Raw genomic sequence first — 72089 nt, forward strand, 5'->3', positions numbered from 1 at the left:
GGCTTGTGAAATCTGAGCAGTGGAACAGTGGCCCTCCAGTTGGCAGGAGGGCTGCCCGTGGTGGTGGAGAGGTTCTTGCAGCTTCCCAGCCCAGGAGGGAAGGATGGTATTAAATCCAGGCCTGCAGAAGAACAGAGAGCGGGGCTCCCAGGAGCCCAGGCACAGCCCTCTGGCTTTGCTGGGAGTTTCCCTGTGTTAAAATGCATTGGCTGTGAGTCAACATTTCCCTCGCAGTGGGGGGCTCTGCGCCTGAGTTCCTCAGCCTCATTTCCTTCCCAGGACCTGGATGACAGGCAGGCAGCTGTGAATGACAAGCCCCCAAAATAAGGGAGGGGGTTTGGCAGGGAGGAAAACCGCCCTGACTTGGCAACAAAGCCCGTAGCTCTGGGGCCATGCAAATAGCATCTAGGCCCATCCAGGAAGTGTACCTGGAAGGAGGGCTGCTTGCAGGTGTTAGGGACAGTGAAGCCAGTGGGAGCGGGCAGTGCAGATTGGGGCTCAGGGAGGAGTGGGGGGCATGAGGAAGAGAGAGACCAGCAAAGATGTCCTGACTGGCTTCCATGCATGGATTGATTGCCAGTGCCCTGTCTTTCAGGAGGCAGGTAGATGGCCAGACGCCACCTGGCAGCCCCCACTGGACATGAGCTCCTAGGATTTTACTCTGCCCCCTGGGCTGGAAGTTTGAAGAACTGCAGCCAAGTTCCAGCTCTGTGCTGACCTGCCTCGAGATACCAGGCAAAGGCCTGAGTTCTCAAAGCCTGTCTCCTCTTACAGAAACAGAGGGTCAGCCCCAGAAGCTCTGAGATCCCTTCCAGCTCCGTTGTGCTGTCTTGGAGGCTCTTTCTTCTTACGCATTTTAACCGCTACTGACTCATGTTCAGCCGGGTCTTTATGACATCACAGAGGAGATGGGGAACAAGACCTTTTGATATTTGGTGGACAGGCTGCCATGGAATGAGGCACCTCCACATTCTGGGCTGGTTTATGACCATAGATTCAGACTCTCCTTCCTACGTTCTCACGCACAACCTGAGATGGGCTCAGAGCTTGGAGTCACGCACATCTTCTCAGCCAGGTGGGCAGAATTTGCCAAACCGGGGCAACCGCAGTTGAGAAGAAAGACTTCTACTCAGCCTGGACTCTGTGACAATTTGCTAAAAGCCCGTGAGATTTCTGCAGTTTCAGGAGTTTTTGGGTGACATTTTACAAAAAGTTTTAAAACTTTTAATAAAGACTAAATAATCTAAAATGTTGCGAAGAGGGTAGAGAGAGAATTCCCTCATACCTTGCACTCAATTTTATCTGATGCTGACATCTTATGTAACTGTGGTACATTTATCAAAAGGGAAAAATTAACTCTTGTACAGTGCTGTTAAGTAAACTAAGGCTTTGTTTGGGTTTCCCTGGTTTTTCCACAGATGATCTTTCCTGGTTCTAGGATCCAGCCATGATTCTGTGATCCATGTAGTCATCCGGTCCCCTTAGTAATCTGTGACAATTCCTATCCTTTTTTTTTTCCTCCATGACCTTCACACTTTGGAATAGTTCTGGTCACGTATTTTGAAGACTGCCCCTCAATCTGGGTTTCTCTGATGTTTTCTCATGATTAGACTGGAGTTTTGAATCTGGGGGAGAGTACCAGAGAGATGAAGTGCCTTTTTCATCATATCGTCAGGGGTACATGATATCAACATGAGTTTATCACTGGTGATGTCCACCTCGATCATGTGGTTAAGGTGATATCTGCCAGGTTTCTTCATTGTAAAATTATTATTTTCCCCCTTTCATTTAGAAGTGAGTATGAGTATTTTTTATGCTTTAAATTTGTTTGGGGTATGCTTTCCAAATCCAGGTCCCAATAAAAAAATTTCTCCTGTCTTAAGGAATATGATTCTCTGAGACCGCAAGGTAATTATTGTACAAGGTGCTTTGGGAGGTCCGGGTGGGTCTAAGGAGGTGCCAGCAGGTGGGATAAAGGCGGGCTTCCCCCTGTGATTTCAGGAAAGACATAATGGGCTGGGGCCGCAGGAGGTGAGGAGAAGGAACGGGAGGGCAAAGGAGTGACGACATAGACGGAGTGTGCCCGGCTGGGCTAGGGGAGCAGGCTAAGCAGGAAGCTGTAAGAGCGGCAGGTTTTAATGGAACCTATGGCAAATTCAGGGACGTCTATGAGAATAGTGTTCTCCCATACTTTCTCCCACCCAACTGGTTCCATGCAGCACTTGTCCGGGTTAGGGATACAGTCTGTGGCCATGGGAGGCTGGCTGCTTGGCCAGTGTGGCTCATAGACCCATGACTCACCTCAAGGTCAGCATTATGGCACTAGATGGCCAGGAACCCCATTCAAGCAATTGTTAAACTACAAAGGGTCTGCTTTGGGGGATTTGCATATCTGACCAAGTTTGCCTGGGGTCTGAGAAAGTCAGCATGTGCTATTGATCGGAAGGTAATCTCACACCCACTGTAAGCCAGGGGCCCAGGGAGAACAGATTGACCAAATGTCTGCTAGGTATGGGTTCGTAGGAGAGTTTTCTCAGGGCTCATCCCCTATATTGGCCCACTATGCTCGTCGGGGGCCAGCCATGGAGCTATTGTTCCAAGGGGAAGGCTCTGGGTCACTTTTGTTGCCTTCTTCAAGTCACAATGACTTTTAACAGGCACCATCTGACAGTGTGGGAGCCCCTTGCAGCCCTGGGTGAAATTATGATAACAAGAGAAAAAAGCTATTACTTCCACCATGCTTTCATTATGCAAATGATATTAAGATAGGCTGTGTGGATCGCCCCTGGCTATGCTATAATCTCCATGCAGTGATTATAATGTGTCAAACTTAGTCATTTTGATTATGACATGTTAATTACATGCCATCCTCATGTAGACATGAATATTACTCCCCGTCAGACAAAACACAAATTGGGGCCATTGTTAGTTGGTTAGTTGTGTGTATGTCTTTTAACTTTTTTTTTTATTAAATGGATTAAAAGACTTAAAAGATATGTAATATTGCAAACTAATTAAATACCGGCCTGCTCCTCTGTGCTCTGCTGGGCGGAGAGGGGGCTGCAGCTCACTTGGACTGCTTGGGTTGCATTTTTGTGCTCTGGGCGCCGTTGGCAAAACGGGGTTTCCTGGGAAACAAGAAGCCTGAGTTGTTGGGAACGGGGGTGGGAGGGAGTAGGTAAAGGCTGGTGGTTGGGGGGGATGTCAGGGAGCATTTGAAAACTCTGGGCCCCATGCAGATTGGGAGAGAGTGGAGGATAGGAATGGGAAGCCTGATAGGGATGGCTGAGCCACAAGGACCCCTATGGACCCTCAAGGCCACCTCTCCTCTCACAGGTGAGGACTTCCAGGATGCAGGGAGGTCAAGGAACTTGTCCAGGGTCACGGGGCCAGGCTGAGAGAATGCTGGGACACAGCACCACACTGTGCCTCAGTGATGTGGGACTGCCATTTCCATGTGGCAGTGGAAGGGCTAGTCTGGCCTTAATAGGAACCATCACATCTCCTCCAAATGATCACGTACATTCATGGGTCAGAATCGAGTCCAAGCCTCCCAGCTGGGCATCCCTGGTCCCCCATATTCGGGCTTCGTTCTACCTGTTTTTCAGGCTAGTCTTGTCTACCGTAATTCCTTTACTTCCTTACAAATGTTTTCCCCTACATTTTCCTCCAGACACACCTTGAGTCTTCATTCTTTTGGGCTTAGATGAAATCTGAAATAATAATAAGAGCTGGTATTTGTTTAGTATATTTTTATTGGTATCTATTTACTATGTTTCAGGCACCATTCCAAAAAAAATTGTTATTTGTATGAATTCATTTAGTTTCACAAGTCTCAAGTATGTCTTATTAGCATTGTATCAGGTATGTTTTATTAGTGTTCCCATGTAACAGATGAGGAGACTAGGTACAGAGAACTCAATCCAGGGCAGCTTGCCTCCAGAGCCCACTCTTTGAACTTCTAGAATATGCTGCCTCTCTGAATGAATGTTGTCTTTTAAGAAGATAAATGTTGCATTTATCTTTTAAGGCCCACGTCACAATGGCTCTTCCCCAGGAAGCTTTCCTTGCTGTAGGAGATTGTATCGTCATTCACAAATAAGTTCTGTATCTTCCTATTCCATTGACAGTGGCCCTGGCCATGTTGCTTGTTTTGGTCATAACACGGAATAACACTTGATGTGGAACTCACTCAATGAAATGTGAGCAGAAATGACGAGTGGCACATCTAAGCAGAAGCATTCCCAGCCAGTTCTCTCTTTTCTGGTTACCAGGACAAACAGAAATGTCCTAGAGAGAGACTATTGCATCAGCCTCAGTTCCAGAATGAAAAGGGCATGCAATGGAATGCATAGAGCAAGTTAGACATAAATCAGATGCAAACCATTGCTGTTGTGAGCCACGGATGGTTCTGGGTATTTCTTATCCCAGTGTAACTGAGCCTATTCTGACTGATACACCTGCCTATGCATCCCCAAGGAGTCTGTTCTCACCACTGGCCTCCTCACCCAGCACTTACTCTCTGTACCTCCTGGCATGTCTGGACGGGTTAGCTAACTTGTCACACTTCTCTCTTTACTCCCTAATGGGACTGTCAATGGCTCGAGGGCAAGCCATGTGTCCTACACCTGTCTGTGGCCCCTACACCTTCAACTTATACCTAGAACAGTCTGGGCACATAGTAGTTTCCTAGCGCAGGAATACCTATTGAGTCTTTTTTATCATTTGTTTATTGATTGATTGATTTATAAATTTTTGTTTAAATTCAATTCAGTTAACATATAATGTATTTACTTTTAATCAGAGAAAACATTTTACGGGGACCCCGTGTGACCAGGCCAGGGACTCTGGTGACATTGTCTCCATCTCTTCTCACCCTTCTTAATACCCAGTCTCCTCTTAAAGCCACCATCTGTGTGTTGGGGACCTGGGAGCACAGTGGCCACTCCTGCCTCAGAGTGGGTCTTCTCAGGGCTGGGGGAGGAGATATTAAGGGTCAAAGAGCCAGCCTTGGTGAGAGGAAGCCTATGGGAAAAAAATAAGAATAGAAGTAGAATAATAAAAGTCAAAGAGTCCAACAGCCAAGCCCGTCCTTAAGTTCCCTCAGTGTCTTTCCATGACACCCCATCCAGGTCTACATCCAGCCTTAACATTTTGGGCCCATTTCCTCATTCTTAAACATCAGTGGGCTGGACCAGATGATCTCTCCAGGTTCCTCCCAGCTCTGTGGTCTGTAAGTCCAGGCTTGCCGGTTATAGTGGTGGAGGAACGAGTGAAGGGAGAGGGCGGTGGGTCTGATATCTCTGCCTTCTCCTTTGATGCCACTGGACTGAGGAGAGGAGGTCCCATGAGGATTGACTGACAAGAACGGCAGTCAGAAGAGGGAGGGGTTAGCATCAAGGTCAACAGCCAGAATGGGGTAGGTTAGCATCAAGGTCAATAGCCAGGGCAAGAGGCTCATCTGAGACCAGAACGGCCAGCATCAGAGGAGGTCTTGCTCTGCAGATGGTCTCAGATGTCCATCCTGGGCCCATCCATTGGCCCCTTCCCCTCCCAGGTTAATGCTTTCTTACTCATCCAGGCTTTCTTGGGGGTGGGGGCACGTAAACCTATCAGCCGTCAGCATCAGAGTCGGAAGCTATGGCTTTCACCAGTGGGCGTTGGAGGTGAGCTCATCTCCATAAGAGCCCCTTGAAAGTCACCAGGGGCTGTACAAATGGAAGGGATTATCACTGAAATATAATTTCAACAAAGATGGCACAATGCTCTGTTCTGCTGTGATGAAATGTGTCATTAAATATAGAAATAGATCAAACACCTTCCCACTGAGATCCTCTGGTACCAAGTATCTAGGTGAAAAGCTGAGTATCTATGAAAGCTCACAAAATGTGAAGGAGGTGGGAGAAAAAAAATCCCTCACTAGGGAGATATACTTAACTAGACTTATAAATAGCCTGATCACAGCTCGTTTGATTAATTTGGGGAAAAGGAGTAAAAGTGTTTTGCCAATTCATCAGATTTCATGCTTTCAAAGCGGTTGCTAATGTAAATATTAGCATCCAAAATGAACAAATTGTCTTTGGTAATTAAATGCCCTAATTTACAGGTTCTATTAGCAGAAAATAGATAATTTTCCCCTTAAGTTAACTTTTCTCCCCTTCTTCCTTCTCCTATCTTAACTTGATAGTATACATCAGTGGATGTGTTTATAGACAGGGTGGGAGGGTTGCTGGGGTAGGCTCTCTCATGCTCTGAGTTCAGAGGACTGAGTGAGTCCCTGGAGACAGAGCTCAGAGAGAGTGGAGTGAGTTAACCTCTAGAGAGCTTAACTTCCGTTGAATGTGGCAGGGTGAACTCAATCCTGAACAATGGCTGTCTAGAGGCCACTGGCCTTGGCCCGTGGTATGGGATCAGGAGTTCTCCCAGTGACTGTGATCTCTGCCTTCTTCTGTTGTCTCTTCCTGGATAGGGACATTTCCCTTGGGAAACTTGCCCTGAGGAGAGGTGACCATTGACCTGGCCTCCAAGGCTGCCCCCAACTGCTAAGTCATCATCTTTGGTCTTTGCAGTACCTTCCCCTTTCCGAATTTCTCTCATCCCACAAAACTCCCCTAAGGAGCCCAAGACCATGCCCTACTGCTCAGTGGCAGCCCTATGTCTCCTATTATGCCTTCACAGGCTGGGACTAGGGTGAGGTGAGTCAGGCATCTAGCATGAGAAATTTAAGAGAAGTGCAGCGTTAGCATTTGCGGGACCCTGAGAGTGAGTTTCTCCCTAAATCTGTGCCTTGGATGCCTGAGTCCTGGCCCTGGCCCTTTCACACCTCCAAAGGAGGTAGCAGAGGCATCAGTGCCCACCCCCTCCCGCCTTCACTGGTTATTCCACTAATATAAGCCTGGACTCGTGGGCCTTACAGGTGGGAGGGGTGCAGAGCAACTTTGGTTCAACCCATGAGTTTTGGGGATGAGGCAGCTAGGGCCCAGTGATGTTTAGAGTCCTGCTTAATTTCATACGCCTGGGTGGGGGTAGTGGGTAGAGTCCATGCTGTGGTCTTCCACTGTTAGGAGCCCCACCAGCTTCCTTCATGAAGCTGAGCCTCCGTCCTGTGAGCCAGGCATAGAGGAAGGATCTCTACATGTTGGATGTGGCTGACTCTTGTTCAACAATGCACATTTCCCTCTGAAAAGCCTTCACTGTGATCACTACTGTCACTTCCCTCCCTGCCTGCCTATTAGCCACCCCCCATGTGAAGAGGCCATCTTCAAACCCTGCCATCTGAGAGCCCCTTTGAGCATGCCTAGATTGCTGTGATTTTATACCCCGAAGGGAGAGAAACTTAGAAATAGCATTAGGAGCTCGCTCTTTGCATTAGAAATGGTGAATCAGGGGTGCCTGGGTGGCTAAGTCAGTTAAGCATCTGCCTTCGGCTCAGGTCATGATCTTGGGGTCTACATCAGGCTCCCTGCTCAGCAGACAATCTGTTTCTCCCTCTCCCTCTGTTCCTCCCTGCCCCCCACCCCCGTTCATGCTCTCTCTCTCTCAAATAAATAAGTAAAAAAATCTCAAAAAAAGTGGTGAATTAGCATTTGGCATGTTTTCTATCCTCTTCGTAATATGCCTTTTTGAATTTCAGAGTCTTGGAAAGCTAAAACCTACCTGTCTAAGACTCCCTGGCAGCTAGGGTTCTGTTTGAGACTTCAGTTCTTTCCACTCGATATACTTGGGTGACATTCAGGGGCCAGGACGGTTTTCCTGAGGGTGTCACTCACGCTGTAGGGAAGCATGGTATGTACATGCTGGGTTTCTACAGGAGACTTTGGGGGTGCAAACACTAGCTCTGAGGGTGTTGACAGGCTCCTGTGGTGAGAGCAGCCATGGCCTCCTTACCTCTGGATTGCAATAGGGAAGCTGTACCCTGAAATTCAGTAGATCCACTGCGGGCTCCCCATTCCCACTGTCCGTGGGCTGGACAATTTGGCATCATTTTGCATGCTCAGGGAGAGCCAGGCTCTAGCACCCTCTTTCAGCCCTTCCACTAATTTTGTAAGTACCAATGTCTCATGTTAAATTATTTTCTGCTTAAGATAAAATGGAATGCTTTCCGTGTCCTGCATGAACTCTGGCTGATCTTCTGGTGTACTTGGCTAAAGTCTGCTTTCCAGTCTCGGGCCACTTGTCCCTCAATATCCAGTCTAGAAAATGTTTGTCATTTTCAGAGGACTGCTCCCCCTCCCGCCATGTATGCGGTGTTTACCCTTCAATCCTAACAGCTTGCACACGTCAGAACCAACACTTTTGACCTAAAATAGCAGCAGGAGACAGCAGTGGATGGGGGGTGGGATCTTCATTACAACTGCTCCTTTAGTATATAGTTTCTGGTCCGTGTTGCCACAATCAATTAGAATTGCTCGGAGATGTGCACACAAAGTTGAAGGCCCAGTAGGCACCATCTGCTAGGATGTGAGAGATCCTCTAGGGCCCAGGGGCTCTCCTGTCCAGAGGACTGATGTCCTAATGCACCAGGCCCAAAGCTGCCAAATGGGCTAGGCTCCCACAAACCTGAATGGATGGGATCCCACAAAGGGAACTACTGAAAAGCAGAGAGACCAGCTTTGACAAGTTTTCTGGAAAGCCTATGACCTGGGCAGAGTTTCTAGGTTGAGGAGGGAAGTAGAGGTATGAGGGGATTATCACCCTGGGATATGACAGGGTAGAAATGACCCACAGTGACCATCCAGTTGTACCTCATCACATGTCCACGTATTTGGGTTCTAATTCAGACTTTGATGTATTTTCACATTCTGAATTACTTAACGTATTGCTGTGTGAGACCATACCCCTAAACTTAGTGGCTTCAAATAACAAACATTTATTGTAGCACACCATTTCTGAGGGTCAGGAATCTAGAAGCAGTTTAGCTGGCTGGTTGTAGCTCAGGCTCTGTCATGAGGTTGCTGTCAGGATGTCAGCTGGGGCTGCTGTCATCTGAAGGGTTGAGTGGGCTGGCAGATCGTCTTCGAACCTCACTCACCTGGCTGTTGGCAGGAGGCTTCAGTTCCTCACCACGTGGGCCTCTCCTGCCAGTTAGGCTTCCCCCAGAGCAAATGATCTGAGAGACAGAGGGAGATGGAGATAGAGGGAGGAAGAGAGAGAGATTATGATATGAGAGAGAGAAAGAGCAAGACATAAGCCATAGTGTTTTTCATAACCTAGTCCTGAAGAGGCCATGCCATCTCTTCTGCCACACTCTGCAGGTTACATAGGCCAGCCCTGGTATGATACAGGGGAAGAGTACACAAAGGTTTGAATACCAGGGGGCGGGACCATTGGAGAGCCTCTTGGAGATGGGCCCCACATGTGTTTCATCTTTTTGTGCCAAGGTGATGTTATCATGCACACTTTATACAAAGCAAATGCTAGTGGGCAACACTCCCTATCCAGGATCCAAGTTTTCTGACCCTTAAGCTAACCGTGTAGGCTGACCAACAGATCCAAATGTAGAATTTGGAGTTTGATGTCTAAAGAAATTAGAGATATTTCCATTTCTTAAATATTGCAATGTGAGTATTTTAATTGCTTTGGTGATAGGAAAATTTTTTTCTAAATCTGAAATAATATTTTAAGTACATTCTTGAGCCCAGGGAATGAATTGCTTACTTCTTGCTTGATCATGGTGGATGTTGACTGTGACCCTCTTGTGCCTTGTGCACTTGGGTCTTTCTCCCTAAATCTGTGCCTTGGATGCCTGAGTCCTGGCCTGCTCCTCAGATCAGCTCTGCCCTCTCATTTAGTTTCTCCAGGAGATGAAGCACAAGCCACCAGCCCATTAAGATAACTTTGGAACCACTTAAGATGGGCTATTTCAAAAGGTACCAAATTCCCTGATCTTATAACTGAACCATTTAACTAGATCATCCTGTAAAGAGAAAATGCGTTAAAAATACCAGTTAATTACTTTTTTTTTAATTCCCAAGGCACAAATAAGTCCTAGTTAACTGTCTTTGCACATTTATATATTTAGACATCAGGGTATGACTATACAGCAGCCAGAGAGCCAGCAGGCATTACTGATTCTCAGTAAAGGACTGGCTTCCATAGTAACTCAGGGACACTTGCCATCGGTAGGTTATACTGAAATACCCTGGAAAGAAAACCCTTGGACCAAGGGCTTGTTAGCAATTCTTTTCTGGAGGACACACATCATTGGCCTAAGTAAAATGGTGTACCTTGATTAGCAGTGTCAATGCTAAGAAATGTTAATGCCTTGACATGCCAGATGAATAAAATCCCAAAGCAGGTTCAGTGTACTCCTCAGAAGCAATGAGCATTACAGAAATCCTGGGGACTGAAAACTTTAATAAAATATAATTTGGGGGTTAGAAAATGATTGTCTTTCCCCCCCCCCCACACCCGCATTTGGACTTTAGAGCTGTCAATATGACAAAGGCCTTGTTTTGGGAGGGCCTCTTAAAATCCATTCATATCACATCAAGTACATCCGATAGAACTGGTCCTTATGGACTAGTCCATAACCTATTTCACTTTTGGAGGGACATTTCATGTTTTTGAAACCTACTGATACATAGAAATTCAAGTGCTTTATCAATGGGAGAGCCTCTTAAACCCTATCTCAGAGCCCTGGTACCTTTATTTTTTGGGCCAAGGAAGAGTGATTATCTGGTTCCTGGATAATCTGTGTATCAGGATCGGTGAACTAGAAAGAGAAGCTGCTTCCAGAGGTAGGCAGTGGCCCTAGTAAAACATGACGGGTAAAGCTCCCCAAAGAGGGAAAAGACAGGAAGCAGGGAAGCAGGGAAGCAGACTCAAACTCAAAGATGTACGTTACTCAGGGTTGTAAAAGAGAGGCGCAAAAACCTTAAATACTTTCTTAGCTTTGGGGGGATTTCGTGAGTTACAGCTCAGTACAAATTATTTATTCTTACATTTAAAGAACATTTAAGTTCCAACAGGTGCCAACAATGAGGAAATTGGGCACTATATTGGGTAAAATCTAAAGTCCACTAGCTCTACTATTCTGTAATTATTTATTAAGTGTTCCATGAAAAGTCCATACTGACCGTTCTACACTCTCTGAATCCATTTCCGGGTGCCACTAAATAAAAAGTCTAACTTGCATCCAGCTTATTCTACAAAGAATGCAGGAAAGCCTAAGTTGTTTTAGGAAGATTTTCTTCTCAATGGGTATAACTAGGAAGTGTTGGTTCTCATCTGGGAGCACAGCCTAGTGGAGCGACACCTTCCAGGGAGGCAGGAAATGAGGCATTACCATATAGGTCTGTGGAGGAGATGTAGGGGTAAAGGCTGAGTAATATAGTTTCTATCTTGGGATTGGAGGACAGGTACATGTTGGAAGAGTCAGAGTCTCCCGAGAAGCCAGGTGAGAACATCCCAGAACTACAGTCCTCACAAAGTCAAGCCCTTGGCCACAGTTTTGGTGAGATCAAGAAAGTGGCAGCCCATGAGTAGGGAAACATCAATAGGGAAGCCCTCCTTCAATATCAGGGTGAACCCAGGACCACTGCTACACCAGGCAACATAATCTGACCTGCAGAACTTCGAATAATTATAAACCATGTGGTGATGGTATTCTCTTGAAGTGTCTAGATTATTGAATGCAGTTTGGGTTTACTAAAAGATTTGTTTATGCCCTCCTGGGTCCTCAACAATTCCAGGCTTTTCCCAGAGTTCTAAGGTTTCTGAATTGGAAGAGACTTCAATGAACCCATTTCTTCAAAATGATTTGGGGCCCCTAGGGTGCTACTTGTTCAGAGTATCTCTGTGGACACATATGGATGCAGCACCATTGCCCTCTGCCTGTTGGAGGAGACCGCAAGCTACACAGAGCGATTGGGACCAGGGGGGAGACAGTCCGGTGTGTCATGGCCAATGGCAACCTTAACACAAAACATGAGGGAAAGCACCCCCAACAAACTGAACAGTGCTTTGTTTTCTTCATTTCACAGCAAATGGAGAGTGTCAGTATGAGAGAACTGATAAATTATTAGAGGACTATACAGCCCATATGGAGTATAGAGAACTATCTCCTTTTTTGTAGCTTAGGGCAGGAGGATTGGTGAGGTTCAGGAATGTTTCCTAGTCATACAGGAAGAGGCAGAGCCCAGCTTGAGCCTTCTTGCCCTCTCCTGGGTCATGCTGATCCCTGCTGTAGTCTACACGGAGCAGGTAAGAGGATCCTCATTTCCTGCATGGGCTTAGACATTAATGACTTGTCCAGGGATGCACATGTGATGGCTCTTTCATCTTCTAAAGAATAGTTTTCCAGTTTTGAAGATGAAATCAAGAGCTGGTTCTTTCTTTCCAACTAAGTGCAACATAGAGAAGACTAACACACCAGATGAGAGTAAAAGCAAGTTTTGTTTTTTTTTCCTCAAAGCGTAAGCCTCTTTCAGAGGAAGGGGAGGAAATGTCAGGAGGGGGTTCACATGATGGATGCTGGAGCCACATGGCCCCTCATAATCTACATAGCTTTACAAATTAATTAAGTGTTAATCTAACTTCTATGTGCTTTAATTTTCTCATCTGGAAAATAGGGCCAGTAATAAAAGCTATTCCATAAAAGCATTGAGAGGGTTAAATGAGTTAATACATGTAAATGGCTTTAATACAGCGCTTAGCGAGGAGTTAAGTGTTAGCCATCAAGCTGTCACTTAGCCAAGAGGAGAGTTAAGAGTTATAGTTTTCAGTTCTCCCTGCAGGATATGGTCAGCTTTTCACTTCTCAATATCAGGTAGAAAAGGAAGTGTAGATGAATCTTGAACTAAATGCCCATGGTCTAAAAATCTCAATACAAGTGACAGAAAGTCAAGACATAAGCTGAATCAGCAACCCTCCATTAGCCATTTGAATTCAAATTAAGATTCAAGACAGCTGACTTGAATTTGGCCAATGAGTTGAGCTTTTGATAGCATCAGGCATTGGCCCCAGAGTTGTGTCCTGTTAATACCTGGTGCGTTCCTGCTAGCAGCACTGGCTTTATAGGCTACACTGGTCTACACTTGAGATGAATTTCGGATGAAGGGAAATGGATATAAGAGCCACATCTGGTTTATTATAGATACAAAGTCCCCTTTCCAAGATCTAAAGCAATTGCCAGAGTTCAGGGCTGAATTCAGAGTCCATTCAGATTCCTATTTCCCCACCAATTTTTACTCTCCTGTAAATCAGTGTGACTCTCAGATCTATACTTAGTTCAGGTTAGCAAACATTTGCTGAGAGCCGCTGTATATTAGACACATTGCTGTAGGACTCAGTGAGTCGGATGAAGGAGAGGCACTTCCTGCCCTCCAGGAGCTCACAGCTTGTTCGGGATGGGACGTACCCGCCCAGGTGGGGGTGGGCACCCAGAGGAGGGGCAACTAACCTGCTGGAAGGGATGAAGGAGCCTTCTTAGCCTCCAACTCTCCCACTTCCCCTCCATCTGTACTCATCTCTGTTCCTCCTTAGCAAAACTCTTCAGAAATCTGCTCTCTACTTCTGCCTCCAATTTCTCCTTCCTTTCTCACTTGAACTTGCCCCATTTAAGCTTTTATCCCTTCCTCTCCACTGAGAGGGTTCTTGTCATCATATTTCCAGATCCAATAGCCAGTTTTTAGTCCTCCTCTATTCAAACGCTCAGCAGCATCAAACACAGTTGATCACTCTTTCTCTCTCTCTCTCTCTCTCTTTAAGGTTTTATTCATTTATTTGAGAGAGAGAGAAAGAGGGAGAGCACAAGCAAGGGGGACGAGAAGAGAGAGAAAGAGAAGCAGACTCCCCGCGGAGCAGGGAGCCCGATGCGGGGCTCGATCCCAGGACCCTGGGACCATGACCTGAGCCGAAGGCAGACGCTTAATGACTGAGCCACCCAGGCGCCCCAGATCACTCTTTCTCTTACAGCACTTTCTTCACTTGGCTTCCCGGGCACCCCACACTCCTGTTTGTCCTCCTGCTGTACTGGCTGCCACTTCTCAGCTTCCTCATGCCCCTGGCCACTGGAGCTGGATCTTTCAGGGCTCAGGTCCCAGAGCTTTCCTCTGTCTCCTTGTACCCCTCCAGGCGTCCCCTCCAGTCTCAAGTGTATGCTGAGGACTTGAAAATTTTTAACTCTAGTCTGAACTGCTCTCAATTCAAGATTCATATATTCAACTACCCTCCAGACACCTCTGGTTGGGTGTTTAATAAGCATTTCAAGCTTTCCATGTCCTATCCTGAGGCATTGATCTCTTAATCCCTAAGCCTGCCATTTTTCATAACTAACACCATCCTCCCAGTTGCTCAGGTCAAAAACCTTTTGGTTTAGCCTTACTTCTTCTCTATCTCTCATACCCCACATTCATCAGCAAGTACATTTATCTTTGCCTGAAAATAACACCTAGAACATGAGTTCTTATCACCTCCTCTGCTACCACCAAGCCAATGACAAGCCATTGTCATGCCTTGCCTAGAGTATTGCAATAGCCTTCTTGTCATCGTGCTTCCGTCCTTGTGCCTTTTTCATTGACCCTTGGTGTACAGGTTTATTGCGTCAGATCATGTCACTCCCCGACTCCATCCCTTCCCCCACATGACTCCCATCCCAGAGTCCAAGCCAAAGTCTTTACAGTGGTCTGCTGAATAATACTCTTTTGTAGAGATATGCCACATTTTGTTTATTCGTTTGTCTATTGGTGGATACTTGGATTGTTTTCACTTTTTGGAGTGAATGATGCTGCCATAAACATCAAACATCAGGTATCTGTTTAAGTCCCCGATTTCAGTTCCTTTGGGTATATATCTAGCAGTGGAATTGTTGGATTGTATGGTAATTTTATGTTTAACTTTTTGAGGAACTGCCAAACTGTCTTCTAGAGCAGCTGCACCATTGTACATCCTCACCTGCAAAGCACAAGGTTCCCGATTTCTCCACACCCTTGCCAACACTTGCTATCTTTTGCTTTTTGGACAGCCATTCTCCTTGTTTTTCCTTGAAGGCGTCAGTCATCCTCTGGTCTTGGTCCTTGCACTTCCTGTTCCTTTTCCTTGGAAAATTCTTCTCCCACCAATCTGCATGGCTCACTCCCCCATCTCCTTTACGTCTTTGCTCAGTGGGCTTCACTACTAGAATTTCGCCTCCATTACCAGAGCGCCCTGTCAACTTTCCCCTGCTTTAATGTTTTTTCCATGGCACTTACAGCTTTCTAATTTACGGGATAATTTGCTATTTCTATACTACCTGCCCTCCCCCTTTACCCATCCTGTGAGGGCAAGGATTCTTAAAAATCTGTTTTGTTACTGCTCTACCCCAGTGCCTGGAATAGTGCCTGATTCTTAAAGTAAAGGCACTATTTGTAAGAAATAACTGTGAAATGAATAAATGATGTCAGAGCTGACTCTTAAAGGATGAGCCAGACGAAGGTAGGCAGAGACAGAGAAGGCAAGGAAGCAGTTTTCTGTGTTGGGGGAGCACATGGGTTGCTATGGATTGGATCTGCTTAATGAAATGGATGAGGGTCTCCTGGAGGCAGAGACCCCATAGCTGCAGAACATATCACTGGATTGTCTTTGCTCACCGTGAGTTACCACTTGTTTCCCCTGCAAGCACCACGATTGGCGTACAGGCTGCTGAATGACCACCAGAGTCTGCTGAGTCACAACAGTGTGGATGTCAATGGCCAAACATACCCCAGCAGTCTTGTGAGAGAAGAAATCTACCATCTGTCCCTGGAAATAGGTGTATACAGTCGCCACCTTGATGTTACTGTTGTTACTGTTATTATCAGTACTAAATACGGGAACTTCAGCTCTTCCACGCTGCGCAGCCTCCTGCTGCCTACTAGTCGAGCTAGAGGGGGCTGGAAACTCCCCTCCCCATCTCTGTCAGCATTTGGATTTCCCCCAGACCACTATGGTGCCCGCGCCGGGCCGTCCCCATGCTCTGAACTTAGAGCATCAGAGGAGATGCATGAAATCATGACAGTTTGCGTCAGGGTTGGAGTAAATTGAGTGGTGCTGCTGACAAGTGCTGGGGAAGTGTCCTCCTTCCTCCTTCCACCCTCCCTTTCCAGCTCCAGTGGGCAGCAGCTGGTTCGGGGACTTGGTCAGGCTTAAGGGCAGGTAGAAAAAGAGGAAGAAAGAGAGGAGAAATGGATCTTTCTGGTCTGTTTTCTAAGTCCAAACCTTCCTCGAGGGGGTCTGTGGGCTCCGAAGGTGCTATCTGGATCTGAAATTCCTTTTGATTCTGCGGAAGGAATACTCCCTATGGCGCCCCAAAGGCAGCCCTCCTCCTGGCCCCCAGCTGCCCCCAGACAGCAGAGAACATGGATGTGAGCCGGTAAGCAAATCTGAGTGAGTTATTTTGCAGCAACCCGCAGCCACCCCTACCTCTGGCCTGACCCATTTTCTCCAACTACAATGTGGCTGTGGTACTCCCTGCTCTGCTCTCCATCTTGCCTAGAGGCTACTAGAGTTCATTAGATTAAAGAAAAAAAATCTATAAACTACTATGAGCACCTTGGAGGTAAGTGCTCTATAAGTACAATGTAATAATAATAATGCTACAATAATTACCTTGATTAATTTATGCATAAGACAAAAAAAGATTCTTAATTAAGAGACATTCCAACAGCGTGAGCACAGGCCCCATATATTGGAGAGTAATACCACCAGCAGGGATTCTACCTCTGGGCCAGAATGACAAGGATAATGAGCCACCCACCCTTGCTCTGAGTGTCCTCGGCATGTTTTGTGTTCTGGGTGACGACTGTAGGCTCTGTGGTCAGCAGACTGGAAAGGCAGAAGATGGAAGAGAGGACTTTGATGTTATAATTACACAAAACACAAACTAAGTTAATCTCATTGAACTGCAAGTAATTAAGAAGCAATGGTAAGCTAGTCACTGACATCAATAAAATGCATGTTGTTCTTTAAACGTAGTCAAGACCAGATTTGGGGACCGGCCCTCCCTTTCCTAGATGGCAGCTGACCGCTGTCCTACGGCTCTCTCCTTTTCTAGTGTAACTTTCTGTAATCTTCAAGGGTTTGTTAGGTGACAGAATAATTGATTCTAGCTAAAGTGTTAATGGCTAATAACAGCAGGGTTTCCCCTGCGTTCTTTTTCTGCATTTGAACTGAAGTTTTTCAATGTTTTTATCCACTGGAATGACTCGACATTGCGATCCTTGAAATAGGCTGCTGGGGATAAAAGTGTTAGAGCATGGAGTTCATGGTGTCCTTCAGATCACCCTGTCAAGCCATTTGGCATATGAGGCTGTCCCACAGGTGACTGTAGAGGCCGAGAGAGAGAGAACAGGCATACAGCTTTTTACCAGCGGACCACCTTAGGCTGTGGTTCCTGTTTGCCCCTTGTGTTCTCTAAGTCACCTGTAATAAGCAAGTCTGTGAAATGGGTCTTGACTTCAGAGCTAGGGCGTGTGTGTGTGTGTGTGTGTGTGTGCGCGCGCGCCTGCGTGCATGCATGTGTGTGCGGGCATATATGCACTCCTGCTAAAACTGGACCTTAAATATTCTATTTTTGTCTTCAGCTTGCTGTCATGTTATAATGCCATATAATCAAATCTGATAGCCTGAAGAATCCCCCCAAAGTATCTGCTCCACGTCCTGCCTTTGCTCCATTAACATTATTATCAGCACCTCCATTTTAAAGACGGGGCAGGTGATGCTCAGAGGGGGTGCCCAGCTCCCACAGCTGTTATGAGGAGGAGCTGGGACCAGAACCAGGGCTCTTCTCTATCACAGCGATGTTGTGTTTAAAGAGCTTCGTCTTGTGCTCACTCTCAGCTTTGAACCACGAGTACCTACCACTGCCCAGGAATTATCCTGGCCAGTGTAGAAGCTTAGCGCGAGGCAAGCAGTGAGGTGTCGTGGGAAGGGCCGTAGATAAATTGCATCTTTATAACCTGAATTTTATCTGCACGATGGAGAGAAGACAGCTAAAGGAATCTTTTGGTAATAACCCTAATATTCTCATGCCTGTGCAGTTTGGAGTGGTTATAGAAAATGTATTGTGTTTTGACCCGTACACTCAGCTTTAGATGTATTCACATGTGCAGTTTAAATTCTCAGTTATGCGGCATGGATGAAGAAGCATATGAATTAATACCTGGATATGCAAGACCCAGGCATAGAGACTGCTGGTGTCGTGGATCTGCCCCTGTCAAAGAGAGCATCATGGCCTGGGAAACAGGACACCCGGGCTCTTGTCCCCCCTCTGGCACTGCCTGGTGACGCAGCCCTCTCTGGGCCTTGGTTTCATGACCTGCCAAATAAAAGGGGCAGCACGATCAATTTCTAGGTGTTAGTTCCCGTTTTGGCATCATAGGACTCTATGCATATCATGTACCCAGAGTGGCCCTTATCCCTACGGGCTCTATGACCCTGCCCAGAACAGAAATCAGAACCGTGAGCCACAGAGATGGAGCTCCAGTGGTGGGATTTCCAGTGTTACCATTTGGGGACAATGCTGGGGGCAGAGAGTGAGGTCTGCCAGGTCTCTGGAAGCACAGCCCACAGGTTGGGCTTTATCTGCACAAAGCCAAGGTGCTCAGTCGGAGCCCCTGGGTACCAGCAGGCTTCCCGCACCCAGCTTGGGATCCAGGTATAAACTTAGGGGGTCGGTGGGCTCACTGGTGGCTGACTATTTAGTTTTAATGCCCAAAACCAATTTTAAATAAAATAAAGGAACCCCCTAAATATTCTATATGGGGTTTTCTTTTTTTTTAGAGGGACATTTCAAGACTAGTTTCACACAGGTTTAGCCGAAAGGGAAATTAAACTCTACATTTAAATGGGAGATTACGCACAAAGGAATCCATTACTTTCAATATTTCTCAGCAGGAGGGCTCAGAGTTATTTAAATAAGTTTAGATATTAAACCTAAAGTAGCCATTAAAGCAATGTGGATTTGTTTGTCTGGTTTTTTTTTTCCCCCAGAAATCTTTTTTTCCAGCTGACTGAAAAAATCCATTGCTTAGCCAATGGAGGATATTTTAATGCATTAAAAAAAAAAATCCAGGGACTTTTTAATATAGCACTTCCTTTGAATTTTTAAGTACCATATTACGGTGTACTTATTATAACCCAGTGTCATCTTTCGGACAGATTAAACGAAGCGTTTTCCCTTTCCCACCCCCACCCTGGGCAGAACAGTGCTAATATAAACACTGACATTAAACCATATTGGCTATGGAAGAGTCTTTGATTGTCATTGAGATTATTTTAAAAGTTATTTAGGTCCCCCTGTTACATCTCTGCAAACCACTGAGAAAATGTTGCGCTGGGTTTCTCTTTGCAACATTTCTTTGGGGATTCATAAATATTGATTGTACCGTAAAAAATTGATGGAATCTTGAAACAGACTGCAGTTGAGGCAGCTGGGGAATTTGCTCAATTTTTCTCAATCGCTGCAGTCTATAAAAAGAGGAGATTTTGCAAATTGTTTCTCACCTTGTCTTTTTAGTATTTAATAGCTCTCAATTCTATAGCCTTCTGAACCATGCGCCGGGCATGTTTTCTATCAAAACAGAATCAGGCCTTTTCAATGGGAATTAAAATGTGGGAGCTGGTGGTGAATGGGTTAAACTCTGTGCTGCTCTCCACCCTCTCTCTGCCTTCTCTTCTACCACCTTCTGTCAGTTTTCCGTGGCCTACTGCTCTGGTCATCTCCCTACATCTGTCCCGCAGATGCTCATATTACGCCCTGGATCATCTCTTCTCCTCACTTCCCGGGGCCATGATGGGACTAAAGTCAAAGCAATGAATGTCAAAGATTCTGCAGTCCTGCCTTTCACCACATCTTGGTAACTATTAAACCACATGCCCATCAGGATACCCCTGCTCCCTCTTTTTGTACAACAGAGCTCTTCACCATCCTGGCATCCTGCTCACCATCTGGCTCCAATCTACCTCTTTAAACTTATTCTCACCACTGTCCTTCTAGAACCCTAGTCTCTTTGGTTACGAGTCCCCTCATTGTCCCTCAAAACTGCATCATGCATTTCTTCTTCCAAACATTGGCCTATACTTTTCCATCATAGCTGGAATGTTCTCCTTACCCTCCTTCTGTGGCAGGCAGAATGATGCTACCACCACCACCCACCCCTACCCCACCCTGATGTCTATCTTCTAATTCCCAGAACCTGTGAATATGTTAGGTTACACGGCAGAAGGGAACTAGGGTTGCTAATCAGCTGACCTTAAGATAGGGGGATTATCCTGCATTATCCCTTCGGGCCCAATGTAATCATAAGGATCTTTAAAAGTGGTAGAGGGAATTGGAAGGGAGAATCAGAGAGATGGCAGCATGAGAAGGAGGCCCAACATCACTGGCTTTGGAGGATGGGGCCATGAGCCAAGGAAGGCAGTGGCCTTTAGAAGCTGGAAAGGAAGCTGGAAAGGGCAAGGAAACAGAGCCTCCATAGAACCTCTAGAAGGAACTTGGTCTCCTGCAAACACTTTGATTTTACCCAGGGAGATCTGTGCTGAACTTCTGAACTGCAGAACTGAAAGGTAGTATATCTGTGCTGTTTGAAGCCACTAGGTTTGTTACCACCCTTAATCACACCTGCAAAGTCCATTTAGCCACCTAGGGTAATAGGTTCTGGGGATTAGGACCTATCTTTGGGGGGTGATTATTCAGCCTGCCACACTTGGTAATAAGAAGTTCTTGCTCCTGGGCAAGAACCCAAGGCCAGGGAGGGGACGAGCCCAGTCACTTGACATTGAAATTATTGTTAGGTTCAATGTTGGGATTTCTCTATCAGGGGCCATAGGACATGGCATGGATCTAGAATTAATCATCCATGGAATCAAGTAGAAATTCTTTTTGTCTTGGCCATCAAATTAATTTTCTCTTGTTGCAGTTTGCAATCTGAGGTCCAGGGACTCATCCAAGATTATACACAGTCAGTGAATTTATAAATCACATGTGGCACCTGAATGGGCTAGAAATGAACTCTCCTTGGAGGTGAGTACCTGTGGTTTCAGGCGCCCAAATTGAGAGGAGCCAATCCTTGATGACAACCCTCTCTCCCCTCCATAAGACACAAAATACGAAAGCATCAAAGCATCAGGTATCAGGTGCATATTCTATAAAGAGCCCTGGGCTGGAACCGCTGCCCTCAAGGAGCTTATAGTCATGGGAGCTGTCCATGGAGGGCTTGAGTACCAACCATACAATATTAAGTAGTCTGAAAGTATTGAGGAGAGAGGGTTCCAACTGGGACATGGATGGTCTCATGGTGGTGGTAGGGCTCATAGGAGAAATAATGGGTAGCTAGAAAGGGGTGGAGAGGCTTGGAAGGATATTCCAGGCGCAGAGAACAGAATAATAAGTGAAGAAGTAGAGTGGAAATTCTCATGCATATGAGGGAAGCCATGAAGAGTACCGTCAAGGGACAAAAGATAGGGTTTCAGATTTCTGGATTTCCCTTCATTCTGACCTCCAAAACCTGGCCCAGGTGTGACCTATTTCTGAAATCAGCTCTTCTCCCATGTCCTGACCCTGACCCTCGCTCTCTCACTCAACGAAAACAGCTTTGTTACCTCTAAGGCACTCCAGGACTAAGGCCACCCCCATGAGCTCCAGGGAAAGCTGGCCAGGACAGAGGACAGAATCTAGCCCCACCCTTACCTGGGGCTGCAGCATCTGGCAGGATCCAGAAGGGCATCATGAGAGGGATGAGGAAGCCAAGGCCTCGCGCCCTCTGTCCTGTGGAGCCAGTGCAGCAGGGAGCTTCGGTGATGAGGATTTATCTGAGAGAGAAACAGGCCATGAGATTGAGCCCCCAAATTTCCACCAAAAGCTCTGCTGTCTTCTGTGGTCCCCACCAGCAGCATTTCATTGGTGCAAACCCCCGTTCTCCGACTCCCTGGCTGAGGAAGTCATCTCGCCTCTAAACTTCCTTCCTATCCAGAATCTTGGCCCCTCCGGTGCTCATTTTCTCTGCAGACCTCCATCGCCTTCACATGAGTGATCTCCCTGCTTCTCTGGCCCGTCTCCTTGTTCTTGGCAGGAGTGCTGGTCTGCCTCAAGCTACTGTATCCCACCAGGAAGCAGAAAACCTTTCCGTCTTTGCTTCTGAAGGATATATTCATTGTAGGAATTTGATGCTGGCAGTTGTTTTCTTTAGGACTTTGGATATATTATTCCCTCTCTTCTGGCTTCCGAGATTTCTGTCGAGAAGTTGGCTCGAAGTCAGCTGTAAGTCTTACTCCTGCTCTTCAAAGATAATATTTCTTTTTTCTCTTGCTGCTTTAAAGACTTTCTCTGCTCTAGTACTCCAATTCCAGTGAAGTTAATTTTGTTGCCATGTCCCAAATGGCCCCTGTGCTCTTCTCTACACTCCCCATGTTTTGTCTCTCCGTGCTGTGATCTGACCTGTCGCCAGGCCATCATGCCTCACCTGGTTCAGGTTCTCACGACGCCTCATTCGGATCCCTGCTCACTAAAGCCCTGCACCGTTCTTCCCGCTTCGCAGCTTGCTCTCCTCTGTTCCCTTCCTCCACCGCCTCGGCCCCGTGAGCTTTCTGACACCAAATCTGACCATGTCGCTCCTGAGCTTAATATATCAAGTGATTTCCCGTTTTTTACGGGCAGGTAATTCCCCAGCTTCTTAATATGGGATTTAGGCCTTTACACATCTCCAGGCTGATCTCATGTTATCTTCTGCCCTTAACCTTGTGCTCTAAGAACCCTAATCAGTTTCAAATTCTCCCCTGACCCTGAACACACACACACACACACACACACACACACACAGACACACACACACAGACACACACACACACACACACACACACATACACTCACTCCCCAAATTGTTCCTCCACCAAATGCCTCTGTTAATGCTGCTTCTTCTATCTGGAAAGCTCTTCTATCTCCTTTGTCTGATGAAGCCACGTTTATTCTTTTGGGCCATGGTCATCATCCTCATCTCTCCACCCCACTGTCTTACTTCCCCGGACACCCTGCCTGTTTCTCCCATAGTACACTTTGCATATCACTGTCACTGCACTGACCACAAATAACCAAGTTTATCTTCCTCTCTAGATTGCAAGTTCTCTGAGCAACCGTGTCTTATTATCTGTAGATCCCCAGTGCCCAATACCTTGCCTGAGACATAGAAGGTATTCAATAAATGTTTGAATGATTGATAAATTAATATGTAAATTTGTATGAAACTTCTTTTAGTTTTCACATCCTTGTATGAGTCAATAATGTTAGCACTATTCCAGGTGTGAAAGAATATTGACTAAGTTCCTTGTCCCTAATTGCACAGAAAATGAAGGTGAGAGCTCCAAAGATCTCTAAAACAGTAAATCTGTCTGATCCAACTTGCATTGACTTCACCCTTCCTTCTCTTAACTCTTTTGCAATCAGAGTCCTTAACACACAATCTAGCCTTGATAATCTGTGGCCTTCTTATCTCTAATTATAATGCAGGTGGAGAAATCAATTGACCGAGTGTTTGCTGTTACATTTTCCATACGTTTAGTTCAACACTATGGCCATATTAATTGATGGTGTAGAAATTAATCATTAGATAAGACTGTTGGACTAAATGTCACTGCCCAGAGAGTGGTCTAGATGGGACGGAGCCTGGGGCGTTGCAGCACACACCTCCCTGGGGAGGGAGTTGGGGCTGGGAAAAGGCAGTGTCAAGAGCACATGCAGAAGCGCGATAGGCCAGCCTGCAGCAGGACAGACCCGCGGGAAGGGTTGGGGCGTTGGATCTGGCTTGCATAGGAATTAAACAAGAGACATGGTGGCAGCCATTGGCTGGATGCCCGGCTGGCAAAGGGCAGGCCCCTAAATGCTTAGCCAGCGTGGGGCTGATAGGTCCCAGGCAGGGCCCAAGGGCTAGAAAAGCTGAAGTTTGGCCTGTTATCAAGACTGAGACTCAAGAGAACAAGAAGGGGTCCCAGTTACCAAAATTGGGGCACAAAGTGGGACACAGCCTCGGGAAGAAAGTGCAATTCTGCATTAGAAGTCTGACGGGGACTGGCAGCCGGGTTACCCAGCCAGGGGCATCTGGATTCCTTAGTTCATACATTTCTGACTGAGGACAGACTGGCTTGAGGTTGAGTGAGTGTGGCGGGAAAGGAAGGGAGTGTTGCCAAGTGGCCCAGCTGGAAGACTGAGGAAGATGTGGCTACTCTGGGCAGACACTGACCACAGTAGGTCAAAGAGGTAGCCCGTTGTGAAAGCTGACGAGGAGCCAGGAAAGGAAGAGATGGGGCAAGCCTGGAAGCCCACAGTACAAGGTCAAGATGGGATAAGATGGGGCTGGGGAGAGCCTGGGAGGCTGGTGTTGGAGGTGGAGCTGAGGGCTGTGAGCCAGATGGGTGGGCTGTGAGTCCAATTCCAGGGAGTCCTGCCAGGGACTAAAGCCTAGCTTAGGCCACATGTCCAAGGTGCCAGGAGGTAAACTGGGCATCAGGGGCCAGGGTGATGGTAACTGGACATCAGAAGGGGACTGGATAGGATGAGGTTACAACCTGGGTCTGTGGTCAGGCTCCAGGTAGTCCTGGAGGCAAGGGAGAGGTAGGCAAAATCTGTATTTACTGTTCAGGGCAGAAGGTGGTCATGAAGCTCATAAGATGCTCCAATTCAGGGAAGACAAAGAAACCAGAAGGGCAAGAGAGCAAGACAATGGCTGGGTACAGGCACCAGGGTACGGGAACCAAGCCTTTGCTAACTTAGGTGACTCTGCCTCACGCCCAGAGCTCCCAAGTTACCTTTAAAGGGGCAGAGATCAGGCCCAGAGGGGCTTTGTAAGGTCTTCCTCCAGATATCAGCAAGCACTTGGGAGCAAATGGCATCTGAATAGGGTGTGTTTGCCAGGGTTCTCCAGATACATTTGTCATAAGTAATTAGCTCATGCAGTTGTGGAGGTGAGAAGTCCCACAATGGGTCACCCGCAAGCTGGAGACTCGGAAGAGCCAGAGGCGTAGTTCAAAGGCCTGAGTGCCAGAGAGCTAATGATTTGGATTCCGGTGTGAGTCTGAAGGCCTGAGAAGCAGGAGTACTGAGAGCAGGAGGCTGTTGTCTTAGCTCAGTCAGACAGAGCCAGAGTGAGCCCTTCCTTCCTCCACTTTGTGTTTTAGTCTGGCCTTCAGTGAACTGGATGAGGCCCACCCACACTGGGGAAGGCAGTCTACTTTACTCAGTCTGCTGACCTCTTCTGGAAACACTTCCACAGACACACCCAGAAGAATGTTTAAGCAGATATCTGGGTGGCCCTGGACCAGTCAGGTTGACACATAAAATTAACCGTCTCGAGGGGGAGCCGCACAGCTGCTGCCTCCTTCCTGTGGCTTAGGGATGTCCAGCACAGTCTCCCCGCAGATCTGTGGTTGACATTGCCTCCACTCTGGCCATTCCACAAGCCTGGGGACCAGGAAGCCGAGTGCTTTCAGTATCTTTTGCTGATAAAACATCACAAGTGTGGCTTCTTGATTACATCTTAGTTGGAGCCACCCTGTACATCTGACCAATTTGCTCATTCCTGGCCTCCGCTTGGAAAGCTTCCAGCTCATTTTCATGCTACACCGCACAGTTCTGCCTCCTTAATGTAGTTTTGAAGTTGTATTAAACAATGGGTATAAAATCAAATTAATTATTGGGCACTCCATGCTATTTAATTTTAAGGCTCCCATTTTGCCAGTATTTCTTCTGAGGACAACTAGGCATGGAGTAGCAGGCATCTGGGATGGTCCTTGGGCATCCCCCAAAGAGGAGGGAGAAGAGGGAAAGGAGGAGAATTTAAACCTCCGGGGAGGAATGTTGGTGGAGAGAACCATACGCTTTACTATGGGGAAATGCCTTTGGCCCAGCTTCGTGGGTTCTCCCAATTGGCTGGGTAGCAATTCCCATGAGGGGTGATGCTTTTGCTCGGGCGGTGAGGCAGGTCACGTACACCTTCCCTGTGGCTCTAGGTCCCCACCGCCCGAGGGGCTCCAGTGCAGCCAGGTGGCCTTCTCTCCTCCTCATTACCTTAAGCATGTGTCAGACACCAGCCTAGTGTCCTCTCACTTTCCGAGTGCCTCCTTGGAGGCCCTCTCACTAGACCTCAGGTGAAGGGGAGGCACAGCTCCCCCCTCTCCCGTGAGATGTAGGACTCAGGGGGCACGCCCAAAGTTCACACTCTCCAGAAAAACCCTCTGCCCCTTTGACTTCTGCCTTCTTAAACCCTTGACGTGTGTGAGGCTGTGTACTACCTCAATGGTCTGCACCTCAGTCTTAAGTGTGGGGGCATAGCTCTTATTTGATCCGGTTTTGCTTTTTGACTCACTAAAAGGAACCTGGGCTCGGGCATGAAAGTAGAAGGTGTATAAGATGGGCCTGGAGCACCTGCTTGTGCCGGAAGGTAAGGAAGGGCTCCAAGAACACAGGGGACATCGGGAGACCCAGGAGCCAGCTTGAAGGCTCTGGGACAATGTGAGCAACCGTAATGAATAGTGAGGGTCAAATTACACCTTGTAGAAGAAAAAAAGAATTCTTGGGCGTATGCTTATACTAAGAAAAGAAATGGTTATAGAAATCAGAAGTGTGTCTGTGGGGTTTTTAACCCCCTGTGCCTCCCGCCTGAGTGCTTTCCTTGACAGGCACTCTCTCGATCCCATTCCCATTTTTAGCTAGAGACGTGGTCACTTTCCCAAGATGGCTGAGTGGCCAGTCAGTGCCAAATGCAAGGCCAGACACCCCAGGTCTTTAGACCCCGGTCCTCTCCCAGGTAGGATGCAAGTGGTGACCAGGAGTGACCTCCAGCCCCCACTGCTCGGGGTGTGCCTCTGTCCTAGGTCTGGCCAGCTCCTTACTCTGCTGGGTACAATGCCCTTGGAGCAACCCTCAGAGGACCCCACCACTCTCCCACCTCCTGGCCCCCACGCCAAAAACTTATTAGGCAGCCGCCTGTCACCTCCACCTTAATAAATAAGAATCTCTTTTCAGCTTCTTTGTCTCCCTCACCTCGGGGCCCACCTCCTGTAACCACACTGTCAATTACACCTCGTGTCTAGCAAGGCCAGAGCTAATGAAAAGCAATAGAGAATTCACTGCCTTTTAATGAGGGAAACATGGCTTTTTACAGGGAACAATTTATTGGGCCAATTCCCCCTGTCCATCACCCAGGGGAGTTGCTGCCTTTTTGTACCCTGTGTTTGTTACTGTGTCAGGCACCGTGTGAAATTGCCAGCCAAGCACTGAGGTGAAGGCTCTGACTCAATTTACGGGGTGACATCTCCAATCTCCCTCCTCAGATCAGTAAGTGATCCTGGCAATGATATGCATAGAAATTAATTACTCCACCCCTTCTGCTCCCTGGCAGCCAGGAGTGGGGCATCGTCCCCGGCCGGAACAGCTGGGTCGGCAGGCCACCGACCTTCATCATCCCCAGCAGAAGGATGTAGGGGAGACAGAGGACCACACTGCCAGAAAGACAAGGAAAACACATGGAGCGCATCTTGTGCTGCTAAGCCCTGCTGAAGGTCAAAGGCAAGTACCAGGTCCATCACCATTGCCAAGAGGCAAAGGGAGGCAGGGGATGCTGGGCTGAGATTCAGGAGATGCCTCATTCTGCCACTAATTTTCCCGGTGACTTTGGGCACGACACCTCATCTCTGAAGTAAAATGCTTCAACCAGAGCAATTGCTCTGATGCTCTGCCATAAGCAGAACCTCCCTCCCCATCCTCCTCCCCACCTGTCTCTGGATAACATATTAGGCTACTCCAAATCATTGTGCTTTAGACTTGATTGAGCTGCGTGACCTTGGGCAAGTCCCTTTCCTTCTCTGCACTCCGTAGGGTCATATATTCAGGATCTATCTACTTCCAAAGATGGCTTTGAGAGTCAAATGAAATAAAATTGCTTTAGAACATAAGACCATATCATTTAAGTTCCGGACCTGGTGTTAGCTTGGAAGAATTAGGAAAAGTGACCATTCTGAGGCACAGCAAGAGTTCCTGACTTAAAGCATCTCCCACATTTCTTGTTATATCTTAAACTTTGCCATCAAGGATTCATGTCTTTGTGACTTCAGGTATAACTTTCTAATTACAAGTTAGTTTTTATTAAGTGCTCACTCATTCTGTCCCAAGTACTCTATTTAGATCACTGTAACACTTACTTAGATCATCACAGCAAATGTGTAAAGTAAATATTTCCATTTTATGAAATTGAGACTCTGAAAGATAGTCTAGGTCACTCTGTAAATGATGAGGATAGAAGATATTTTAAAATAGACTTTACTGAGGTAAAATTTGCAAACAATAAAATGTGCACATTTGAACTCTACGGGTAATGAGTCTTGACAAATGTATACATCCCTAGAACTACTGTGACTATCCAGACATGGAACATTTCCATGACTCCAAAAGGTTTCCTTGTGCCCCTCTCCAATCAATTCCCACTCCATTCCCACACAAACAATGATCTGCTTTCTCCATCATTGATTAGATTTCCTTATTTTTTGCAAAAGTGAAGTCACTATATACTCTTTTGTATTTGGCTTTTTTTTTTAAATCAGCATAATGTTTTAAATTTTTATCTGTATTTGTGCATGTATCAGTTGGTTGTTTCTTTTTACTGTTGAGTATTTGTTTATCCATGCATCTATATAAAGATAGACATTTGCATTTTCCCAGTTTTTTGCAATTATGAAAGTAGTTTTTATGAACATTTTTAAATGAGTTTTTGTATGAACATATGTAACTTTTTCATAGATATCTTAGGATTTTCTAAGTACCTATTTCTGCAAATAAAGACACTTTTACTTATTTCTTTCTAATCCATAAGACTTATATTTCATTTTCTTGCCTTACTGCACTAGCTAGGACCTCCAATGCAGTGTTAAGTAGGAAGGATGAGAATGGATGTTATTTTTGATGTTTCCAACAGTAGGAGAAAAGCATTCAGTATTTCGCTATTAAGTATACTGTTAACTATAAATTTATCACAAATACCCTTTATTAAGTTAAGGAATTTCCCTTTCATTTCTAGTTTATGGAGTTGTTTGTTTGTTTTTTTTTAACCATGAATGGGTCTTGAGTTTTGTCAAATGCATTTTCTGCATCTGTTTAAATAAGTATTAAATAGTATTCCTTCTTTATTCTGTTATTATGATGAATTACATTGATTGATCTTTGAATGTTAAACCAGTCTTACATTTCTGATATAAATCCCACTTGACCATGGTGTATCACCCTTTTTTAACATGTTGCTATATGCAATTTACTGATAATTTATGAAGGATTTTTATGACTATATTAATGAGCCTGTAACTTCTTTTCTTGCAATGTTCTTGGTTTGGGTGTCAGGGTAATGCTCATAATTCTCATAAAATGATTTGGGAAGTATTCTTTCTTCTTTATTTTCTGTAAGAGTTTATGGAGGATTGGTATTATTTCTTCCTGGTATTTACTTGTAAAACTTCTTGGAAAGTTTTTATTATTATTATTATTACTAATTCAATCTCTTTAATAGAAATAGGACTCTTTAGATTTTCTATTTCTTCTTCAGTCAGTTTTTGTCATTTGTGCGTTTTAAAGAGTTTGTGCATTTCATCTAAGTTGTTGAATTTATTGGCATAAAATCACTCCCAACATATCCTTATTATTCTATTGATATTTATAGTGTTGGAACCAGGATTTTAACACAATTCTGTCTGACTCCAAAGTTTGTGCTTTTTCTTCCATGCAATCCTATTCCTGTAATGAAATGCAGTCTGTCTGGGAGGAGCCATATATGAAGTCCTCAGAAGGAAATACCTTAACAGCAATTGAAAGCCAGGTGAAGGCCAGGTTTACTAGAAGGGTGTTCATATGTGTGTTCAATAATGAACCAGGGTCAAAGAGGCCAGGGAATCAAGTGAGGGACCTCAGGAAAGGTAGAAGGAAGGAAGCAGTAACAGTGTATTTCTTTAATGTAATTAGGCACAAACTTATACTGCACAAGCCCACCAGGGTCTTATATGCTGCAAAGGGTGGGTGTTTTGAGGTGGGGGAAGAGAAAAAGAAGAGGAGATACTGCTTTACTGAACATATGCACAGCATTTTGCATTGGGCTTGCCTATGGCAACATGTCCCAGATGATGATTAAATCTCTCTCGTGGTTTTCTCTATGAGAAAAATTTTGATGCATGTTTTCATTGTGGCCATAACTTTAAAATTATATTAATATAAACATTTTCTGGGCCATCTTATTTTTGAGTACTACTGTGTGATTAGAAATGCTACCTTTCTGATTGTAAACATCTTGATGCCAGGTGAGACCAGTACATTGAGGTGGACCTAATTAATCCATCAGTTAAGATGCTAAGGCTCTAATAACAGAATACCCATCTTTTAAAAATGACATCCAAAAAAAAAAAAAAGACCTTTACTTAAGATATTGTCTTATATCAACACGGTAAGCCTGGAGATATGTGGTTCCATGGCTGGTTCGGAAGTTCAGTGATATCACCAAGGATCCAGCCTCTTTCTGTCTTTCTGCTTTGCCATCTAATTACATACTGGCTTTCCAGACCCAGGTTTGTTTCTTCATAATCCCAAGAGAACTGCTTCAAGCCCCAGGCATCCTATCTTCATATAACCAGGTTAAAGGGCAAGAAACCAGGGTGGAGATGTGTGAGTGCTCATCAGAAGAGGAAAATCTTCCCCCGCATAAGTCTTCCAACAGACTTGTCTTTGTACTCAAACTGGTCACAAGGCCACTCCTCATTGCAAAGAAAGCTGGGAAAGCAAATATCTGGCATCCTTAGTCTCTGTGGTAGAAGACAAGCTTTGTCAGCTTGAAAGAAAAAGAGGAGGAGGATTTCTGGGCACGTAGATTATGTATTGTGCCAAGCTAGAGCTACATGCTGTCAACACGTACTATAAAACCAATGGTTTTGCAGGGGAGTAAGTGGAGAAAACTACGAGAGAGATTTAATCATCATCTGGGACATGTTGCCATAGGCAAGCCCAATGCAAAATGCTGTGCATGTTCGGTAAAGCAGTATCTCCTCTTCTTTTTCTCTTCCCCCACCTCAAAACACCCACCCTTTGCAGCATATAAGACCCTGGTGGGCTTGTGCAGTATAAGTTTGTGCCTAATTACATTAAAGAAATACACTGTTACTGCTTCCTTCCTTCTACCTTTCCTGAGGTCCCTCACTTGATTCCCTGGCCTCTTTGACCCTGGTTCATTATTGAACACACATATGAACATCCTTCTAGTAAACCTGGCTTTCACCTGGCTTTCAATTGCTGTTAAGGTATTTCCTTCTGAGGACTTCATATATGGCTCCTCCCAGGGAGACTGCATTTCCTTCATAGATAATATATCTATCCATGGTCCTGGTCCAAAAACCTCACACAAGAAACCTTCTCCAGAAGTGTAGATTTTGAAAGTAAGAATTTTGTAAGATTGTGCGACATTCATAACATCCTCTTGTTTGTTATTTATATCATCTCCTGACACTTTCTCTGGAGCAATTGACAGTATAACCGTTAAGCCACGAGGAGACTTGGCTCTTGCAGCAGAGCTGTGAGAAAGAATAATGACTCTCTCTCGCAAAGGCAGCCTTCTTAAGAGAAGACCAACTCAGGGGCACAGAGGAGCAGCAAGATGAAAGGGAAAGCTGCTATTACACAGAGGAGGAGAACTAAACAGTTAGTAAACCTATGAAAGGAAGGTTGGTTTCTCCAGCAATCAGAGTAATCCAAGAAATGCAAGGCAATAAAAATTAGAACCACAGGGGCGCCTGGGTGGCTCAGTCGGTTAAGCGTCTGCCTTTGGCTCAGGTCATGATCCCAGGGTCCTGGGATCGAGCCCCACATCGGGCTCCTGGCTCAGCGGGGAGCCTGCTTCTCCCTCTGCCTCTCTCCCTGCTCATGCTCTCTCTCTCTGTCTATCTCTGTGTCTCAAATGAATAAATAAAATCTTTAAAAAAAATTAGAACCACATGACACTGTTTCGAAATATTATCCAAGATCCTGTTAGAAAAAGAAAGAAGTCTGATCACACCAATATTTGGTGAGGATATGAAGCAATACACTAGTAGTGAGAGGGTCAATTGCCAAACCAGTCTGGAGAACAATCTGGCAATATCTAAGAAAGTTGGAGATATGCAAACACTTACACCTGGCAACCCCACTCCTAGATCTACACTGTGCAGAACCTTTTGCAGAGTATGCATGAGACAAAGGGACAGAAGATTCCTTGGTACACTGTTTGCAATAGTAAATGATCAGAACTACTCTAATTATTCATCAAAAGGGGAGTGAATTAATAAACTGTTGTGAATTCATGGAATACTACACAGCGCTGAACACAGGCAAGCCAGCGTTTCGCCACTGTTGAATGAGGATGGGGGGTGCAGGAGACGAGGCACAGCACATGACCACTTACACAAATTTAAAAACCTGCAAAGCTGGACTGTCTGCCCTTTGTGGGTGCATCCACATTGCATTAATAGTATAGAATTTTACATGAAAATTATAAAGGCAAGGGGCGCCTGGGTGGCTCAGTTGGTTAAGCGACTGCCTTCAGCTCAGGTCATGCATGATCCCAGGGTCCTGGGATCGAGCCCCGCATCAGGCTCTCTGCTCGGCCGGAAGCCTGCTTCTCCCTCTCCCACTCCCCCTGCTTGTGTTCCCTCTCACGCTGTTTCTCTCTCTCTCTGTCAATTAAATAAAAAAAAAGAAAAGAAAAAATTCTAAAGCCAAGTTCAAGATAGTTCCTGCTTCCCTGGGGGAAAGAAGCAAACAGGATTTCTAAGTGATGCACAGGGAACTACACATGGATTTGTCATGTTTTACTTTTCAAGCAGGGTGGTGGTATATGGGTCTTCAAGTTCTCGAAAACGTTTTGTATGCCTGAAAATTTCATGAACACTTTCTTAAAAAGAGAGACAAGCGGTGAAGCCAAGGAGATTCGCAAGGGGAGAAGTCCTGAGGGCTTGACAGCAGGAAGGTCAATGGCATGGGCAGGAGCCTCACAGTCAGAGACCTGTATCTGAATCCCAGCTCTTCTGCTCACCAACTGTGGTGTGGTTTGAGGGGCAAGTTAATTAACCTCTCATGAACCTCATTTTCCCAGGTGCAAAATAAGAATAATGATATTTACTCTTACCTGAATGTGGTCAGCTCAGTAATTAAATATTTTAAGAACCTAGCACAGCGCCGGGCACATTTTTAGAAGATTACATTTTCTGGTTTATGTAGGACAATCTTTGTTAACACCTGTTGTTTTACTAGGCCATCTTTCAATCTCCCAAGTGTCCTGATTTGGAGGATAAATGATATTGTTATCCTACACATTAGACATACTCAATGTACTCCATTCGTGTTAGTCTCATTTTGGTTTTCAAGTCCTTAGAACCAGCAAGCAATTGCCCCTCTCTCCTTTCGGAATGCTCTTCCTACCCTATCTCTGTGTGGTGGAAGGTTTAGTCATCTCTCCCTGCTATGGGTTCAGAGTATCCAATCTACTGGATAGAATTGCTGCAGGATTCCTGCTCAAATTCAACTAAACACTTGGACTGGAAAAATCCAGAAAGCTCAGAATTGTTAGAGCAAAATGGTACAGAAGGTATTAATAGCAAAGAGCAAAAAAAAAATGCTGAAGAAATACAATGAAAACTATTTTTTGTTGAGGATTTACCATGTGCCAGGCATCAGGTTCCCCCCTTGTCCATTGTTCTCCCTGGTTCCTGACTTCACTTTCTAAGATGTTCCTGTCTGTCCATTATCCTCCATGGCCACAACCAAAGTGGGTGTGGATGTGCATGCATTCCCTGGGGCTGCCAACTTTCATAGCCTTTTTTCTGCTTGAAAGTTTGAAGACCTGGACTTATTATAGGATTCCTGCGGTTAATGGGCTTTTTAACAGTACAATTCCCTAAAAAACTTTTAGTCTACTTTTTTCTGGTCAATTCCACATAGTAGGAATCACAACCCAACTTCTCTACTGGACATAGTTCTTAGACTTGTTTTCATGTCTCTTTTTCCCAAGTTAATGAAGGGAAGGAACCCTCAGGACATCTGAAATAACAGGCTTGAGTTGGGAGGCAGAAGCCTATCTCCTGCTATTTCTGATGCAGGAGCAGTTGACTTTTCCAACTATGTGAGCTCTCAAATTTCTAGGCTCTTTCTATTCCCTTCCATCCCTACCCTTAAATGCCAGAACTCACATCTTTCTTTTGAAGCCTATCCTTCCGGATCTTTTTCAGTTTTCCCTTAGAGTTACAAGTTCTATAAGCATCTTAGTCTGGCTTCCAAGTTACCGAATGTGACAGTTTTATCATGTATTTGGCAACTGCTTCACATGGAGCTCCTTCTTCCCTGCTTCCAGTATTTCTTTCTCTGCTGCTCATCATCTGACCCCTAGGCCAAAGCCACCTATTTTAGGGTTGGGAGACAGCAGTACCTACTTCAAGATACTCAGCACAGTAGAAGTTTATTCTTGCTTAAGAGTGCTAGTTTGATGTTACTGGCCACGGGTGACTCTTGGATCCAGGCTCCTTTCCAGTCTATTGTGGGCTGTCTTCTTGAAAGCAGCCATAATTTAAGACTCATCTAAAATAAAAAAAGTTAGTTCTGTTAACCAATAGGTTTCACCCACTTGGGTGAGTTGTGAGAAACAGCGATCTGAACCAAATCAGAGAAGCAAATAGATTTTAAAGACATCACCCGGGACCAAGGATGCCATTGAGTGGAGGCCCCTGGGGATCAGATTTAATGAGTTCATAAAGTTCTTTGTTAGCACATTCACCCTTGTATGCAGATGAATGTCCCTGAGGTGGGTGGGTATAAAGTGTATTTACAAACAGGCTCGGACAACGTCAGCCCTGTCTGTGGATTTTAATTCAAGAGACCAGGATTCTACCACAGTTTCTTCTACTCCATGTCCCGGTGCCCTTGGGAAATCCGTGTTTTCTCCCTGACCCCAGTGTCCTCATCTGCAGTCCAAGAAGAGCAACTAAAAGGATATCTAAGGACCTTGATGACTCCAGAAGTCCACGATTCTATGATCTAGTGACTCATTCAGAAAATCTTGAAAACTATAGTTTATGCTTCATCTGAGTCCTAATTTCTAACTTGAGAAAGACCCGGAATCACATAAACCTATTTTCATAAAGACAATCCTCTGAGCAGTACAATGTTCATGTCAGGAAAGTGCACTGGAAGTGGCAGGTCTTTGGTCAAAGGCTTGCTCTGGGGGCCAGGCTATGGCTGAACCGTCTGGGGCAGACCCAGTCTCCAGGATGGGCCCGCCTTAGACAACTCTGTCTTTCTCAGCAAATGGCATTGCACAGAGAGGAGTGAAAATGGAGGAGGCTCCTGAGAACGTGAAAGAGGTAACACAAAAAAGCTGAACACGGGGAAGGAAGACTGAGGCAGGAAGAGAGGTCTCTTCCCTACCAGGAGTCCCCACTCGGTTGTACAACAATCGCACGATTTTTTATTCGTTCTCCTCACTGATCGTCTGAAAGGAATCCTGAAGCCTCCTGTCCACCAGAGCATCTCCTGTACATGATTCAATTAACCTTTACGGTGGCTTGGGAAGTGTGTGCACTAGGAGAAACTTGCCTTAATTGGCAGCCTGACACAGACAATAAAGTTTGATCAGATGAAGAGGGCATCGGGGACGTCATTAGCATCCTCTACTGAAGGCTACGTGGTGTGTAAAAGTTGTTTAATTTCTGCTGGAGAAGGAAGGGAAGGGAAACCTGCTGCACATTTCCTCATTTTTTGGCTTATTAAATATTTCATTTCCTCGCTGTAAGCACCAAATGCGCCCCATATTTTGGTGTCTGTGCAGCTTCCCACCTAGCTTTTACTGCTCTGTAATCCGCCAAATGATCATTACCCTGTTATTAAAACTTTGCATTTAGCAAGAAGTGTTTGGGAAAAACAAACATAAATAGAGACAGAGGGAGTGATTCTTTCTCCAGAGTTTCGAATGGGAGAAATGGGGCAAGGCAGAGGGGAAATGAGACTGTGCCGGTGGCCTTGGTGGTTTTTCACTTTCCCAAGGGTAGAAGGTGAGGGAAACCAGGGGAATCACAGTAGGCCAAAGTCCGGGTCCTCGCTCATTATCCAGATGAGGTAGGGTTCTTTTGTTTGTTTGTTTGTTTTGTTTTTGTTTGTTTGCTTGTTTGTAGAGAGGCAGGGGAGGGGCAGGGGGAGAGAGAGAATCTTAAGCAGGCACCATGCCCAGCACGTAGCTGACGCAGGGCTTAATATCATGACCCTGAGATCATGACCTGACCTGAAATCAAGAGTCAGACACTTAACCGACTGAGCCACCTAGGCACCCCTAGATGAGTTTTTAAATCTTGGCTCTTCCAGGAAGCCTTTTCCAACTGAGAAGAGAGAAGGAGGGAAGAGAACTAACTTTTACAGAATGCCTCCATGTGCTAGACATGGTCCATCACTAGCCCTACGAATGAGGTCCTGTTATGCTGCTTTTGGGGATGAGGAATCTGAGACTGAGAAAATATTTGAGACTTGTTCAGGGAGCCAGTCAGCAGGTGACAGAGCCTGAATTTCATCTCAACTCTGTCTTTCTCTTTACTCCGTTAGAAGGAGGAGGGATGGCCGTCTTCAAATTGAACCTGACCAAAAAAGGTCCCTCTCCTACTAAGTGCATCATCTTCCCATTTCCCTACAAGAGACAAAAATGCCTACCAACTTAATTTATGTACTAACTACCGTGTATTTAAAAGAGCTTTGAAATGGGTGGTGTGCTAAAAATGAGCAATTGATTTTCATTCATGCCAAGGCACTTAAAATTAAATAGACCGGTGGAGGTATGACTGTCACCACTCTATTACAAATTCTTTTGGAATCAATGGATTGTCATCAAATATAGAGGCAATGCTCACTCTGAACAAAATGCTCTGCTGAGGACAGTGGGGGAAAAGGAGAGGTAGAAGATGGGCTCTGTGCGTCACAGAAGAGGAGACCAGGCAGGAATACATGGAGGCTGGTAGTACAGGTACCATATTCACACCCATTCACACACACACATGCACACACTCACACACATATACACACACAGTCCCCCCTTACCTTGGGCACAAGGCTTAAATGCAAAATAATAGACACCATGCCTGCCTTTGTGGAGCTTACCAACTTGGGGGAAAAATAGGCCCCAGAGAAAGTACTTACACGGGTGAAGAGGAAGGAACAGTCGGGTCAAGTGGGGCTTCTTGAAAGAGGTGGGGCTTGGGAACGCCTTCGGGGTCCCAGCCTGTGTGTCCCTGGGGGACCACCCAGCCTCCCCATTTAACCCTCTGACATCAGGATGGACTCTGCTGTCTAAGGCTCTCTCCTGACGCATCGTGATGAGAATGTCATGGGATGCCACTGTCCCAGGCAAAGGGGGGAATGAGACAGACGGTCCCTCCTGGGGACGGCCATCCTCCAGCCTTCTTCCAGGGGTCAGCACCCAGCACACCTTCCAGCTGGACCCTTCCTGGTGACCTGGACAGCTGTCCCAGCTCTCACCCGACCTCATGGTCCTCACCGGGCTCTGGGTCACCCCTCTCCCGCAGCACGTCCCTGGCACAGGCTTTGGTGCCCTCTGGCACCTGTGCCAACAGAGCTGAGAGCCGCACTTACTCTCACCTAATCCGTGACCATTTCGGCTGCCATCTCTGGAGATGGCGCCTGGGTGGGAAATTCCATGAATGACTGGAACCGTGGGAACCTAAAGACGCAGAAGGAGAAAAGGAGGCATCGATGTAGGTGCTTGGGAATTCGGGGTGGGGGTGGGGGCCTCTTTTTATCTCAAAGTTCACTTTCACATTAGCCCTCCCTCCTTGGCAGACTTAGTGGCAGGCATGTGAAGTTTGGAGGGTGAGGCGAACCAAGGAAAGCTCTCTCTCCCCGCACTTAGATGAGTGTCTCTCCTAATTCCTTCCTTTCCAGGCTCCATTCAGGCTTATTCTCCCCTGATTGGAAGTGTAGGAACAGTTTGATGAAGCAGTCACTCAGCAGAAATGATGATGATGATGATGATGATGATGATGATGATGATGATGGCAGTAATAACAGAGGAGAGGCTCATTTATAGGGCTTCTCATTTTCCAATTTTCTCTTTGTTCTGTCTCAGATGAACATCAGCTAATTGATCCTCTGGCATCTCTGTGAGGTAGGTAAAAATTAGAATTCCTTCTTGAGAAATACTCAGTTTATTAATAACCAAGGAGGCAGATGATAAACTGTTAGGGTACTGGCTTGCCCCCTGCGCCCCCCCCAAAGTCACAGCCAGTGGTATCCCTTCCATGGTAACAGCAGGGCTGGCTTCTGCAGTCTGCTGGGCTGCGTCCGGCACATAGTAGGCACTTGATGCATTTGCTGGTGGGTCAGCTAAAATACTGAATTAATGAGTGACTGAATGAAGGTCTTGAGAGACTTGTCAGATGTAGCTCACTGGGGCCTGTGGAGCCTGAATACCTGTGTTCTGGATGTTTCTGAGAGGTATGGTTTATTTTGGAGATGCCATAGGACATCTACACTGGTCAATCACAGAGATTAAATTTCACCGTTTTCATTCATGCTCAGATGCACCCCAGTGGGAAGGGCTCCAGGAAGAGGGAAAGACTGGAACAATATAGCAGGAGCCGGGAGCTGCACCTTGTGTTTCTTTTGGATCCTTCTGCATTCTTCACCTCTGCCTGCCTCAGGTGGAAGGATTCTCTACAACTCTGGGAAAGCCAAAATGGCCTTTCTGTCTCCAGTTTCTCCTCTTATAATCTATGCCCACCTCCTCGATGAATCTGAAAGTTTCACCCTGTCCATGTAGCTCTCCTGATCAACAAGCAAGCAAACAAACAGAGCACTTCCTGACTGTTGGAATTGCTTCTGACTGCCCCAGCTGCACACACTGTGGCATTGGCAGACTAGGGTTATCAAAGCTTAGTCTTTATTAGCTTGGAGGCCTGGACTATGTCACTTAGTCTTTCTGGCCTTAGTTTCCCTGTCTGTGAAATGGGAAGAATAATACCTACCTTGTAGAAATGTTGGTTGAACCAAAAACAAATGGGCAGTTGGGGTCCCTTTGTGTTTTGTTTGTTTTTAAAGATTTATTTATTTAGAGAGAGAGCGCGTGCAGGGGTGATGGCACAGAGGGAGAGGGAGAGAAAATCCTCAAGCAGATGCCCTGCTGAGCATGGAGCCCCATGCAGGGCTCAATCCCATGACCCTGAGATCACGATCTGAGCTGAAATCAAGAGTCAGCCACTTTACTGACTGTACCACCCAGGTGCCCCGGGGTCCCTTTGTTTTTGACTAACCCTTAAAAAGAAAAATAATGAACCCAGGATCTAGAATGGAATAATAAGTGAAATATTAGGTCCTCAGAAGCATTGAAAATATCCAGGATCAGCTCTAACCAGAAACTCACCTTATACCAGACTGCTTCACGTTTACTCTGTGTGGGACCTCATCTGTATAATGTCCCTGTGCCTCAAGGACCTGCCCTTCTTTCTAATAATATGATTAATTAGCCACAAACTAAGGAATTAATGGCTGTGAACAAATTAAAATATAGCTCTTTCAAATATCCATTTACATTTAAACACCGACTTCCCATGCAGTCAATTTTTTGTTTTATTTTTGTTTTTTCATTGTATAAGTTTCCGTAATGTTAGGTGTTATTCTGTTTGCATGTTATGCTAAATTTTATTTATTTTTACATAAAGTAAGATTTGCTCTCTTTGAAAAAAAAAAAAAAGATTTGCTCTCTTTGGTGTATAGTTCTGTGAGTTTCCACCAATGCCTCGAGCTAGGTAACCACAATCAAGATACAGAACAGCTCCATCAAGCCTCCAAAATTCCTTTTGAGGTCAGCCCCCATCCTCCCACCCCCTGCCTGGCGACTACTGATCTTCTCTGTCTCTATAGGTTTGTTTTCTCCAGAACATCATAGAATATGTAGCCTTTTGAGTCTGTCTTCCCTCCTTGACATAATTCATTTGCGGTTCATCCATGTTGATTTCTATATCAATAATTTATTCTTTTATTGCCGAGTAGTATTCCATCATAAGGATGTTTTACAGTTTGTTTATCCATTCCCTGAAGGACATCGGGTTTGTTTCCAGGTTTGGGTGTTATGAGCAAAGCCACTACCAACATTTACATACGGGTCTTCTGCGATGCAAATTTCTCATTTCTCTTGGATAAATAAGTGTGGGATTGTTGGGTCATATGGTAAGTACATGGTTAACTGCATAGAAAACTGCCAAACGGTTTATCAAAGTGGAGGTATCATTTTGCATTCTCATCAGCAATGGTTGAAAGTTCCAGTTGTTCTGTATTTTCACAAGCACTGAGTGTTGCATATTTCTCTGACTTTAGCCATTCTAATAGGTATGTAGTGGTTCCATCTTGTGCCATTGCCCTTTAACAGGTTAAAGAAGATTCTTTCTGTTCCTAGTCTGTTGAGAATTTTTATCATGAGCGGATGTTGAAATTTGTCAAATGCTTTTTCTGTACCTATTGAGATGATCATATGGTTTTTCTTCTTTTATCTGTTAATATAATGAATTCCATTAATTGATTTTCAAATGTTGACTCAGCCTTGCATGCCAGGAATAAACCCCACTTACTCATGATGGATTATCCATTTTATAATACATATTGCTGGGTTTGATTTGCCAAACTTTTGTGCAGAATTTTGACCTCTGTGTTCATAAGAGATATTGGTCTGTAGTTTTCTTGTCTTATAATTTCTTTGCCTGGTACTGTTTTGGCATTAGGGTAATGCTGGCCTCTTAGATGGGAAGTGGCCATAGACAATGTATAAATGAATGGGCACGACTTTATTCCAATAAAACTTTTCTTATAAAAAGAGGTGGCAGGCCAGATGGGGCCCACAGGCTATAGTTTGCCACCACCAGCTTTAGAATATTGACTTGAGATCCTTCTTCTTCTCTAGCATTTAATGCTGTAAGTTTTCCCCTAGGCACTGTTTACCTGCAGTCCACACATTTAGAAATGTCCTATTTTCTTATTTCCCTTTGAACTCTCATGGCTTCTTTCAAAGTATGCTGCTTGATTTTTAAATATTTGGGGATTTTCCAGATATCTTTCTATGACTGATCTCTAATTCCATTATGATCAGAGAACATTGTGTGATTCCATTTTTTTTTTAGATTTGTTAAAGCTTATTACATTATCCAGGATACAGTCTATCTTGCTGGATATTCCATGTGCACTTGAAAAGAATGTGCTTTCTGTTGTGTTTTGATGGAGGGTTCTACTAATCTAATATGACTTAGGCCAAGTTGGTTGGTAGGGTTCTTTGGTTCTGCTATATCCCTGGTGATTTTCTACCTACTTGTTCTATGGGTAACCGTGAGAGGAATATTAAAGTCTCCAAGTGTGAATAAAGATTTGACTACTTCTCCATCAGCTCTGTCAGTCTTCACTTCGTGTACTGTGATACCCTGCTGGGGGGCGCCTACACATTGAGGATTGTGGGGTCTTCTTGATATGACCCTCTTATAATTATGTGATGTTCTTCCTTAGCCCCAGTAATTTTACTTACGCTGATATCTTCTTTTTGTGACACTAACATAGCGACTCCATCTTTCTTTTGATTCCGATTTATGTGGCATAGATTACCCCATACTTTTATTTTTATCTTTTTCATTTAAAATTTTTATTTTAATTCCTGTTAGTTAGCATACAGTGTTATATTAGTTTCAGGTGTACAATATAGGGATTCAGCACTTCCATACATCACCCTGCACTCATCATGACAAGTGCCCTCCTTGATCCCCACCACCTGTTTCACCTACCCCCCCCCATCACCTCCCCTCTGGTAACCATCAGTTTGTTCTCTGTAGTTAAGAGTCTGTTTCTCGATTTGCCTCTTTCTCTTTTTTTCCCTTTGCTCATTTGTTTCTTAAATTCTACATATGAGTGAAATTATATAGTATTTCTCTTTCCCCAATGGCCTTCTTTTGCTTAGGGTTATACTCTCTAGCTCCATCCATGTCGTTACAAGTGGCAAGATTTCATTCTTTTTTATGGCTGAGTAATATTTCAGTGCGTGTGTATGTGTGTGTGTGTGTGTGTGTGTGTGTGTGTGTGTGTGTGTACACCACATCTTTACCCATTCGTCAGTTGATGGACACTTGGGCTGCTTCCAAATCTTAGCTATTGTAAATAATGCTGCTATAAACATAGGCATTCATGTATCCTTTGAATTAATGTTTTTGTATTCTCCAGTAGTGTGATTGCTGAATCATAGTGTAGTTCTATTTTTAACTTTTTAAAAATAGAACAGGAGGAACTTCCATCCTGTTTTCCAGAGTGGCTGTACCAGTTTGCATTCCCACCAGCAGGACAGGAAGGTGCCTTTTTCTCTACATCCTTGCCAACACTGTTGTTCCTTGTGTTGTTGATTTTAGCCATTCTAACAGGTGTGAGTTGGTATCTCATTGTAGTTTTAATTTGCATTTCCCTGGTGGTAAGTGGATGACGAACCTCTTTTCACGTGTCTGTTGGCCATCTGGATGTCTTCTTTGGAGAAATATGTGTTCATGTCTTCTGCCCATTTTTAAATTGGATTATTTGTTTTTTGGGTGTTGAGTTTTATAATTTCTTTATATATTTTGGATACTAACCCTTTATCGGATATGTTATTTGCAAATATCTTCTCCCATTCAGTAGGTTGCATTTTAGTTTTGTTGATTGTTTCCTTCTCTGTGCAGAGGACTTTCTTCACAGCGCAGAATTTTCTTTTATAATAGGAAGCCCTAATTCTTAAATGGGAACTAGGAATCTATATTCTTAACAAACTTCAGGCAGGGTGGGTAGGAAAATGACCCTGAGAAAACCTGACGTGAAAGCAAGAGACTGCTCTCTGCTGGCTTCTGTTTTCTGTTACCATTAGTTGAGGAGATTTTTCTAGTGAGGGTGGGGGGGCAGGGGCTGAATTGGTGGGCAAGGGAACACAAAATAGCCCTGGGTGGGCATCTAATAGGACCCATGAAAAAGCTAATGCTGACCAGCCCTGAGGGAAGAGCTGGTGCCAGCAGAAAAGGTCTGTGATGGGGGTGAAGGTGCTGGTTGGGATTTGGACTCACAAGGGCAATTGAAGGCAGAGGGGAGGGAGGGGCTGGGAAGGGCTGAGAGGGGCAAAGGGAAAGAAGTGCAGGGGCGCGGGGAGCGGGGGAGGGTGAGTGAGGGACCTGGAATCTGGGGTTGAACCTACCAACATCTTGCTGTGTGACTTCCAGCAAGTCACGCAACCCTCTGGGCTGTGTCTCCCCATCCTTCAAACGAGAGAGCACAGCTTCCCAGGTCTTCCACGAGGATCAGATGGGAAAGCGGATTAAAAGTTTAAAAATAAATGGTCTACAGATGTAATGTTGATAACCGCCACTTTTGTTATTAAAACCACAAGAAAGTGGATGTTATTGCCTAATGGTTTCGGCCATGTTGGATGGGGGGCATTTAAGCATTCAAGGCGAGAACGGAGCAGTTAACTGTCATGTCATGTGACCTGTTACTACTGGTGATGTGAAGAATTAATTAAACCCATCCCTAAGCTGGGCGTATATTGCAGTGGAATTTAAGGGTGCTTATCAGGAGTCGAGTAGGCCCTTCTTAGAGAACCAGTTGGGGAGCAAATGGCTGCAGAAGCATCAGAGACTAAGTAATACCTCTCAATTGGTGATGTGGTTTTCAATAATTGACATAATGTTTCTGATTATTGTTTTATAATACCTTGCACGCTCCCCCCATTACCATTCTGTTTTATGACGATGTTAATATACAGATGTTACTTTAATCTGTTTTTTAATTTATCTCGGCTATCCCACATGTACATTTTCAAGTGATTCGTTTATTTAGTAGCACCTAATTTATTTTAAAAGTTTGTTGTTGTTGGTTTTTTTTATCACTGTGAAAGCGCTAATGACATTTAGACATAGCTTCTCTTTCATTTCTCGATTCAGCCAGAGGAGAGGAGTATTCGCCGTTCTTCTCCTTGGGGCCAAGGTCACATTTCTCTCTTCTTGTCGAATTGCCCGTTGCCATCGCCTATGAACCACATTTCGGAATGTGTCTGTCCTCCGCCCTTTCTTCTTGTTAAAAAGCGTGTATATACGGAGAGCAGGTTTGGTCTGATATGGGGTAAAGAGCCACCTCTTCTGTCCCCACCAAACATCCTCACGGTAAAACTGACTCTCTTTTGGTCCATTTCTATCTCTCAAGAAGTCTGTTGACAATGAAGAAGTTGGATTTACGCTGGACTGCAGGCCAGGGTCTGGGATCAGGGTACTCTGGTGTGTCTCCTCTCCCCTGGGATGGCCAGTTCTAGACAGACTCGTGAGAGCAGCCAGCCAGTCCTAGCAAAGCCTAAAGCGGGAGAAGAAAGGTGAGGCCCGTGTGTTGTGAGAGTCAGGGTCCCTGCTGGCTCTGGCCCTCTCCTCTGCTCCAGGTGGCTTTCCCAGCAGTGGCTGGATCTCTCCTTCCGTGGTGCTGGGCAGCTCAAGCGCACCTGTCAAACACGAAGTCATCTTCTTTCTCCCAGACTGGCTCCGCTCCACCCCCTTTCAGACTCCCCAGTTCTCATGGCCCCCCACATCCTGCCAGATGCCGAGTTCTGTAGGTCCTTCCTGCTCAGCCTCTTGGCTGTCTCAGCCCCCAAGCCCATTTCTTCTGCCCCAGCCTCAGCCCAGCGCTCGCTCCCCACCCCCCTGCACGACTAGAGCCGCTCAGACTCCACCAGCACCACAGGCCTTCAGCCTTGCCCGCTCCTGTCCCCCCCCCCCCCCCCCCCCCCGCACAGGCCAGGGTGCGGTTTGGGTGGGACACTAGGCTCCTCCTCTGCTCAAAACCGCCCACAGCTGGTTTTTCTTATAGGAAAATACCACATTCCTTTATAATCTATTTCAGCAGGCCTCCTAAACACACGGCCTCACCTTCTTTCTTCTCCAGCGTGGGGCTTTGTTAGGACCGGCTCATGCTCTCATGAACACAAATGTTGGTGGCTCCAGACGATAAAAGTGTATTTGGTTGTTCGGGTCACAGGGGGTCCGCAAGTGGTCGTGTCAGGGAGGGGACATTTCTCTGCCCCACACAGTCCTTCTGGGACTCTGCTCCCTCCACCTGGTGGCTCCTTCCCCCTGCAGGTCATCAGCGTCCTCTCTTCCATGGCCCAAAGAGGAACTAGAGTGTGAATCACAGTTTGTGCCTTCCACCACCCTCCATGCGGCAGGCCCCGTTGCATGGCCATCCCTACACACTGGAGACTGGCAGACGTGGCCCAGGCCCAGGATGACCGGGAGAATGTGGACACTGATAAGTGCCAGGGCCCTGCCCCACTCCCCGCTTCTCCCTCACGTACATCGTTCAACTGCAGTCTGCCGGTTGCATCTGGAGCTTTTCTGTTGCTAAGAAATGAATGTGGTTGATTGACAAAGATGGGGAACAGCCCCCCTTGAGGCAGCAGAGTGAAATGTGAAAAGTGACCAGGAGAGCAGGCCTGGGGCCACCCTGGCTTCTGGTGAGACCTGACAGGTCGCCAGGGCTGGATGCTTGGGCCTGTTTTCCTCCTGTGTTCATAGCTTGCCCTAACCAATTCCCTGGTGTGAAAGGAATGTCCCAGAGGAGGGATGGCCTCCCTCGCGAAGCAAAGCAGAGCCCCCTGGAATGGCAAGTACTTGCATAAGTGCCGTGCAGAGAGCTTGATAAACAGAGCTAGGCTGACGGACATCTCAAGAATCCAGAGCTTCTAATAACTACACGGTGAGGTCTAAACCCGAAGCCGCTCTACAAGCCGGGGCCAGGCTGTAACGATTCTGAGCGGGAAATGCTGCTTTGGAGTACTTGCCTGGCTCCTAGTTTGGCTTCAGAAGCCTTCAGCGCTGCCCTGCGTTCTCTAATTCCCTGAGCACTGACCTACCTCAGCCCTGTCTCCTCCTGTTCATCCAGCTGCTCCAAGACAAACAGCCTCGCGCCGTACCCTGCTGTCCTCCCAGGTGGCTTGTCCGCCTCAGCCCTTCTGACTGTTGTGTCCCCATTGGTCCTAACAGAAGAAGGAAGAGAAATCACGGAAGCATCTGTGCAGGAGCATTGCCTCTACTCGGGAGAATGCTGTTTGGCAACCAAGGCTCAAGCCACCCCACCCAACTCCTTCCTCTATTCCTCTAAACTCATCTTCCTCGTGAGGCAGTGCCTCAGGGCTGCCTGCCCCCCAACTCGTTCACGCACGTGGCCTAAAGATGCACAGGGTCCTTCCCCTATAACCACACTGGGGGCTCTTTGGAAGTATGGGGCAGTAGGCCAGAGGTACGCGACGTCACTGGGGTGTCTCCTCAGAGTTTGTACAAGTTTGTACAAGCCTTTTCTTTTTGCCACCGTCCCCGAAGCCCCCATCCATTTCCTCGTCTTCTGTCCTGGTGGGCTGTCCTTCACCAAGAGCAGTGCCCTGTTTCCAGTTGGATTTGCATGATGGGAGGCATCAGTGCGAGATCAAGGGTGGGGGGAGAGGGTGGAGTATTTCATCCCCTGCTTATGCTCCCCAGGGTCATAGTCTGGCGGTGGCTTCAGACCTCCACAACTACGGCCCCGTGGGGAGTGCCCTCATTCACAGCAACCCCCACCTCCCTGGGCTCCGGTTAAACCATTTTTACCCCTTGTCCCTGGAGCCCTGAAGGCGGTCCTGCTTTCTGGATACCGCTAGTCTCTTGTCGCCTCAACGTTCCTTGGTGATTGCTTTCACTCTGGCTATACGTAAATAGGCTCCTCGTTAAATTGTGCTCAGAACCCCAGCTGAATATCTCCTCTATTTACTGCCAGGATCCTGATGGGGACAGTGGCAAGATAAAAGTGGGGGGAGGGGGCGCTAAAGTAATTTAAGTGTTTCCAATATTGTCTTGGTTCCCTGAGAACAAACTCTGAAAAAGAGTTTTTTGGGAGACTGCTCTCAGAAAGTCCTCCTGTAAGGAAGGAAGTCAGGATCCGGCAGAAGGAAAGGTTGGCCTATAATGTGGCAGTGAAGCCAGGTCTCCGCTCATCCCACAGAGATGGCCCTGCAGAGCTGTCTCAAGTCGAGGCCAGGGGCTGGGCTTTTGTATTTCCAGTTAGCCATCCGTCAGCCACGGGCCAGCCCCTGAGATGGGGCAGAACGCTGGGCATGGCGATACCCTGTGTGGCCTAGGTCAGTGCCCAGTGGGCAACGTGGCCGCAAGCCACCGGCTGCTGACATTCCTGACGGTGCATGTCCTGGAAAGAGGATGTGAAGGAAGCATCAAGCGGCCACTACAAACACCATTTCACATCGAAACAAATGTGGATACACGCTGAGGTAGAGTACAACCTTTGCAGGAAATTTTAAGATAGAGCATGAGACCTGATAGACATTTTCCACCTCTGCTAGCCTTTCTGTGGAAGCCTGTTGATGGCTGAATACATTCACCCCTCCCTGCTGCAGACACAGAGGCAGCTGAGCCCCGTGAGGTGGGCTGCCAGAAGAAAACCCCCTCAGAAGGGCGTGGAGACCCCCACTGACACCTCCAAGTACAGGCGAGGCCGGGGGGCTCCCCTCCCTGGAGAGTTTGCAACTTAAGGCTCACTCCCCATACGGAAAGAAAGAAAGAGTACTTCCCAACAAAGGGGTTCCAAGCCTCATTAAGCAGGTGTATCAGGGTGGTAGGGGGACAAAGGGTGTCACGGGCCCTCCCGATCTAAGAGCTCGCCATCTGCACCACCCAAGCAGAAAGCTGATCTAGTGGACACGGGTTGAAGGGGGCCCAGGCTACATGCAGAGTTGGAAGCTCTGGGCATACGAAAACGTGAAGACATGCTAAAAGGCTACAAAACCGTTTATACAGAACAAATTATTCCCTTTATTTTTTCTTAAAGATTTTATGTATGTACGTATGTATTATGTATGTATTATGTATGTATGTACGTATGTATGTATTTAGAGAGCGTGAGTGGAGGGAGGGGCAGCGGGAGAGAGAATCCCAAGCAGACTCCCCTGCGGAGCTCTTAGCCCAGAACCCAAGGCGGGGCTCGACCTTGGACCTGAGATCGTGACCTGAGCTGAAATCAAGAGTGACGCTTAACCGCCTGAGCCCCCCGGGTGCCCCCAAATTATTCCCTTTAAAACACATATATACATACATGAATATAGTGACTTTGTATACATGCGACCACATTTGGAAGTACTGTGAAAAGCCGACCTAGTTTGTGTGAGAACACAGTGTCTGGGTCCAGCTAAGCCCTGTCCCTAAGAAGGAGGGGAAAGGTCAAGTCAGTGGCTTCGAGCTCAAAACGGGACACATAAAAGTCCCACTTAAACACCCCTATTTCTAAAACTGCTTTCCTCTCGCTGTATATACGTCCAGCTCTTACCTCCTCCATCATGTCCCCACCCCCCACCCACCCACCAAACAAACAAACAAACAAACAAAAACTCCTCCTTGTACATTTATGTCGGGGAGGGCTGAACACAGGCCCCATACCCTCACAGAAACAAAAGCCAGACGGCCATTTGGTGCCTCCTTGATCCCACTCTCGCTGATATCTTCCAAATGTATTTGCTATTTGCTCCCGTGTCCCTGTATACCCCTGCTGTTCCCAATTGTCCATTGCCTATTAGGAATGGTTCCAGCCAAGGTATTTTTCCCTATTTATTTGCTCCCTTTTCCCTGGGAACTTTACTATGCATGAGTAACCAGCCTGTGATGCTGCTTTTGTTTGACGTTTTGCATTCGTTAAAAACCAGTCATCTGCATGTTTTATAAACCCGTAGGGGTCTCTCTCCCCTCGATCAATGCTGGAAGTACTCATTAACATCTGGGGAAGTTATGGCCCCAGATAGGGGGGATATGCGACCTACCGAGTATGGTTTCAGGGAATTTGCCTGAAAAAAAACAAAAACCACCAAAGCACTTTATATTCATCGCCAGGGTTGCTCACTAATAGAAATGAGCCTGCCTGCCTTTGGTACCTCGGTGAATTCCCTTTCCCCAGCCTGGATTGCATTTCTCTTCCACTCTAAGGCAACTTCTCCTCTGGGAAACTCTTTCTGGGCACTTCGGCCGACTCTGATTCCTCTCTTCACTGAAAACCACCAGTCAGTCAATTTAACCAACATTTATTGGGCACCTCCTTTGTGCCAAATACAAGGCTAGGCATTTCTGGGATTTAATATCAATAAGCAGAGTCCTCTGCCCTCAGGTCCTAAGGAGGAAAGCAGACAAACAGACAAATAACTAGAACCAAGTGCAGTGAGAATTTGGATGACATCGTACACAAGGATCAGAGGCAGGAGAAGAGCAAGGCCTTGGTGACAGGGAAGGGTCCAGAGAGGAATCAGTCACGGATGCTGCGAAAAAACTTGTGGTCATTCTGAAGGAGCTTGAATTCTGCCCCACTGGTGGCCGTGGCTCAAAAGTGTTTCCCTTGGACCAACCACCAGAATGATGTGAGACAGTTGTTAAAATGCAGATTCCTGAGACACACCCCAGACCCGCTGATTGTAGAGTTTGCATTCTCTCCAGTATAGTGGGTAATTTTAATCACCCTGAAATTTGAGAGATGTGGCTCTGGAGGATGAGAGCCAACGAAGGGTGTAATCTGACTTTTCATGGTACGTGTTTTGGTTAATATGTACTTCACGCACGTGGTAAATCTCAACCCTCGTTCCCCGTCCACCAGTTCTCCATCCCCCTCCCACCCCAGAGGCAAGCATTGCTTCTAGTCTCTTAGGCATCTTTCCCAGTGTGCCTGGTGCCCAGTCATTTGCCTGCTTGGTCTAGAATCCCCCCGCCTCCCCCCGCCCCCCCCACCCCCCCCACCCCCGCCTTCCTCTGCTGTCCCCAGGCTGCTTTGGCCACTGCGTGTTGTGAAGTGTGGTCAGTAGGAGGCACTAGAAAGCAACAGAGGGGCAGGAAGCAGGGGTAATCAGGGACTCTGACTCCCCTCTCCCTCCTGACCTTAACCAGTGTGACTGGCACTCCGTGGCTCTGTGGTCCCAGCTTCTGGGCCAGCCATTGTCCTTGGCTCCGGACAGGCGGCCCTGGCTCCTGAGCTCTGATAACTTCCTTCTCTCTTCCTCTCTTCCTCAAGCTCTGATGTCCATGATCTCCACATCACTTCCTTGTCCCCTGTTTGCCCTTCAGCTCATTCAACACATTCCAAATGACTTCTCTATATTACCTTTCCTCTCTAAAATTGTCTGGCCTGGGAAGCTTTTCTGACTAGATTTTCTCTGTGCTTTTTTTTTTTTTTCTTTGTTCCCCCTTAAAAGTCTGCTGTATGGGCACTGAGTTGTTTTCAACCAACCCTGTCTTTGAGTACAACTAGAAAGATCAGACAAGATATTCTAAAAAATAATAATAACAAAAACAAAGACGGAAAATCTCTTGGAAAGTATTGGAGTGTTTCTGAGGTCTTGAGGAATTCCAAGGCCAAAATTTAGAAGCAGGGGAATGACCAGAGAGATAAGGCCAACAAGTAAAGACAGTTTTTCCCTCAAGGGTGTTGGTGCTTTCAAAAGCAGTGACTAAGAGGTCAATAAGCTAAGCAGAACTTTCAATAGACTCAGAGGACTATGAAGTCAGCATGGAAGCTGAGAAATCCATTAAGGAGGTGGCGTCTGCTACATACCCAGGCTTTGGGGTGGGACCCCAACACACTAAACCTTTGGAGAATGGTGAATGGTGAATCCCAAATAGGTCAGTTCTCACAGAGATTGAAGGCCAACTTTGAGTCATCCAACTTCCCGACTGGAATTGAGTTGACTGGGGATTGCTGGAGCTTCTTGCCCAACTGCCCTGCAAAAGCAAATCCTCTCTGGAAGAAGATAAGATCATCTAGAAGGCTGCAGTTGTCTCTGTAATTATTCACATGCCAGTCTGACACCCATTAACATAATTGGCTGTGTAAGACAAGAAGACAGGACTGAGAAACCAAGATCGACACTAGGCCCAAGGGGTACAGTTATCAGACTTGGACTTTAAAATCACTATTAGGGGTGCCCAGCTAGCTCAGTCAGAAGAGCACTTGATCTTGTGGTCATGAGTTCAAGCCCCACGATGGGGATAGAGATTACTAAAAAAAATAAATAAATAAACTTAAAAAAAATCACTATGAATAATAGGTTCAAAGAATTTAAGGAAAACAGTGATAATTTTAGTAGAAAACCAAAGAACTAAATAGAAACTCCAAAACTAAAACTAAGGACTCAGTGAAATACACATACTGAGGAAAAAAATTATTGAACTGGGAAATAGATTAGATGTAAATATCCACATTGAAGCACACAGAGGGAAAAAAATCACAGAAATACAAATATATCTTCATAGGACAAATTACTAACCTCGAACGTGCCTCAGTTTCCTCATCTATAAAATCGGAATAATAGTGATAATACCTATGTTACAAGGTTGTTGTAAGGACTAAACGAGTTAAATATACATAAATACTTATAGGGGCACCTGGGTGGCTCAGTCGGTTAAAGTTTGACTCTTGATTTAGGCTCAGGTCATGATCTCAGGGTTGTGAAATCGAGCCCTGTGATGAGTCTGCTTGAGATTCTCTCCCTCTCTCTCCTTCTCTAAAACAAAAAACCAAAAAACTGAAAAACCCTGTAAATATAAAACTATATATAAATATATAAAGCTTCTAGAATAGTGCCTGACATAAAGTAGATGCCATGTATTTCTTTTATTGCTGTTATTGTGTCTTAGAGGTGGTTCCAAAGGAAGTATGGAGCACTGCTTCATTCTCTTTCTCCCTCTTCATTCATTCTAATAGCTGGGTAGCATTCTCTATTATGTGCATACCGTGATTTACTGAAGCAGTCTCCTGTTGAAGACAGTTTGGATATTCTTCGTGAATATCCTAATATATAAATTTGTGTTTGTGTACATACGTAACTATACCCAAGCTCATAATTTTTTTAAAAAGATTTTACTTATTTATTTGCCAGAGAGAGAGAGAAAGAGAGCAAGCACAAGCAGGGGGAGCAGCAGGGAGAGGGAGAAGCAGGTTCCCTGATGAACAAGGAACCCGATGCGGGACTCAATCCCAGGACCCTGGGATCATGACCTGAGCTGAAGGCAGATGCTTAACTGGCTGAGCCACCCAAGCGCCCCCAAAGAATATATGCATTTTAAAAATCAGTAGATACTTACAGCTTTCAAACTTGGTAGCACATTTCCACCAACAGCATTTGAGAGTGGCTATTTCCTCAAACTTATCAATGTAGTATATTCTCAAACTTTCTGACAGAGCCAACCCGATGATGGCATCTGATTTTAGGGAAATTGGCATTTTTCTTATGGCGAATTTGAGCTGCTTTTCATATGTTTAAAAGCCATCTATATTTCATTTTCTGTTCATGTTCCCTTGCCAATTTTCACATTGGATTGTTAGGTTTTTCTCTTATTGATTTGTAGGCACCATTTATATAGTGAGGCTATCCGTGCTTTGTCATTTATATTGCAAATTTTTTTTTCTTAATTTGTTGTTCGTCTTTTAACTTTGTTTATGGCAATTTTTTACCAAGCAGAAAATTTTAATTTTATGTATTCAAATCTATCATTCTTCTCTTTTATGGATTGCCTGTTTTATATCATGTTTAGAAAAGACTTCCCCACTCTTACATTTAAAATTTTCTCCCTGTGTTTTATGGAATCATTTCAAATTGAGTAGTGTTAAGATCAGATTAAAGTCAGGAAACTCATTTTGGTGCTGTCATTTAAAGAACAGATGGGAGGGGAGCAAGACCAGAGGCAAGGGGCCCAGCTCAAAGGCTTTTAATAATAATTCAAATGAGAAATAACAAAGGCTTGAGTTTAAAGCAGGAGGGAAAGCAGACTCAGGAAGTGTTTAGAAGATAAAATCCCAAGGATTGGGATTGATGATGAGGGGTAAGAGGCAAGGAGACACTTGCACCACACGTAGATTTGGGGCTCAAGCCTTGGGGCACTTACGCTGTTACATTTCTCTTGACTTACGTGTCCTGGCTTCCCAATGATACCCGGCACCTCTCAAGGACAGGATCTCCTCGGGGATCCCTTTGGTTCCCTGTAGACCCTAGGCCAGTGTGCTCCCAAAGAAGGGGCCAGTAAAACGTTTGTTGATGAGCACATGATGGTATCCTCAGAGGGGGAGACCATCTGTGCCCCTGCCTCTGATGAACTGTGAGTGACAATATGTTTACTGCTGTTCTTGCATTGGCAGGAATGACTTTTTTAATCAGTCTTCACAATGTCCTTGTAAAGTGAGCAGGAGTTTCCCCGTCCCCTAAGCTCATGACCTGCCTGTGGGATCTCTTTACCTGGGTGCCCCACTGGCCCCTAAAACTCTACATTATCACCCATGTACGTGCAGCGTGTCCTGTTTTATAGTCTTGATTGCAGTTAACTGCACCATCATCCACCCAGGCCCCTAAGCTGGAAACCTCAGTCCGCTCTGACTCCTCCCTCTCCCTGGTGCTCTACACCTTGCGGTCTTCAATTATGGCTGGCCTCTTGGCTAGTATTCCTCCCAAGTGGCTTCAAGCCCATCGCCTTCTATTCATCCACGAGCTACCACCTTAGCTCAGACTTTGTCTCCCCCTATGTGGACTGCACCAGGAGCTTCCTGAGCAGCATCCCCTGCCTCCCTTCCCTGGAGTTCCTTTGCCCATCCCACTGCCAGAGTGACTGTTGAGAAAATGAGGAACGGGACAGCTCACTCCCTGCTTCAACGCCACAGTGGCTAAAAGAATGAATCACGACTGTGCTTGGTATGTGAGGACCTTTATAAATCTGGTTCTCCCCATCAACGACTCCACACCGACCTCAGAACCCTTCTCTGTCCCCAGACAAAAGAGGTCCTCATGCATCCCTGTGCCCTTGGCTTTGCTGTGGCAGGCAGAATGCTGGCTCCCCATGATGCCCATGCTCCTGGCCCTGCCACGTGCGACTTTGTTGCCTTCCCTGGCAAAGAGCCATCAAGGCTGCTAATCAGTTGACCATCCAACAGGGTGATTACTTTGGATTATCCCAGTGGGCCCAGTGTCATCACAAGTGTCCTCAAAATTGGAAGAGGGACACAGAAGAGGATCAGAGCTGTGTGATGTGAGCAGGACTCAAATTGGCCATGGCTGGCCTTGAAGGTGGAGAAAGGAACCATGAGCCAAAAGGTTCCAGCAGCTCCCAGAGGGCCCCTCGTGGAGCCTCCAGAAAGGAACACAGCCTCACCAGCATCTTGTTTTGGGGCCCAATGAGACCCACGTCAGGCTGCCGACCTCCAGAGCTCTAAGACAGTAATTTTGCTGTTGTCGTAAGCTGCTAATGTGTCATGATTTGTTACAACGGTAATAGAAAACTAACACACTGGCCGTCCTCTCTGCCTGGAAGGCTCTTTCCTTAATTGCTTTGCCCAGTTTAATGGCACCTCTTCTGGAAGATTTCTTAAACTCCCACAGGCAGAGGGAGTGGCCCTCTGTCTCCCAAAGCTCCCCCTCCTCCCGTATCATTTTTTGCATATCTCTTTGCAGCACCAGGCTGTTCTGTAATTTATCTGATTCCGTATCTATCTCTCCCACTAACTAGAAACTTGTTTATTAGCCTCGGGATTGTCTCTGATTTATTTTTGGTTCCCCAGGAAACCAAAAGACCTGGCACTTGATATGAAAAGGAAGGGTGACAGATGAGAAGATAGAGCAAGGTAGTGGCTTAGCGAAGGGGCCGCACCGGGTCTTGCGCCCGACAGCTGATGGGGAGACTTGGGGTCCTCTGTAGAGCCAAACAGTTTTGCTGCCAGATCCTCTTGTGTTTCTCCCCAAAGCCTTCCTGGTCCCGGACCCCTTTTTCTTCGGGCAACTGGAGAAATGTCTCAGTTCTAAAACGTTAGTCTCTAAAACGTTAGTCTCTGCCTATCTGTTGCTTAGATGTTTAGGCCAAATCGTGAGCCATGGGACCGATGGTGGGGCCATTGACAAATATCTATTGAGCACCCATCTGTACTCAGCACACTCGAGTCTCTGAAGGGGACAGTGGGATAAAGTCCTGGCTTTTAGTGACTTCATTCTGCAGCCAGAGAGGTAGATTGTAAACAGATGAAAAGCATGTGGCCCGGCAGGAAGTAAATGACATTAGAGGTCAGTAAGACAGACGTAGGGGTCAAATGGAAGTCCCAGCCACATGTGATCAGGGTCTCGGGAGAGGCTTCTGAGGGGTCAGGCCGACTGGAGCTGGGCTCCGTGGGGGCTGCCATTGCTAGAGATCTTGAACACCATGGATTTCAGTTAGGGTGGGGGCTGGGAGAGAAAGTGTCTAATCCTGCAGCCCAGTGCATTCTTTCATTCATTCATCAAGCATTTAAGGAGCTGCTCCTATGTCTTCTAGGAATGGGGCAGGAGAACATAAAATGGGAATACAAAGCTGCAGCCATGAGAGCATTCTGGTGGAACTCACATTGTCATCCGATCTGGTTGTGATCCAAGTCAAATTCTAGCCTAGGTGTTTGATAAGCAAACGTCTGTGGGTGGTTGAGAGATCACGCTCAGCTGGGAAGGATCAGGGGAGGCCTCTTGGTGTAAGAAGCTTTCTAACTTGGCCTTGAAGGAAAGTCGAACTAGTGATAGGTGGGACTGGGGAGGGCAGGTTGGGTTGAAAACTAGGCTCTTTTAAGGTGCATATATTTTCTGCATTGTTAAAGCTTAATGGCTCCCTCAAATCATACTGACATGAAGGGAAGGCAGAGCCGTTCACCAAGCAGCTGATTTTGCCCTGAGCAAAGGCACTTCTCCCCATGGGTAGTACAGTCCCCCCGCTGTTTCCTGTAAGAGCCTGTGCCCGCTTTGGAAATCGAACAGGAGCCCTTAAACGAAACATTCCCTTAGCAGCAAAGGAATAACTAAGAGCCAGGTTACCCCCCAGGACAGCACCTGCAAGAATGGCATGCTAATAGCAGCGGCAGGAAACCACCCTGGTCCCACTCAAGGTGAGCACCCGAGGAGAGGGCAGTCTTAATGACCTTTGTACCGCAGCCCCTCCACCTCCTCACCCACTAGCCAGTAAGCCGAGTGTGTGCTCACGGACTTCCTCACTTGAGGGATGGGATGAAGAGATGACTGAGCAGACAGACGGACAGAGAGGTGGATTGATGCCTTTCAGTTGCCACTGAATGAGTGGGGTGTCACAGGCTTCTTGACTGTCTAGTCCACCTTCTGCTGGAGGAGGTGTGGCTGAGATGGTCTTCATCCCGTCCTACGTGGACATGATGTGGATCGTCTATCCCTGAGTCCCATGAGGAGTACTTACAAGGTCATGGAAGAGCAGAATTCTAGAGCTGGTCTGAAGCATGGGGCTTGTTACATTCAACTCAACTGAATGGGAATGTCAGGGTGAAAGACGTGTCCAAGGTGGTTGGAGACTCCTCTCCTAGACTTTCTCACTGGGTGGTGGCGGTCGGCGGGGGGGGGGGTTGCTGCCTACCTTGTAGGACTAGAGTTGGTTGATGCACAACCTCTACTCGGACTCTTTTGGTCACAGGTCGGTTGATGTGAAACTCTTCCCACTGAAGGCGGCAGGCCCTCACCATTGTATTAACAACTTAAAAACAGAACAAACCTGTTAACTTGAGAGCTTAAGTATTGTCACTGTCAAAATAACCCAGACAGGAATGTGAGGACACAGAAGGGCAAGCTCCCCTGACTTTACAGGAGTGACTCCCTGGCTCCAGCCCTCCCAGTCCCCAAGGCTACAGGAAGGGGGAGGCCTGACCACTTGGCTGGGGGCAGGGGTCTCAGTAGGAATGTTCTCATTCTCAGAAGCTGCTCTGACCTGGCCCAGGGAGGGTTGGGGGCGGGTAGAGAAAAATCAGGCGGCTTTTGAATTCTGAAGATTCTTCCAGCACTTCCCCAGTCCAGGCCTTGAGGTCCTGGCCCTGTTCCAGTTTGGGTAATTACATTTTCCCTATGCAAATTGCTCCCCTGAATTTGCACAGATGCGCTGGTGGAGGCCCAGCCTCCCTGGTAGCCTCTTCAGGCTCCCTCCAAGCCCAGGCCCATTGGCCTTCTTCTTGGCTTCCCTGGGAGAGGCCTGGTTCCCAACTAGCAACACCAGCTACCCTCCCCATCGTGGCCCTAATGTTTGTGGCCGTCCTGGACACGTGGGGAGATTTTTAATCTGCCTGAGGGCTCTTGAAGCCAGCAGGGGTGCAGGCGGCCCAGGGGAAAGACCAGGCCTGGATAGGGTCATTCACTAAGTCTGCCACCCAGAGTGGGTCACTTCCCGTCACTCCTGTCACTTCCTGTTTCTTCATCCCTGAAAAGTGAGACAGACGGAGATCAATTGTTTCCAAATCTTTTTCAGGAGTGCTTTCAAAATTCTTACAATAAATGCATTCTTTTTTTTTTTTTCTTTTTTTAAAGAAACACAAAGATTAAACCAGGCGTCTTCTTAGCCTGTGGTGCCCGTGGGCTGGGCAGCACCTTTGGTACCTCCACAGATGCCCCCTGCCTACAGGAGAACTTAGTGCCCGTGTTCAAATAGTAGTTCCTCCATTTATCAGCTGTGTGACCTAGGAAAGACTAATGAACCTCTCTGTCCCTCAGTTTTCCCATCTGTGAAATGAGCATATAATAGATTTACCTCACAGGGGTCCTGTGAGGATTACAGCACTTAGAACAGTAATCATAGCTAGCACCAGCTTCGTACCAGACCCTGTTCTGTGTGAGGGGCTTATAACAACTCGTGAGCCTCACAACAACCCTAAGAGATAGGTGCAACTGCTATCCCCATTTAACAGATGAGGGAATGGAAGAACAGAAAGGTTTGTCTACTTTCCAGTGGTCACACAGCCAACAAAGGGCAGAAGGGGACCGGAATCCAGGCAGTCTGGCGCCAGAGCTCAGGATCGAGATCGTGACGGTACTTAAGATGCTGCCCTGTCTGCCCTACCCTGTAACCATCACTTCTTATCATTCAAAGTCCTTCGGAGCATCAACTTCCTGGAATTCTGTGCCAATTTCATGAGATTATAAATGTAAAGTTCTCAGCATGGCGTCTGTTACGAGGCAAGCGAGTCAAAAGAATTTAAATTTCTGCCCCCTTTTTTTCCCATCTGTGCTCACTTTAGTCTCTGTGTATATTCGCCCTGCCACAGGAAATGATACCGTGCCTTGCCAAAAAGTACGCATTAATAACTTAAGAGATAGTCTCAAGATGTATGTGCCTGGAGCCTTCTTTCCCTCTACCAACCTCTTTTTCTGTTTCAGCTCCGCCCCCAACCATCTCGAGAATTTAAAAGATCACCTTATGACTCAATAGTTGATTTTCCAGTCTGTGCCCCGAGGACAGTGCTCCCCTTGAGGACAGACTGCGCTTCCTCATCTAGGAGTCTCTTCAGTCAAGCACAGGGCTTGGCACATAGTAGGTTCTCAATAAACGTCTAGCGAGGAAGGAGAGGAATTTAATTTGTGAAGTAGGTGCTTGGTTTCAGGCCTGGGTAGATTGTGAGGAGGCACCCTGAAGACCCCCGGGAATCAGGCCAAGGTCCTGGTTGGACGCGATAAGCCCGGCGAGCCAGGCGGGGCGCAGAGGAAGGACAGATGGATGGACAAAGCAGGGCCACGCTGAGGAAGCCCTGCTGGGGTCGGGCTGAACGGGGCTCCAGAGCCAGGCCCCTGCAGACCCGGGGGACAACGGAGGCTGGCGGTGGCAAAAGGGGTGAGGCTGGCGGAGATGAAATGTGAGCCCGGGACCTTAGGGGGGCAAGCCTCGGTGAGCTGGGCAGTAGCGTGGGTGGGAAGGATGAGGGAGCAGTAGAAACGGAGGCTCCTCCGACCCCAAGGTGCTGGGGGTGGCCACAGCCTGGGGACGAGAGCGAGCGTGGAGACAGGGAGGAGCAGGGGCCTTTGTGCCAATGCACGTGTTGCTCTGTGAGGAGCAGAGAGTGGCCCCCGGGCTGCAGGAACCGGCAGAGCATGGAGGAGGAAGGAGCCTCCTGCCAGCCCTGTGCTCCCAGGCACTGGAAGGCCCGGCTGCTCAGGGTGCGGGCCCAGGGCATCAGGGGACCAATTTCGGTTTGAGTTGTGGCTTTCCGTTTTTAGAACTGTCTGCCAAGAGCATTCGCGGGCACTCGTTATGCCGGACCAGCCAACTGTTTCCCAAACCAGGTCCCTCTGCTGGCTTCACCCACTTCAGAGCCAGTGTTTACCTGACGATTGCCCAGTTGACAAGCATCTGTTGCACACACCACAAAGGGTGTGCTGCGCCATCGAGGCCCAAAGGCCACAGGGCTGACTCTGGGGGCAGGCACAGGCCTCCGTCTGTCCTGAGTGAAGAGCTGGGAAGCGGGCCACGAGCTCTTTGTGCTTGCAGGAGCCTGAATGTGGGGCCTGGACTAAGCAGGGGACAGCTCCGTTAGGACGAGGAGTGGCCCTCTTCACTTCTCCATTTTCCATGGTTCTGCCCTCCTTCCGAGAGCCCCACACTGTCCCTACTCTGGGCCCTCCACTTTTCAGGCTGATTCCTCTCGGCTCCCTCAGTTCGAGCTCACAGCCTCTACTCCCTGACCCCACTCACTACTCCCTGGCTCTACCTCAGCCAAGAAGCTTCCCGGGAGCCCCAGCGGGGCCCCAGTAGGGGCTGCAGGCGATACTGGCACAGCCCGGGGCTCACTGGCACAGGCCAGGGCTCACAGGCACGCGGGGAACCAAGGGCTTTCCACGACACCGCACGCATGCCCCTTACTGCCCATCTCCTCACTGGGCCTCACAGTATAGCTCCTCTTGCTCCCATCGGTGGCAGGAGAACAGAACTGGAGAGTGACATACGCTCTCCGCACAGAGGCCCTTGTTCGTGTCAGCAGTGGCTGTTTGAATGTGGTCCATATGTGGCTCGTGTGTGTGTGCATCGTGCTATTGTGTGTGTGCGTGCGTGCGCCTCTGCTTTCTGCATGAGCCAAGCACTCTGAATCTGTTTATTTCCCTTTTATGATCACTTTCTCTCCCCCTGTAAAGCACCAGGACGGGCCTGGAGTTCCAGGAATTGCTTGCAAGTGGTCCTCCAAGCCTGGAGCCGGCCTCTGCTGTCCCCATGCAGTGCACGTAATGGGTCCTCCCAGGGACAATTTGCATAAAGGATAAATAAGAGAAACACAATGTGAAGTTTATTCATTTTTAAATCCTGCAGCGTTTGTGATTGAAGGCCCAAGCTCAGATGTTTGCCGGATGCGTCCCATTAAGACTCGGGGCTTTGTCTAATGTCTGCTCTGTTCCTGCAGGGGGGTGTAATGTGCACTCCTTCCCCACACTGGAGTGCCATTTGCAGAGCCTCCTGCTCGACAAGGGACAGAGGAACGACGGGCTGTGTTCCCTTCTACCAGGCCCCCTCGCTTTAATTTGCTGTAACAGAGCCAGCACATTAAATACAAAACATATTGATGTTCTTGAGAACCCTGGAGGGTCTTTACCCTTCCTTGTCAGAGGAGCCTGGCATGCCGGGAGGGAGAGGAGATGGTGTTTGGCATGCACGCGGAGTGGTGCCTCCGGCAGGTCACAACTGATCATCTGCCAAGAGCTGCGTCCTCCCAGAGGACAGAGGGTGGGCAGAGGGACAGAGGTGCCATCATGCGTGCCTCAGAGCAAGAGGGAGCATGTGGACAGGGAGGGCACCCTCGGGCTCAGGCCCGTGTGGACACAGCAGGGGTTTGTGAACTAATGAAAGGGAGTGGGTGGGAAGAAGGAATACAAGGCAGCAAGAGAGGGAAGGAGGAGGGAGGGAGGCAGAAGGCGGGCAGGAAGACACCCAGCGATGGTGCTTGGCTGGGCCTGCTCGCTTCCAGGTCAGTGTTGATTCGCAAGCTCCCAGGACGGTGCAAGAGTCGGAGGAAGCTGGACGGGACCTAACTTCTGGCACCTCTCTATTCAAAATGCCCTGGGCTCCAGGACTTTGGCAGGATAGATTTGGCTGTCCTGTTGTGCGTATCTGTTACAACAAGTGTGCAAGAAGAATAGATGCATCTCCTCCAGCAAACCCACCACTTCCCTAGCCATGTGTCTCCAGGGCTGGAGGAAACAGACCAAGAGAGGAAACAAAAAAGGCAGGATGCTATGACAGGACGAAGCAGGGCCACGAGCCAGACCGACCACTTTTCTCGAAGCTGGCGTATCTCGGTTCTAGGCCTCACGACTCTTGAAGTTATTATTATCAGGACACTGAGCCTCAGAGAGTTTCCACAAATTTCCAAGGGCCACAGAGCTAATAACTGACTGGACTCTTATTTAAATCCAGTCCTGGGGCTGGTGGTGATTGTGCTGTTGGGGTGGTGACAAGTGTATTTAGTGGGAGTGTTGATTGTGTTGGTGGTGGTGTTGATAGTGGTAGTTGTGTTGGTGATGATGATGGCTGTGTTGTTGGAGGTGTTGGTGGTGATGGTTGTGTTGGTGGTGTTGGAAGCGATGGTCATGGTGTTGGTGGTGGTGGTGAGTAATGATGGCAGTTGTGGTGGTTTGGATGGTGCTGGTGCTGATAGTAGCTGTAGCTAATATCTGAATCTTCTTTATAAGAAGACCCCTGGGGACAACTTTAACAAGGACTTTGAAGTAGTTACTTGTAAAGTGCCCAGACTATTGGCATTAGACTCCTGCATTGACTTCTAGGGGTGAGCAGGGAACTCCCCATGAGCTAGAAAAGAGTCAGGATATCTGAGCTTGTCCTGGCATCCAGGTGACCTGGGCAGGCATTTGGGATGTGATTCCATGTGGTGCCACTCAGGTTCTCAGACCTTTGTGACAAGGTCTGGCCAGATAGGTAACCTCTTTCACTGAGGTATTTGAGAAGTGAGGGGCAAGACCCCTGCCTCCTGAGTCTGGCCCCACTCATGGCCTGAATATTCTCTATCCGCTGATGCTTCCTGAAAATCCCACTGTCAGCTACTCATTTTAGGTGGTTAAGCATTTCATTTTCCCTGTTTGAAATGCACATTTCGTACTCTTGAATATTCTTTATGGGGATTGAGGATACTGAGAGCCTGCTAGCAAATGGTCTGTCCCTGATCAAACGCCATGTCAATTCTGATTAGGAAGAAGGTCTAAAGTCTTCTAGTTTAAGCACTCCCAATCCAGATCTCCAGGGAAGGGACTGCAGAGTAAGTCCCATCCACCTTTACACGGATGACTTCCTCACATCTGGGGAGACAGAGGGATGGGACACATGGGGGGGGGGTTCTGGAGACAAGGAGAGTGACGAGGTGAGGCCAGGCCTCAGGGAAGGAGTGTGTGGGTCTTGGGCACACATGTCACCTGCCCAGGTGAGCCAACTGGGAGACAGCTAGCTGACGCAACACGCGCTGCATCCACGATGAAGCTGACTTGCTCATCACCCCTGGGTAGCCAGATCAAGGTCACTGATACCAGGCGCCTCCAGAGGAGCAGACCATGCCCCAAAAGTCTGTGCTATGTCATGCTAATTGCACTCTTGTTACAAGCCAGAAACAGGAACTGTACTTAACACCTTACGGTCCACACACACTTTTGAATCAATGCTTTTATTTAATTAGTTTGATCTTCGTGAGAGTCCAGAAAATAAGGTGTTAATCATTATTCCCATTTTTCAGATTTAGAAACTGAGACTGAGGGTTTGCCCATGGTGCCACAGCTAGGAAGCAGTGAAGCCAGAACTGGAAACTAAGTCATCGTATTCCTTGATGCATCAACTGATTATGGATCATCTACTCTGTCGCACGCAAGCACTAGAAACTGGCGAGCAAGAAAAGATGTTCTTTGAGCTCACTCACAGTCTTTCTAGCCTAGGGACTCCTTCTCTACCCTTCTTTTCATGTCACTACATCTCCTTATTATAGCAAAAAAAAAAAAAATATCAGGTGAAACCCCCAAGCAGGGGTCTTGCCCCTCACTTCTCAAATACCTCAGTGAAAGAGGTTACCTATCTGGCCTGACAGTAAGAAATTGGATTATTAAGCTTGGACCCCAAAATACCAAATTATTCATAGTCTAGGGCCGTTCAGTGTGGGACAAACAGCCTCAAATCCCTCAGTAGCATTTTTTCTGACCCAGAATATTAATGCACAATCACATTGGTGATCATTGCAGGAAGAAAAACTTAAATTATGCTTTGGCAAGTGCTAATTGCATGATGAGGAAACATATAATAAATTTTGGAAAGATATTTATCAATGGTTATTTAAAAAATATACCAGAGCTGAAATACTGTCCTCTAACAAACTCATTTATGGGGTTGCTCCATCTTTTGGAAAGCTTGAATACATGAAGCATTGCCCTATGAATAGGACCCGCCCCCATGTACAGTCCGGGCATCTTCCCTCTGGAAACTGATGCTGGCTAGTGTATACGGTTGTCCTGGCCCTGTGCTTCTGTGACACCACCTGGTCCTCAGGGCTCAGGTCACACCGGGCGGGTGGGCTCGTAAGCTCCCTGCGTCCTCATCTCCTGGCCCCTGCAACTTAGGTGGACCTGCGGAAGGAACCGGAAGAAGTGCAAAGAAGCTGCCTAATGAGGAGGTCAGAGTAGATCATTTATCGCCCCTCAATAAAAACGTGTCTTTGGTTCCCTGTCAGGGGTAACTCATTAATCCTAGCATGCGATGAGAGCTTCATTAAAAATATAATCCAATTAATTCTGCTTTTTTGAGTCAGAACTGGGCTGATTTGGGCTTTTTCTAGGCAAGGTGATCCTAGAAACACTCACTCGCTGACAAGCCCACTAGTTGCTGGCCCCTTGCCCAGGATGAACTGTGATATCATCTGTGTGTACTCCCATTGCGAGGGCTGGCCAATGGAGGTTATAAAGTTGATTGAAAGCTTGAGAGAGGATGGGCACCTATGTCTTCTGGGAAGATTTCAAGTGCTTCCCTGGCATCTCATCACTGACTCCCTAAGGCTTCCGAAACCATTTTCCTCATTGACAGCTTTCAGGATGGTGCACAGGAGTTCCTGTGAGGTATGTAGAGGGTTACCGACTTAGGATATTCACTGTGAAAGTACGGGAAGATTCCACTGACCCTGACCATGACGAGTGTTCTCTCCACACAGGGCTCTTGCTAACCACATGGCTCCATGCACGGAATTCGCTGGGTTTCCTCATGGAGTGTGGCTGAGACTCAGCCTATGATGGCTTAAGCTGACGCTTCCCGGGGATTCTGCAAACTCTAAAGGGCTTCTGGAAGAAGGAAACACAGCAGAGCAGAGGTGAGGGGTGGGAATCATTGGCATAGAACCCCCAAAGCTTTTGCTGAGAGCCACATCATGACTTGGCACAGCATCTCCCAGATGTCTTGTGCCGCAGTGAGATCCCCATCACAGCAGACATTCAAGAAGAGGTGGAAGGACCCACCAGGAACGTCCAGAAAGATTTCCCAAGTCAGACTGCCCATTGGCTACATGATCTCTAAGATTCCATGACTCTTGTAGTTCATCACAAGCGTGTACCTGAGAGCGATAAAAAGATAGAGATTGAGTCAATACCTACAGTCCTCTGGACACTTGGTGACTAGTATTTAACAATCAACATTGAAGGTATGTTTCCAGACTGCTTTCCACTCCCCAGTAGGTGGTTTCAGCCAAGAGTTAGGATTTCTGACTTCTAGTCTCAGCCCTAAGTAGCCATGTTACCTTAAACAGATTTCTTCATCACCTGATTCTTGGCTTGCTCATCTTTAAAATGGAGACAACAACGGAACCTTCGGTATTTACCAGATGGCTGGGTTCATGGCTCCTTTAAGGTTAAGGACGAAGTCCACATACCTTCCTCAGCTCTCCAGAGTCCTACGTGGGTCAAGGAATCACACAGATAACTTGATAGTGACCCGAAATACAGTCAAAAATGGGAGTGTGCTTAAGAAAGAAGAAAAATGAGAAAATGTTCTACATGAAGATGTATCAAGTGTAAAGCTTCATCTAGATTTAAAGATCTATAATGTTGTGATTAAAAGGCAGTATGGGGTATTGCAAAGTCCTGAGCTTATGTGCCTCATTATCTGCCTTATTAGCACATCCCCAACTGTTACGGAGTAACTTTTGTTGAATCATTTTACTTCTTGGGACAGTACTATGTGCGCTGCCCGCTGCCTACCCAGGAGAATAAATTAAAGTATCAAATGAAATTGGGTATTCGAAAGTGCTCTGAGTAGTACACAACACTATTCAAAAGCAAACATTAATATTTGATTAATAGTACGAGTTATAATCCAATTGGCTGCAAAAGATTTATCAGTTCCCCTAATTTTTAATTAAAAATAATTATTTTTCTCAGCTGCCCTTTGTACTCTCAGCAAGTTACACAGTCTGTATCCACTAGGCCAGTGGTTCTCAAATTTGAGCTTGCCTCAGAATCTAGAGGGCTTGTTAAAACAGACGGTTGGTGTCCATCCTCTGAGTTTCTGATTCAGTAGGGCTGGGGTGAGTCCTAAGAATTTGCATTTCTAAGTCCCCAGGTGCTGCTTCTGCTTCTGCTCCCAGACCACACTTGGAAAACTACTGGTCTGGAACTATCGGTCTAATTCTTTGTCGCACTTAATACGTATGTGGCCTTTTCCTAGCCCGATTACTTCCCAGCCTCCCCGTGAAATGGACATGAGGTCGGGCAGTATTAGGGATCTCTTATAAATGCACAGGATGGGGCCCGGAGACTGGAAGGGATGAGGTACTGAGGGCATCACAGTGAATCAGTGGCCAAATGGGAATAAAATCATGGTTTTTCTGGAGGGCCATTTCAGTGTCCTTCCCATTGGGCTGGACTGCCCCCTACTGGCTGGTCAGGCCCAGGCACTAACTCCACGCCCCGAGCTTGGGCTGGTGACCAGCGGCAAGGCTGCCCTCAGAGTTCAGCACTGCGACCATCTTCTGATGGCTGCTTCTGTGAGGCATCTGTTTGTTTTGATGGACGGCGTGTGGTCCAGGCATGCGTTCTCACTGCGGCAGTTGCAGAGCTCATCAGCAGGTGGAATTTGTTCTGAGCTGTCCCTCCCCTCTCACTAAGCACTGGGTCAGGTGCTTTGTCTAAGGCACAGGCTCCCTATGGGAAGACAAAGTCCTCAGGCTGTGGCTAACTTTTTATCCACATGGCTTCCCTGGACCCAGTGACAAACAGTCCATTGATCAAAACTTCAGTAGGGCTCCTTGGAGCCCTCTGTGCCACTAGCCCTCTCCTTGGTCCAGAGAGCCCAGTTTGAGCAGACACTCACTGTGCCAGTTTATCTAGAATGCTCCACCCCTGATATTCAATCAGACTGGTCTTGCCGCATCCCTGACACCTAACCAAGTTCCTCCTTAGTAATTTTCCCTCTTCTTCCTCACCCTGTCCCCTGGCTATCAATTTCCACTGGTGCCTGCTGCATTCAGAGTTGAATTTAGCCTCTCCCCTATTGCAGTAGTCTTGAATAAAATGTATCTTGCTGTTTGTGGCAAGCGTCCAGCGAATTATTATTTCTTTTTAACACCAGAAACATTTTTGATGCTTTTCCTTCTGTGTCCAACCTGGGCACTAGGTTGTTGTCCTCAGAATGGAGTGACTTGTTGACCCAACCTCCAAACTCTCATCCCTTGGAGTGATGGGTAACTCATCCACCTTCTTCTAAAACTGCTCCTTGCCAACACCCGCACATCTGGAGGCCCTGGTGGCCCCAGGAAAGTCCATCAACGCTCCAGTCTGCAGCCCATTTATCCCTTCCCCACACCCCTCTGTGGAGACCCCACTCTTTCCAACCCACTGAGGTCCAGGGTCTTGTGGATCCCAGGGGAGGCCAGACCTGTTCCCAACAGGGACAGGCAGTGCCTGAGACGTGCAAGAGGCGAGCGGGCATGGCATTGAGCCTTTCTAAGCTGCTCAACCAAAAAGCAGGGGGGTGGGGGGGTGGGTGTCAGCTGTGAAAACCTGTGCATGAGCTAGAAACACCAACTACAGGCACTAAGTCCTGCAAAGCCGCAGAAAAAGACTAGGTCTCTTGGATTTCTATTTTTCTTCCTCCCTTCTCCCTTTCCAGATTCACAGGAGTGTTCTCCGGGCTGAGCAGGTTTGTCTGCCGTTATCATGTCTGCTGCTGATGCTTGTGTGTGTGCGTGCGCGTGTGTATGAGAGCGTGTGCATGTTTTCTCCAGAGTGACTGGTTTGTGCTGTCATCAGCCGTTGTTTTGGTAAATGGCGAGTTAAACAGATATATCCAAGCGTAAAATCTAAAAAATGTTCCCTCTGGGCGCCCGGGGGGTGTTGTTTGAAATCAACTACATATCAATTGAGCGGCGGCGAGCGGATCCGATGATAAATTCCAGTCCACAGACGCCTTATAAATTACATTTTTTTGTGCGCGATCTTGCCTCATCTCAGCTCCCCAGAGGCCCTTAGACTGAGAACTATGATTGTGTTGGAGAAACGTTTGCTCAGCTTGAGCGAGGCCATTAGCATTGCATGTGCCAGTCCATCCCTGCACTCCCCCGCCCCCAACCTCCCCCCACCCCCCTCCCGCCCCTTTAAGAAAATACAATATGTGCCTGGTAATTTTTCTGTTCATTATCTCATTGTTTTCTGTAAGTACAAGGTTAGATTGAATTACTGCGGGCTCCGCCGCCTATTTGTAATTCTCCTTCCATGCCGAGCTGCTAATGAATGGGCAATTTAGTCAATTCTTTGTAACGGCTTCTTCTGTGCGTCAGCCACTTAATTACTCTGAGCCTTTCTCACTGCTGCTTTATTGCATGGAAAGTCGGGCTGCTTTGAGGGCTTGGCACGGGGATCTCCAGCTTCCAAAAAAGAAAAAAAAAAAAAAAAACGATCAGAGGCAACCAGGATTGTGAATCCTTGATGCTTTCTGCAGCGGCTGGAGTAACGCTCTATGGCCTCTGCCCACACAGCCCCCTGTCCATCCCCACAAGGGGTTTATCTTCCTCCTTCTTTGCTGACGGTTTGGCTTATTCCAGGCTGAGGCATTCACTGGGCCGGGTGGCAGGAAGGTGCAGGCTCCTCTCCACGAACATCCTTGCAGGGGCTGTCCTGGTGTTTTAAAACATTGATATTATTAGCCTGATTAGTGTGCTATTTCATTGTCAGTATCTCCAAACCATCACCAGGGGACCCACTCCAGGACATACAGTCCTTCCTCCTCACCTTGGCATGGAGCAGACCCCATAACTAGGGGGACGGTGAGGTGTATATTATCCCCCTCCAACAAAGAGAAGCTCCAGGCATTCCAAGTGACATGTCTAAGGTCACTGAGCCAGGTGTGGCAGAACCAGGGCTCACAGTCACTCGGGTCAGCATGGCACCCTTCTGTCCTCTGCCCACTGCTCCCAACTGCCCAAGGGGTGCTGGAGAACACTGCCTGTAGCTAGGCTGAAGTGTCCCAAGGTGGAGCTAAGTGTGAGTTGTCCTTAAAAGGGATGGGAATAACTCTGGAAAGAGAGAGAGCTTTATGACAGTGACTGAGAGGCTGAAACCCCCCAGGAACTGGGAACTCTTCCAACAGAAGATCACTTTACAAGGTGGCATCTTTGGGGACATCTGTCATGCTACCAGGATATTTCTATGTGTCCCAGAGTTAAGATGAACATATCATTTATCATCCAAACTGGGACACTTCCCCAAGTGAAAGGAGGCACGCCAAATAATCGTGCTGGGGCCACCAGAGTAAACTGGGACTGTCGGGAGCAAAGCAGGGTGGCATGGTCACCCGCCCAGGTAATCAGGAATGGATAAACGTGGTGCCCGTGGTGCCCCGTCAGACCCGACCATTCTGATCACCTGCCGGATCCACCCCTGGGTTTATTCTCCGTTGCTGGACAGCCCACTGATGTATGTGAGCTGCAGGGAATCTCTGCCTACGTCTAGAAAGTGATAGATTCAACAAATACTGTGTGAACGAACACTGGCCAGGTGTAGACATGTGAGTACGGGAGGACAAGATCCGGCATTTTGACTGCTCTAGCAGAACGAAGATCAACGGTTCTCTGAATGCTGCTAAACTGAAACAAGCTCCTTACCGTGCTGGTCCATCAGTCCACAAAGCTTACATCTTCTTTTTGGCTCTGACACACTCCTACCCATCCTTTAGATGGCAGCTTAAATGTTGCTTCCTCCAGGAAGCCTTCCCTGATCTCTGAGATTACATTAGGGCCCCTTGTTATTCTATTTCAAAGCATTTCCTCTTCATTACTCACTGCAGGTCACCCCTGGTCTGTCTGTATTTGGCCCCCAATAAATACATGTCCAATAACAATAGCTCCCACTTAAATGGCACTGTCTATGTGCCAGGTGCTGTTATAAGTGGTACATAAATGTTACTCATGAAACCTCACAAGTTTATATGATGCCTACTATTAGTATCCCTATTTTACAAACGAGGAAACAGAGGCCCCAGGAAGTAAAATAACTTGATATGGGGGAGGCAGGATTCCACTCCAGGCAGTCTGGATCTCACGTCTAAAAAGAGCAAAAGCTTGTAGCCAGAGATGTAACCTTCAGGCCTGACTCGGCCATGTATCCGTGGTGTATCCTTTGGCCAAGAAAACAGGTGGCTGGGCCGGCAAATGGAATGGTGTTATTATGACACGCAGGGCATGACTGTTGGTTGAAAGGAGCCTTACCGCCTGCCTTCCACATGATGGGCATCCCCACCAGCCCCCCAGGTGCCACAGCGTTCCTACGCCCACACTTCCCTCATGTGCCCCGGGTTTGCATGTCTGCCTCCGTCCCCTTCTTGCTGGCACCGCAGGGCCTAGTGCTCAGCCTGGCACAGTAGCAGATCTGTACTTTGTTAAACTGAACAGAACCAGCCATGCTTCCAGGTCTAGCTCTAGTCGCTTCCTCGGCAGGAAACCTTCCGGGGTTGCTCCAACCCTCTCAGGTCTCTCTCCTCTGAGCTCCGCGTAGCTCACACAACCTGCAGTGCATCACACAGCACTCGATTCTCCCCTGGCCACACCTGTTCTCTCCGTCAAACTACAGGCTGTGAAATCAGTCCAGCGGGCTTGCCCAGGAGGGCAGAGAAATGGAAGCAAACAGGGTAGAAAATGCTGGGATGCTTCGTGCGTAGTAAAGTGCAGTGTGGTTTCAGGAAACTGTGTGTGTGTGTGTGTGTGTGTGTGTGTGTGTGTGTGTGTGTGTGTGTGATCACAGTGTGAAAGGTGTATCTTCATCTAGGCTCGGTCCAGGAAGGTTCGTCAAGCCCTCGAGGGCTGCATTTGTGTGCATTCGTTTGGAGGAGGAACTGAGGCCTCCCCTTGCCTGGCAGGGGCTCAGCGTGCCAGGACTTTCCTTGCCAGCTAATCTGGCTTGGCCGAGGCATTGTCTCCACAGTAGGCCTGCGTGCGGCTCCAGCGGGTGCGGGGTTTTCCGTGCCAAGGTCTCCCAGGGCAGCCTCTCGCGGCTCCCGCCCTGGCACTTGCCCATATGCCTTCGGCGTCCAGGGACGCGGAGCTGCCACGTCCTCGCCTGTCAGCTCCGTCAGCTCCTGCAGGGCTTCTGCTCTGCCTTTGCTGCGAGTTCTCCTCCAGCAGTTCCCTCCGCCTCTCCCTTGGGTTTCTGGGGGTCCTGCAGTGGGCATAGCTCCCCAGAGGACAGGACAAGCGGTCTTTCCTCTCCTCCGCTCTCTGCCTCGGGGAGCGCTTACTGACCTTGCTAACAGGCTGACCCTGAGCCTTACTTTCCTCACCTGTTACTAGCATCCTCAGGATCTGGGAGAGAATTCTTTCTTTCTTTCTTTTTTTTTTTTTTTTAAGATTTTATTTCTAAGTAATTTCTACACCCAGCGTGGGGCTTGAACTCACAACCCCGAGATCAGGAGTCACATGCTCTTCTGACTGGGCCAGCCAGGTGCCCTTGGGAGAGAATTGCATAACAGAAAACATATGTGTAAGGGGCTGGCTCAGAGGAAACATTCAGTAAACCCACCCTCCCTGACCGCCCCCCTTCCTTCTCTCACTTCCAGCCACTACTGGGGCGGGGGCACGGAGTGGGGGAAGGGCTGAAGTCAGCACGGGACTCAGGTTGTCGCCCAAGCCACCTCCTGTGGTCACCGTCCAATAGTGTGTGTGTCCCGTGCCTCCCAGAGACGACTCTGCACACAGCTGGGGAAGTGACATGGACTCTTCGCTTTCAACAAACAAAACTCAATGTCTATGTCACAGGCAGCAGCTCTCCCAGGTCAGGGAGGCAGGTGTGTCCGGTCCTTGAGCTGTTTGTCATCCAAGCCAGCTCTATGAAAGAGGGATGGATTGACGAACACACATCCCTGTCCTCCTAAACTTTCCTTCTGTAGGAGAAAATGGCCAGCTGTTAGAAGGTCCTGCTTGGTCCTGGCCTTGTTCTAAGCTCTACATCACCTCATCTCATTCTCAAGTCAACCCTATGAGGAATGCTGTTTCATCCCCATTCTACAGTTGGGGAAGCTGAAGCTCAGAAGTCCTGTCACTTCTGCAGGCTCACCCAGCTAGTAGGCAGGTGAAGCTGGAATCTGGAACTCAGATTCCAGCCCACGCGGCTTGGCTCCAGCACAGAGCTCCTGGTTGCAGGAAGCTGAAAGAGGGGACTTAGGCCTCCTACAATCACCTTGCAGACAAAACACAACGCTAGGCCCAATCCTTTCTGAAAAACATCTCGGCAAAAAGTATGGATTGTGTTTTGTTTTTTTTTTTTGGAGAGTTCATTCCTTTTGACACAATTCTGGGACTCTAACTTAGACAAATAATGAAGAATCAAGACCAGGTATCATGAAGATACTCTACACAGTATCATTTTAACAGGGAAGAGCGAAAACTTACCTGCCAGCAAAAAGGTGTCCAGGCATCACCATGAACACCTGTCAGCCGGAGACGGCCCTTCTCCCAGACCCCCCACCACACCATGTATGGTTTCACCCTAACAAAGAGTATGTGGGGCTGGCTGGCTGCCCCCCCGCCCCGACTAGATGCTCTGAGCACTGAAGGCAGGTCCTCTGTTTTATCCACCGCTGAGTCCCTAGGCTTAACAAGGGACTAACATATGCTTGGACCTTGATAAATGCCCACGGAGAGAAGAGGTGATAGCAGCCAAGTCTAGAAGGTGACATATGGCATTGCCTGTAAAATATTTTCATCATTGTTGTAA

Source organism: Eumetopias jubatus, unplaced genomic scaffold (assembly GCF_037043125.1).
Source record: "Eumetopias jubatus isolate StellerSeaLion01/CBP00866 unplaced genomic scaffold, mEumJub1_p1.0 scaffold_16, whole genome shotgun sequence".
NCBI lineage: Eukaryota > Metazoa > Chordata > Mammalia > Carnivora > Otariidae > Eumetopias > Eumetopias jubatus.